The sequence below is a fragment of the Leptinotarsa decemlineata genome, unplaced genomic scaffold (genome assembly GCF_025532065.1).
Source record: "Leptinotarsa decemlineata unplaced genomic scaffold, Ldec_3_MD MMD2_tig00000251_RagTag_RagTag, whole genome shotgun sequence".
Taxonomy (NCBI): Eukaryota; Metazoa; Arthropoda; class Insecta; order Coleoptera; family Chrysomelidae; genus Leptinotarsa; species Leptinotarsa decemlineata.
The window spans coordinates 9,021,381-9,093,469 of record NW_027412547.1 but is presented as its reverse complement, the minus strand read 5'-3'; the positions used below and the strand labels follow the sequence as shown (position 1 = coordinate 9,093,469).

Below are 72,089 nucleotides of genomic sequence, written 5' to 3'. Positions count from 1 at the left end.
CGTTTATAATGTCCGCAAAAGAGGTCGGTCCCAGACTCTTGGTATTTTTTTTCATCTGTAGGTGGAGCAATATTAGTTGCGGCATACGAAAGTGATTCACCTTCAGCATAAAAAACGTCTTTGATATTGATAAATATGGAAGGAAGTATGGAATCGACAAGATCAGAAGCATTATTGACTGACGACAGAAAAGCTGGTAAAGCTAAGGAAGAGGCCGAACGTAACCCTAGTCCGTCAAGGTTTACAGGAAGTGTTGCTTGGAGCCATGAATCATCATTGGAAAAATTGTTTGTAACATATTCCGTCGTGTTACGGAGTGAATTCTCAAATCTTTCAATCTCTAACTAACCTGACCAAGTGGGAGAACATCTGAGGGCGTACATGAGTTTTGGAATCGCCAAACAATTTTTCAAAAGAAAAAATGTTTGGCACTTTAGAAAGTGCATTTCAATCTGGTGGTCAGCAATTTGAGTGATTCCCGTTTTTCTCGGAGATGTTCTGAGAGTAGATCTTTAGAAAGAGGAGCACCCAGAAGACACCATTCCAAAATTCTCATACCAGGAGCCAGTTTCAAAATGATGAATTCGGAAATATTATTCAGAGATGAAAGAGTAATCAACTCGCATTTGTCAAAATTTAGTTCAAGTCTAAAATTTTTTCAATAATCAATGATTTTTCCTAAAGCCTTTGAAAAAATGTTTTCATCGCCAGCGATTGAGCCATCGTCTACATACCAACAATTAAATTCGAAAGATAAACTTCTCGTGAGTTCGTTGACGGTCAGACAAAAAACAGTAGTTCCTAAGGGATCACCTTGTTGAACACCTCTCTCAGACAGAATCAAATAGGACTCAGACTCTCTCAGATAGACTCAAATAGGAAGCTGATTTCTAACACTGACTTATTACATTGGACATTTGACGTGGTTTTCTTGTTCAAAATTATTGATAACTCCAGAATGAAAATAGTGTAGATGTGTTGTTGTTCTGGTTATTTGAATTGGCATTTATGATGATTGATAGTAAAGGTTTTGGTCATTTTTGGGAAAGAAAGTTTTTGGCTTTCTACTACTCCATCTGATATAAAAAAAAATGGATGAGAGAATCTTCCAAAAAAAGGAAGGAAGTAATCAATTTGAAAATAAGTAACGCTATACTTGGATGTGTAGATCATGCAAAGAAGTAACTTTCAGACACAAACTGAAAGAAAGTCCTCCTGAAACAGCTACTTTTACATGTCTTTCATGTTTTTGATTATTTTTTTTGAGAAATTGGAACAAGCGTTGTTTTCTTGAAAATGGCAGGCCAATGGATCTTCTGTGTGCCTGCCATAAAGAAATTGAGATCAGGTATTTCTGAGAATATTTATGATAAAATGGTCATAAATTATTCTTTCAGTGAAAATCTGAAATGCTTGGAACAATTTTTTCTCATATGTTATCACCATAACTTCAGGTTGAATCCAATAAAGAAAACAAATGGAATTCAAAAGAACTCAGTGATATAATTGAACTGAAGAAGCCTCCGTTGACATTAATAACAAAAAAATTAAGAAAGTGGTATTTTTATAAATATCTTGTATTTGTGGTTCTTCTTACTGTCCATCAACAAGAATTCCCTGATTTCAATGGAGCTAATCAGCAGGAAGCATCTGCAAGAATAACACCTGGAAGAGGGGTTATAGGGGTAATTATCCGCAAGGACATTTTCAGACACAATTTTCAGTTCGTGAAAACATCCCTGTGATCCAAAATTTGTCATAGATACAACATGGATGCTTTTAGTCTCACTTCGGCAATTCATTCCCGGAAATGGATTTGATATCCCCAAAAATCGGTATTCTTTTCCTTTAATTTCAGGTAGTGGGCCATACAAAACCCATAATAGCTATCATTTTTCACCCATCGTTTTGAAACTCTAAAAGCACGTAAGCCATTTTAATTCCTGAGTTGAATGCAGTCCGGCGCAAAACAATAGATAAAAAATATCTCACTTAGGAAACCACATCCAATCTACTCTAAATATAAGAGTTATTGAAACATCTGCCACCTATAATAAGAAAAAAAGTGTTCTTGCTCAAGAGATCATTATGTTTTCGAGTCAGAATTTTACGATCTAAATTATCAGATATTTTTCAAGGATGATATCAGCAGGATATAATTAATTATCGCCAAAAAAAAGTATATTTAATGTCTGACAAAGCAATATTTTATTATTATACTTCGATTAAATATTATTTTAATTAGCTATAAAAACACTGCGTTATTATTACTGGCTGTTACCTGTTCCTGAAATTATGTTCTGGCAGTATCATTAATGATGGAGTCGTTAACTTGTGCAAAAAAATTACAATACAAAGAAAATGAATGTGTGATACCGGGTGCTGTTTATTGGAAAAATACATAATTCATCTAATAAAAGTGACATAGTAAGCAGCGTTGTGTTTTGAAAATTTTTGAAGACTGAATTTTATCGAATATCTCATTTCTAGAAGGAGTTTCCGTTTCTTTCCTTTCTTCAGTTATTCTCTATTTCAGTTACTAAATATCTCATTAGTAACTTGGAAAATAAGAGGAATTAGGCAAATTTCGGATATGTGTTTGGTTCCCTCGTTCACAGGCAGATGGGGCGATGACAAACATGTTGTTTGTTGTCCACTTCAGCCTAGTTTAAGGAATGATACTCTGAAAGAATTCTATTCTGAATTATCGGAAATCATCGACTTTATGTTGATGGTAGACAATACCTTGACCGACGAGAGGCAAAACAGCCTAAAACCTGTCTTCAAGTGTGTTCCAGTAATTGAAAATCTATTGCGGTAGTTGTATGGCCAACATGCATAAGCCAGCAGCGTATGCAGGAAGTGAAGAATCCTGCACTGACACCTGTCGGATATAATCCAACGACCTTCGTGGTATTAGCCAGGGGAGACGTTGTTTTCTGATAGGTGTCAGTCCAATAACCTACAGTGAAGGGAGTTCAGCCTTGCCTGAACAAATCGTTCCTTTAGATGATTTAAAATAGAAAGAATTGAATGATTCAAAGTAGAATATATTCTTGAAGCATTAAGGAACTGCCAGTTGGTAAAAAATCTTTAGCTGGAACTGATTTCCTAATGGTGCCTTAAATGAGACACTATCTATTGAATGGTTTCATTATGAAACGTACTTCACATATATGTAAATGTAATTCAGGTGAACCACTCGATACGAGGTGTTTTTAATTAAATTTCTTTGTTAATTAAATTAGATGTTAAGTGCTCTTCTTTTATCAATCAGAAATTGTAACAATGAAAAGGTTTCAGATAATCGATGAAAAAATGTTATGAAAATTTCAATAATATGTCTTGAAGACATTTAATGTAGTTATATTTCTATACGAATTGGTGTCTGTCAAAAAAGTTTTCAAAATACCCACTTTTGAAAATGTAATGTGGTGTATAAACTCTATCGAAGAATATATATCTCATCCACTCACTCGCCTTATCACTAGATAGTATAAAACAAAGCCGCATACATCTGCCTGTCTCTATATATGTGCTTAGATCTTTAAAACTATGCAACGGATTTTATTGCAGATTTTTTATTAGATGAATAGAAGGTTTATATGTATATGACATGCACAATATAGTAGAGGAACACTGATAATTTTAGAGGTTACATTTTGTACGCTTACATTGCAAACGCTGGCTGAACCCTACTAGATAGATCAAAATATTGTATTACAGTATTGTACATCTTGAAAAGGTCTACAAAAAAGTCCCAGATGGTACATGTCTATCTTTCAGGGATAACCCACAATAACCATTTTTCACTCATTACTTTCTTACGAAGCGATTTTAAGCAATACAGCATTAATCCTTATCCGACCATAGCGGTTGAGGCGGTGCCGGCTAGAGGGCTGGCGGTGCGTGCCTAAGATTAGCAGCGATCGCATGCGTTCATATGTATATTTAGTATCAGCATTGCACCCATGCAGAGTCGGAGCATGTCGCTAGTATTACCATAATTCAAGAATGTACTGAGCAATTACTACTCACTAAGTATTTAGAGAGGTTTTTCAAGTAAGAGTTTCAATAGCATGCTCAGTTTGTTTCATTAATATTTTGTCATCAAAACTCATTGAATATTTTCCCAACTTTTCATTTTCCAATAGCTAGTCAAATGGAAAACCGAAGGTCGCTACACTCAGCGTGGATCTATCATAAGGTTTTCTGCAATAAAATTCCGACTTATCTATATAATAAAATTACATTTTGGACGTACACAACTTGAATGTACGGCACAAAGGGTTATACACTCCTCCTATACACACTCTTGAATTTTTCAAGCGATCATTCACGTACCAGATATGCAACGTTTACAATCAACTTTCCCCTCATTTGAAATATTTTGAAATAGGTATTTTTAGGCGAAAATTGAACTACTAGGTAAACAAACTTGACTACTCAATAATTTATTCATATGTATATTTTTCTTTTTTGTTTATTTGAAGGTAGTTGACGATGTCATCACTTCCGACTTCCATTGTCTATTATGATATGAATTGATTTGAAATCCCTGAATGAATCTATAAAAAATTGAAAATATTAGCTGCAAAAATAACAATTATATCATCTAACCTAACCTAACCTAACCTAGCAAAAAAACTAGCAAAATAACAATGATATCAAATACAAGCAACAATCAAAAATTGAACTATTAACACGAGATGAAAATTAAAAATTATTAACAAGAAATGAAAATTGAAAATTGAAAGATTCCAAAGCAAGTTACTTCACGACGTTTCGATTGTTAGTATCCACAATCATCTTTGGGTGATAACTCGACTTATTCCTCCGAGATCTGACTATTTATAGGTCATTCGAGTGCTTTCACCTCTCTCCGCTTCATCGGTTTTAGCAGGACCTGGCCGTTTCGTGGAAGTTGGTAGTGTTCCGCTTGATTTTAAGTTTCCATATGTCGCGTATCTCTACGTTAGCTTGGCTAAATGCGTCATTGGACAACATATATGCGAATTTTTTGAATTTTCTCCTAAACCAGTGTTCCTCCTTGTGGATGATTTCAGCTTGAGACCACTTGATGTTATGTTGATGAGTCCAAACATACTATTCCTGATTTGCTGGATTCTCCTCGCTGTGTGTGTGTTTCTTGTGCTTGGCAATGCGAACTTTCATTGGCCTCTTAGTTTCACCGATGTATGATTCTCCGCTCTCGAAGGGTATCCGGTAAACGCAATTCTTGAAATCGCATTCCGCGTTTGGTGGCCTGGTTTTCGTGAGCAAGTTCTGATGTTGTACTTGGACCCAATTTTTCTTATCCTTTCCGATAATTCTCTGTGTAGGGAAGTACAAGCACTGGTTGTGACGCCTTCTCTTCTTTGGGAGGATCTTGCTGTCGAAACATCGTGAAGTAACTTGGCTTGGAATCTTTTAATTTTTAATTTTCATTTCATGTTGATAGTTCAATTTTTTTATTGTTGCTTGTATTTTATCTCATTGTAATTTCAGTGTTTTTGCTTAATATAATTGTTTTTTTTTTTCAGCTAACCTTTTTAATTATTTATAGATTCTTTCAGGGATTCCAAATCAATTTATATCTCATCAGACAATAGAAGTCCGAACTAATGAATTTTTTTTTGTTGTTATTCGAATGCTCATCGATATCAGGTTTATAATGTATTTTTTTTTGTATTTGTTATATTTTTGATGCTAGTTCTCGTAGCTGGCTGTGGAGGTTGAGTGGTAGAACAAACCTGTAGTGTTTCACACTGCAGTTTTAAAATTCGCCTTTTGGTTGTTGTATTCTATTTCACCCAATAAAGACCATTATTATCATTATTATCTTATTTTTTGAACAGACAGCGTATACCAGACATCATTGATGTGTGTCGGAAAGTGAAAATATACCCTGTTAGATATAAATAGAGATCAGTTTCAGAGTCAGGCATTAGTCTACTCCATCTCCTGAAGACGCCAATTTGGTTTAGTGAAACGCGCGTCGAGAAGAGTGTTGCATTTCTAGTGTTTGGGAACAGTAATTGTTTTGCATTCATTCCACGCCAAAGGTTTCAGTTCTATTTTTCATCATGTCGATTACAAAGGGTATTTCTAAAAATAATAAGGATTCCCAGATTTATCTGGGCATAATACCAAGACAAGATTAAAACTCCTCTTTGAAGATGATCATTTAGTGATCGAAACACGTGTCGGGGTGTTTGATGTTGGGAAAAAACTCCAGTAATATTCTTCAGATCATGTTATGGCTTATGAAAATACTATAATTTTAACAATTGAAAATAATAAAGTCATAAATCTTTTTTTAGAAATGGTTCACATAAGTAGAAATAATAATAATTTAAACAAAAAAATCAGGAATACAAAATTTGAGTAAAATTTACAATTATATTTTAACTTTTGATCAATAAAATTGAACAAATAATTTCAATATTATATCACTAATAATTTTTCACTTACACTTACATTTAAATCTCACTGTATGTACAAATACCATAATAATCACATTTTCTCTGGTGCTGTAACGAAATTTTCAACGTCAAATTTTGCATTTGACTTTTCGTTTTTATGTTTGGATTTATATAAACTTACAGTAAAAATGAGTGAAAAACAATAAATTGAACATTAAATTTACGAGAAAGTTGTACATATATAGGATTTTTTTGTGGGTTTGACAAATGTCATACCTTTACATAAATGTCATTTTTCAATGGGTATGATGATTTCATAATTTTTGACTTGAAAGAAAGAGTTATTGATTGATACAATTTTCATTATTATTATGTTTTTGAAGTAGTTCCAGTAAGTTACTGTATATACTGCTGAGATTGTCAATGTCAGTTTTCTTATTCATACAATCAGAAGACTTATTAATTTCAACCATTTCAAGAAAAAGGCGTTTGGAAATATTTTTTTCTGTATGTAAAACTTTGATATTGGAGTAATTTGGTTTATGTCCTGTTTCTATAGTGTTGTGCTAATGCACATGATTTCTTATTAAGCTTTATATCACTTTTATGTGGAGTTACTATATCATTAAGGATTCTAGATGTTGTTCCAATATAATTCAAGTTACAATTGTTACAAAAAATGTTATAAATCACATTTGACTTTTTTGTAGTCTTTCTTTCTTTAGAGTCAAAAATTATGAAATCATCATACCCATTGAAAAATACATTTATGTGAAGGTATGACATTTGTCAAACCCACAAAAAAATCCTATACATGTACAACTTTCCCGTCAATTTAATATTCAATTTATTGTTTTTCACTCATTTTTACTATAAGTATGATTTGTAATGTTATACAATGGGGAAAATATTCACAACTCATTAAATTATAGGCCCTGAAGAAGCTTCACATTAGAAGTGAAAGTTTGGCAAAGTGAAGCAGAGTTTGATTTTTCGACTGAGAGACCCTGTTAATCTATTTTACCACTATATATATATATATATATATATATATATATATATATATATATATATATATATATATATATATATATATATCATCAACATAAATTCGATGATGCCCACTCAATTTGTGAAGTTTTTTTTGTATACGAGGAATTCAGCTAGTGTTTGTTTCATATGAGTTGTTTTCATACGTTTCATGTCATAACTGAATCACAGGCAGCTGCGGAAACAAACCAACTTCGAGTAGCAATCCGCGGCACGAGCTAGCACGTGTCCGCGTTGTGAACTACACGCGAGTAAAGTTCACACGATTTCAACCCCTATTCGGAAAATCTCACTAAGATAGGGCATGCCGCACACCCGGTTAGAGGTCATATTTTCTCCCGTTGGATTGAGAATTACCAGATTATGAGCTCACACAAAGACAACAATGGTGTACTTCCTCGTCAATAGGAGTCAGTTCATTAGATTTTTCGGACAATTCTGGAAAATTAGGACACGTGGCCGAGTGACGTGAATAGAGTCTAACGGTTATTTTGAATATTGTGACATGCGATAGCACGCGGCCCTTATTTTCGATCACTGAAGGAAAAGTGAAGAAATTAAATATGTAAAAATACAGGGTGTCAATTTGAAACTTTCCAGGCTTTAGTATTTTCGGGAAAGAAAGGTATTTGCTTTCTACCTCTCCATCTTTGTACGAAAAAGTGTCAATCTTGCAAAGAAAGGAAGAGAGCAATCAATGCCGGAAATTACAGCTCAAAATCAACAAGGCGTCTAGTCCTGATGAAGTGCGCGTCATTGTACTTGAAAAGTGCGCGAATGAACTCGCACCAGTATTTTGCAGACTTTTCAACCTGGAAGATGGCTTGCGCGTTTAGTCTATTTCCAAAAAGAGCAAGTATCTTCTTCCAAATAACTATAGACCAGTCGCTTTGCTGTCAGTGATATCAAAAATCATGAACAAAGGCGTAAACCACTATATCGTTGAATATTTCCTGCAAGTGGCCGTCGATGGATATCTCTCTAACACTTTTACCATCAACGCTGGTATTCCCCAGAGATCCATATTGTCCCCAAACCTCTTTTTATTGTATATAAACGACTTACTGTCAAAAAACAAGAATCCAATATATTGTTCAGCTGAAGACAGCACACTTGTCTTGTTATTCTATTTAGATTCCAGGACATCGGCAGCAGGAGGTTGAATATCTCAATGAGGATCTAGAAGTAATTTCGAATTGGGATGAAAGTAACCAGGTTCAATTCAATGCCACAAAATTCCAGGAATCGGTTTTGTTAAATGACTCCGAACCGCATATATAATAATGTCAGGTCAGAAAATCCCGCTTTCTGCTTCGATAAGTTTGTTGGGGATTAAAATGGAAACCAATATGTCTTGGCTGAATTATGTTGATGGAATTGCAAAGGCTGCTTCTCAAAAGCTCTGAATTCTGTTCTGAACCAGAAAACTGTACACACCTCAGCAACTTTTGATGTATTATAAAGCTCGGATCAGACCTTCTTTGGAGTATTGTTCTCGTACCCCGAAGCTGCTGGATTCCATCCAGAAAAGACGCGAACATCACTCGCAACCTTGATAGTCTGGAACATTGAAGAAAGGTTGGTGATTTGTCTCACTTCTATAGATATTTTCAAGGAAAGTGTTCGAGTGAATTGACACATTTGATTCCACCAAGAGCAGTTCATATCAAAAATACGCGACGGACTGTGGCTGCTTATCGTTTTGAAGTTCACTGTTTAAGAACTCTTCCATTTAGAGAACTGCGTTTATGTGGAATGAACTTCCTGAGAACTTTTTTCCGAATGGATTTTGTCTCTAACAATTCAAATCAAATGTGAATCGGTACTTTCGCACTGGCACTGCTTTAAGAGCGCCTTGAGGAGTTTTCTGTAGAGCTGTTTTGCCTTAAAAAAATTAACTATATACAAAGATGTGTAGATCATCCAAAAAAGTAACTTTTAGAGACAAACTGGAAGAAAAGCCCTATCGAAATAGCTACTTCCTTATAAACATTGAATTCACACGGGAGAAAAAATATAGTGAATGAAAGAGGTTAAATTTCACCCACATGGAACACTGTCATCCTCACTGGTAGACATCTGATATTTCGGCCTAACACACTTGCCTTATCGCCTCATCAGCATCAAATTTGGATAACATTTTCGATGAAGCACTCAGTTCATCACGTTAAATTAAAACTTTATTTCACGAATGAGTTTAATCTACTTATGTAATGACATTCATTCGCTTATTTGATGAAATACAGGCTGTAAGAATCTTGTTTAAATTGAAAGAGGTATATTTTCAAGCGAGATACATTTTTTGGAAAAAACCGCTCTGGCTTTCTACTTCTCCATCTTTATATAAAACCATGAAGGAGTCTTCTTAACAAAGGAAGGAAGCAATCAATTTTAAGAAATTATAATCTTTACAAAGATGTGTAGATCATGCAAAGAAGTAACTTTCAGACACAAACTGCAAAGAAGACCTTTCTGAAGGTAGTACCTATAGTAAATCACGAAGGAGAGTTTCAAAAAATATGTTCAATCCTCGCGGGTTCAAGTAACACTTTTTAACATTTCAGAGTTATAGCGTAATATTTTTTTTATCAGTAGTTTTAATAAGAACATATACGCAATGAAAGTAATGTGTTTCTAATGAATGCTATCATTTATATAAAAATCATTGTATTGAGACTATTGAGAGCATTGTTTTGTTAGAAATTGTATAGTAACATTTTGACATCAACGTAGAGACAGATTGATGTTTAATTCTTTCTAATAAAGTTTAGTTCTTAATAAAGTGGTAGATTTTTAATCATTACAGCGGGAATTTCACAGACAGCTTTCTGTTCAGACACCCGTGTTGAAAAAAGATTGCAATTGCGTTGGTCCATTTTATGCAGTGAATTAATTCAAAAGTTATTGTACGAAGCCAATGCGGGTTGGATAATTACCTAATGAAATATCGAAAATCGAATGGAATTAGCTGATACTTGATAAAAATCAATATTGAAACTTCATAATACAATGTATTCTGATTGTCTCTACAAAACCCCGACACGTGTCTCGCTAAACAGTAGCTTCCTAAAGAACGCAATGAATCCTGCTTGAGAAAATTATTCTATACCGAAACATCAGTGTAGGTTTTAATAACGAAAGTATTTGCATTTTACAATTGCATTTTACAATTTACAGTTGCAACATCTAACTTAAAATTTTTCTTACTGAAGAAATATTCACAAATTGACTGGGCATACTTGGAGACTGGCTGTAAATCAAATTAAGAATTGTTCGTTTAGATAATTAGAATAAATCTGTAATGTTATGATGTCTATGTTATAGTTGTTGACAACAAGCTCCTGATATACAAACTAGTAATCAGGTCACCTGTGTTGTATGCCTGTCCTGTGTTCTGCAGCCTCAAGGACCTTCCTTATTGAGCTTGAGAGAATGCAGAACAAGGTAGGTAGGTCTGAAGTGAGTGGGTCTATTCGGCCCTCCACCGTAACCCATAAGGGTTTATTTTGGCTCACACCTAATCACACTCGGACAAATAAACCCAGCTTCTTAACGAAGCCGATTAGTTTGTATGGTGAGTGGTCTTTCAGGTCAGATGGTGAGAGTACGGATCTGCCGAACTCAAAGAACCTGATTCGATCCCCAGCGGAGCAGGCACAAAGTATATGTTCTGCAGTTTCATCATTTTCCAGACAGAGGCGACACACACTGTCTTCCGACAGTCCAAGTCTCTGCATGTGATGATTCAAATAACAGTGACATGTAAGAAGGCCTGTTAGACATCGTAGTTCATCCCTACTGTAATCCAACAACTGTTTGGAATCAAGCTTCGAAGGGTGAATAGATGCCTTGGAGTGAGCCAATCCTGGAAGATTCTGCCAGAAGTTTTTAACTCTTCTTGCCATCCAGGTGTTATGTGTTTGTTTGGCAAAGCCCAAAGCGATGCCAATGACTGGTTCTGGTCCAATGAAGCCGCTTGCAGCACCCTCCTTTGCAAGAGAGTCAGCAGCTTAATTGCCTTCCAGGCCAGTATGGCCAGGAATCCAGACCAGAAACCATCTGTTCAGTCTTCTTATCGAGGAGAGTTTTTTTGACAGTCTTCTACAAACTTAGACGTTGCTTGGTGGGAGCCAAGAGCTTCCAAGGGCGCGTGATAGTCCGAGAATATTTTTTTGACTTGTGAGCGAGGTTGAATTTATCCAATCTCTCCGCACACAATTCAATAGCATAAATTTCCGCTTGAAATACAGTCGCATAAGTTCCTAGGCAGGTAGATAACTCTGTCCTGGGTCTGCGACTGAAAACATCTGCACCAGAACCGGAAGGTGTTTTTGATCCATCTGTGGACCAACAACTATCTGCTCTTAATATTTTCTTCTCCCACAGCAGAACAAGGTACCTACTTCGTATCATAACACATGCAAAATCGAGCCGATCACGGATTTTATCAGACGGCTCGTTTATAAACACTTCAAATGGTTTCTCCCCAAAAGCCCGCTGACTAGTGGAGTCACGGCTATTAGATCTCACAATAATCAATAGCATTGAAACTCGTATCGATAGTTCTGTCTTAGTTTTTTCATGGACTTTTTTCAAGAGTATTCGGCAAATTTTGACAACCACAGCGGTCGCGATCTTTGAACGACCTCAGCATCGATTACATGAAATAGTGTGCATAGGCACGAATAAAACAGACGAACGAAGTCTACATTTCTGGGTGAATGCAACCAGCTAACATCGCGGGAGTCGTTCCCCACCGCTTGCTTGCAGTGGGGCCGTGAGGGCGCCTCCATAACGAGGAGAAAACCCTTTACAATTCAACCTTCAGGTGATGAACAATGAAATGTAGATATAGTTTTTTAATAAAGGATTTTGGCATTTGGATTTGGATCTGATTAGAGTAGATTTTGAACAAAAGTTATTTTTTGTGGAAGAGTTTTATTGACATTTTTTGTTATTTTTCACTATCCAGAAAACATAAAAATATTGTACTGTCAATGAAACACATATAGAACCAAAGAAGGCTCAGGATGTGGGGGTTACTCCAGATCACTAAGCCTAAGGATTAAGAGGGAAATGGGAAAAAATACCAGCGTGGTTCAAACAGAACTGGCTGGTATCTCAATCGCCACAAGGGAAATAACCAGGAAAAGAACTTCTGTCAAAAACATAACAATTTGCACTGATAGTAGACAAGCCTCATTAGCCTTGAACAGACAACGTGTTACCTCAGGGCTAGTACTAGAGTGCCACCAAAATTTAGCCAATGCCTCAGTAAATAATAACATTATCCTGAGGTCGGTTAAAGGGCACGACAGGAGTAAAACTAATCACATTGCCGGAAGCGGCAAGATTAAGAATTTTAGGACCCAGTGACACTTACCTGATGGCTTCGACAATTGCGGAACTAGCCAAACGTCACACCCATGCTCAATCCCTAAAGAGATGAGATGGGATCAAAGGATGCAGTCTTGACAGGATCACCCTGGGCGACCCTGTGAAGCTGTCTGGCAATGACCAGAAAAAACCCACGCTTAATAGTAAGATTTTTGACTGGCCACCGTCAACTGAGAAAACACCTCAATATTATGGAGCTAGTGGACATACCCCTATGCAGGATGTGTGAACAGGAAGATGAAACTGTCAGACATGTCCTATGCGAGTGCTCGGAGTTATCGTCAATAAGAGAGTGAGTGTTCGGGGAGTCTTGGCCTACACCTGCCGATATAAATGAGACGTCTCCTAGTGACCTGTCCACCATCCTGAAAAGGACAAGATGGACGATGACCTAGGAGAACAACTCCTCGGGAGGATGTGTAATGGGTCACATGTGGCCTAAGTGGACGGTATTGGAGACGTGGACGTGGTTTTAGATATTTTCTGGAAACACTTTAGCTGGTGTTTCGAAGTTTCACATCCCAAAAGAATTATAGACTTGAAATCCGAGAGGAAATTGATAATTTGAAACATCTTAATTGGTACAGAAAAATATTATCTGACTCCGAAATTAACATTGATTATAGAATCAAGAAAAACAACTTAAATGCAAAATGCAATTCTATCATAAAAAATTCTGATAATCAAAGAAAAAAATATGGGAAATAGTTAATATGAAATTGAAAAGGAAATTTGCAGGAGTAAAACCAAAAACTATAACTGTGAATAACATACTCATTAGTGATCAGAAAAAAATAGCAGACATCTTTGCCGAATACTTTGGGAATTCTATAAAACAAAAAGTGAACAATAAATTTGTATTCAGTGTTGATAACTCTGTTTCCACAGATAACTATAACAACCATACATTTTCTTTTATACCATTTTCTGAGTTTGAAGTGGAAAATATTATATGTCGACTAAAAAATAAGAAATCGGTTAGTATCAACGAGATTCCGATTGAACTCATAAGAAACACATTGCAAAGAATTCTTATCTCCTTTTCTTGCCAGAATAATAAACCTCTTCGTAGAAGAGGGAAAGTTCCCAGATGTTCTGGAAGTATCAAAAACAATACCTATATTTAAGGCGGGTGATTCGAAAAATGTTGATAATTACAGAGGCACCTCCATTGTCAGTCCATTTTCGAAAGTATTGGAGATGCATGCATGAGAGACTCTCAAACTTTTTAGAAAAATTCAATCTGCTGACCCCTTGCCAACATGGATTTCGTGAAAAAAATCCACAGAAACTGCAACATCAGACCTGGTACAATATATATACAATAATATTGAACAGAATAATTATGTGATAGAAATATTTTTCGACTTATCTCGTGCCTTTTATGTCCTTAATCCACAAATCCTGCAAAAGAAGTTGGATCCATTGAGTATTCTGGCTGATTGGCTGATTGGCCGATTTCGTTCATAAGAAATCGAAACAACTATATCAAAATTGGGACAGAACTTTGCAAGTACGAAAAAATTGATTAAGGGACCCCACAAGGGAGTATACTCGGACCTCTTATTTTTTTGTTGTATATGAATGACTTGCCTAACTTTATCAAAGGAGGTAGGTTGTTCATGTATGCAGATGATACTTTAATAGTAGTTACAGGGGATACTTTCCAAGAAGTTTGCATAAAAAAAGACAATGTTAATAAAGATTTTGTACTTTGGTGTAATATCAATAAATTATTTATCAATTTAGGGAAAACAAAATACATGCAATTTCCATTGAAACGGGTAGCCAGTGAAGAAATTCCTGTCGAAATAGAAGATTTCAAGGTACCTATAAGCGTGAACTATAAATTTCTTAGCACTATGATTGATGAAAAATTCAATTGGTCTGAACAAATCAACAATGTGTGCAAAAAAATGAACCAAGCATTTTTTGCTATTTACAGGTTAAAATATACCCTAAGCAAAGCATCGCTAAATCAATGTTTACTATGATCTCGCTCATTCAGCAATTAGTTATAACATTATCACATGGGGACAAGCAACGGAATGTAGTCGTATATTCATTAATCAAAGAAGAAATATACGACTGATTTTATAGAATATCGAGAATCGTGTAGATCAGTCTTTAAAGAAAATAAAATAATTGCTGTACTGGGAATTTATTTATTGAAAATATTAGTATACGTTCATAACTACATTAAAAACATCTAGAAAAACTCGGATATTCACAGATATTCGACAAGAAATCACAATAACATACACTTAAAAAGTTTTCGAAATCTATCTTACAAGCGGTCCGTTAGTTAGGGAAGCCACAGATTATGCTGTAGACGACCCCTCCCGATATAGAAGGCCCCGACACTCTGTCGAATGAGGCCCTCATGTTCCCCGTTAACGGATGAATAACTTTTTCATCCATCCCCCCCAGCCAGGTAGGGGTATCCCGTGAAGGGCGGCACTGATGTCTAAGGACTTCATGCCGTCATCAATCAGTCGTGAACACATTGGTCCCTCTCAAGACCAACAATCAGCCAAAAGGGTAGGGGAGCTAGTCTCCAAACCTGGATAAAATCAAGATGGATCTCGTTTATCTTACAAGCGGTCACCAGAATGGGACTATAATGAGGACTATAAGAGACAGTTCTATCAACAAATTTTAAAAAAATGTGAAAACTTTCTTGACCAATAATCCTATATATGCAATTGATGAGTTTCTGGATTTGGTTAAAACTTGTTGAACATTCGAGTATAAGTATATGCATATACGTGTATCTGTGTAAAAATTGATATAGTGTGTATATTTTGTAATTTTATATTTATGAGTATAGTGTGTAAATTTTATTTTTATATTTATGAATAGCGTCTCCATTGCATAATTTGTATAAATGGTCTATCTATATCTACTTGTGTATTGACGAACCTAACATATTTCATATGGCAAAAAAGGTAATAAATGAATTGAATTGAATTGAATTGAATTAAGTGCTGTGGGCCTACACTCACCCTCCCTACTTTACAGATACAGAAAACACATATAATTTGTTGACCTAGTTTCACTAATCGATATTTCAATGCAATCTCAATATTATCTGATACAGGTAGTCAATGTTTGTTGACTTTCCGAAGTTTCTTCGTATTGTTTTGGTCTTTGTTTGCTTCAATATTCGATTTACCAACACATATTTTTCAAAATGTGTTCAATCGGTGAATACTTCACCATATATCCTATTGAACAGTTGGTTTTATGATCTTGTACCTTATGCAGTTGAGATATAAACCTTGACTGGAAGTGATATAATATTCTGAAAATTACCGTATGAATTTTGATTGTTCATCCCTACATGACGACAAAGAAAAAAAATCAACTTCACTATCATATTCCATTCTTTCTGAATTTATGAAACCCCCGAAATCTCTAACATGATAGCGATATATCTGAAAGCATCCGAACCCTCCATGGTAACGGTTTGTTAACCAACTCTGCTCGGCCAGTATATCATTCACTATCATGAAATCTTGTTCCATTTAATGAATCAAGTGTAATGCTAGACTCAATATCAGATATCATTGAAAAAGTGCAATCGCTGTCCATGCGCCTCGTGCAAGTGTCACGTGTCGACGTTCATTAAACTGGAGTTTAGTCAGCAGATTAACAACAGATCTAACAGCACATCCGCCCCTAATATCTGCGGATTACGCCGGTTAATGAAACCGAACTTACGCCGCCGCCGACGCCCTTTTTATAAGTCCCATTCATCCCGGAGTTATCGGGGTACACGGCTGTCTCTCATTGAGTTCTTTATTGAAGGTTCTTTCATGGGAATTGTGAAATGATGGCTTGTTTTGGCAATATGGGCGGACGGAAGTTAAGCGTTGACGAGATTGGTTTTTGCAATCAAGCATTTGATTGTGTTCATGTTCTTTTATAAGAGCTGGGTTCTCTACTAGTTCTTCAATGAATTTTTCAGATCAAACTTCCATTGAGCTAGCCACAAAAGAACGAAATGAGTTTTAGAACCACATGATATTATCACAAAATGGTATTTTATAAAAAACTCTTCAAACCGTAGAAACTATCCCTGTCGAGAATTGAAAGGGTGAATTTATAAACTAAAATTTTGAAACGGTATATTTTCAGGAGAGAATAAGAGAGTTTTTGGCCATCTACTTCTTCATCTTGATATAAAAATTGGGGAATAAGACAAAAAAATATTCATAATGTTATCCGTATTTGCTATTGAAGAGCCAATTAGGCAAGTATCTTCCATTGTCTATTATGATATAAATTGATTTGAAATACCTGAAAAAATCTGTAAAATATTAAAAAAGATTAGCTGAAAAATTAAAATTATATCAAGCAGAAAAAACTGAAATTACAATGAAATGAAATACAAGCAACAACCAAAAAATTAAAAAAAAAAATTAAACTATCAACACGAGAAGAAAAATTAAAAAATTATCAACAAGATATGAATATTGAAAATTAAAGGATTCCAAACCAAGTTACTTCACGACTTTTCGATTGTTAGTATCCACAATCGTCTTCGGGTAATAACTGGACTCATTTCTCCGAGATCTGACTATTTATAGTCATTTATAGTCCCCTCTTCCCTCTCTCCGCTTCATCGGTTTTAGCGGAAGCTGACCGTTTGGCGGGAGTTGGTCGTGTTCCGCTTGATTAGAGGTTCCCACATGTTGCGTATCTTTACGTTAACTTGGCTAAGGGCATTGTCGGACAACATACATGCGGCTTCTTTGAATTTTCTCCTAAACCAGTGTTCTTCCTTGTGGATGATTTCAACTTGAGCCCACTTGATGGTATGTTGATGAGTCCAAAAGGTCGAAAGTCACAGAAAAGTTCTCTTGTCCATTATACTATTTCCCACCATACTTACCTTTTCGTTCCATTCAATCATCTTCATATCTGTTACGGTTTAGAATATAGCAATGTTACCACATGATTGAAGGAACGGCCTGTAGTTGTCTCTTCATAGATCGAAGTTTTAACGTTTGGTATGATTATACATTCAATAAAGTAAAAAGTTTGTCAACAAAGTGGGATTCTAGATTCACAACTTCAACTTCACACTTGGATTAAAAGCATTACTCGTATAATTCCATAGGATAGAACAGAAGAGATCATATTTATGTATTCAAAATGTTGGATACAAACAGGTAAATACCCATAGAAGCATCCACAGATAGTAGTAGAGAAAACATTTACGTTACTACAATATTTATTAAAAGAATCACACATTCTAGTAATATGCGAGTTTGCCTAAATTGGTGTTGAAATTTGGACTGGCAAGTAATTTTCTATTTCTAGTGTTCCTATAAGGAACGTGATAAAAAATCATTGATACTAGATTGGGTGAGTCATACGGAAGCGTAGAAGGGCCAAAGATTATTTGTTTATTTGATCCACCATAATTTCGACTTGAAAGTCGAAATTTTGACTTTTATCTCGTAATTTCGACTTTTTTCTTGTAATTTCGACTTACATCTCGTAATTTCGACTTGAAAGTCATAATTTTGACTCAAAACTATGAATGTGGTTTCTTGAGTGAATTATAATTTACTACGAGGTGATTTTAACAGAAGGTTCGTGAAATTGTTGTGTGATTGAAATTTCAGTAGAAATATGTGGTTGAAAGTGGGATCAACCTCAAGCGACCCTAAGGTTAGAAAAAATCATCAACTCATAATCAATTAATAATTTCAACAAACTGATGTTGAAACAAGAACAAATATTTCAGTTGAATATACAGTTTTGAAGATGCTCGTGTCAATGATATTTCATTAAATTTTACCACACTATTCATTCTTTCTTATCTTCACACTTGAAAAAATTTGTATTTTGAATCATCGTCACATTCGTCATGATCAAAACAATAGAATTGAATAATACAAATTGATTTCTCTCTGATGTTCGTTTAGCTGTCGATTCATATTTTTTCACATGAAATTAAATTTTTCCAGGTAATTGAAGGATATTTCTTTAAAGGAGGACGTCCCAGAACTTTACGAACCAATATGAACACTTATAATGAAGTAATGGAGAGGATACAAAAAGCATTTCATGAAGTATTTACTGAATCAACAAATCGACCATGTTTTTTTGTATGGAAAAAGCATGCACAATCAAAGTATAGAATCTTGGTGGTCTATATTACGTTAACATAATGCACAATACTGAATGAATTTATTTCAAACCCCAACAGAAGACAATTTATTTGATGCACCATTTTCGGACAAGTCTTTAGTTCAATTTTGTTTCATACCATTAGTACAAGTAAGAGATGAGTTGTTGTCAATGAAATTTCAATTATAATTTTTATTTCAGAGTGATCTTGGTCAAGTATGTTTTGAATAAAGTATTCATAGAATACGGAAAACAAGAAATGCTATTGCTCCAGCAGGGAGACCAAGTATATTGTAGGCGATGCCTTCCCTTTATAGAGTTACAGATCACCTCATCAAGATTCCATCATTCGCTTTTAAACATTTTTCGTTGGAGTGTACATATCCCCGGACAGCCTGTGATGAAGATTTTTGGAAATTATGTTCAATTTTTATGAAAAAAATAATTACACGAGGTCCCTAGATCCTTATGCCACGATTCATTTATACATTAACCTGGGAAGTGAATCAATTATGTTATTTGAATAAATTTTAGATTGATAATTATGCATTGATATTATTCAGTACCTTTTTTAAAAAGTAAATGCTTTCCGCACGAGTAGGAGAAAGTCGTCTTTGGCCAAAATATTAGTTTCTCATCGTAGTAAATCAATCTGATCAGCAATATCCTTACTTCATTATCAGAACTTATCTAAAATTCAGTTTTTCACTACAACTGAAGAAATTTCTAGTAGAAATTTATTGACATTTTGAATATACTCTACACATTCATATCTTGAACGTCATGTAGGAACACAATTTGCAATGGCAACCAAATAATACTGTCGGTATGTTCTTCGAAGTGATACAAAGTTCATTTCTTAGGTATTTTGGGTTTTCTCCTCGTTTCGAAAAATCGTAGAGATCTAATGACGCAAAAAAAAACTAACTGGAGCAGAATGGTTCCCGAAGATTCGATCAAAAAATGAGTAGGCTTCGAATATTCAATAAAATCGGTTTCTGTCATATTTCTTCGTGAAAAACATACCACTATGAGAAGATTGGAGTACTGTCGAAGTGATTTGAAAAGAGTGTCGAAATTTCGAGATAAGAGTCGAAATTACGAGATAAAAGTCGAAATTATGAGATAAAAGTCGAAATTACGAGATAAAAATCGAAATCAAGAGATAATAGTCGAAATTACGAGATAAAAGTCGAAATTAAGAGATTTAAGTCGAAATTACGAGATAAAAGTCGAATTTTTTTTTTTTTTAGGAGTGTCTGAAATACAAACTGAGTAGAGAAAAGTATCTTCTGTATAATTCAGTGTTCATATAGAAGTATTTGTTTCGTAAGAATTTTTGCTTTCGTATAATTCAATGTTTATATGAAAGTAGCTGTTTCGGGAGGACTTTCTTTCAGTTTGTGTCTGAAAGTTACTTCTTTGCATGATCTACACATCCCTGTATAGAGTTATTTCGTTTCTTTGGAAGACTCCCTCATCCTTCTTTTTGTATCAAGATGGAGTAGTAGAAAGCCAAAAACATTCTTTCTTACAAAACTGTTCTGGAGTTTTTCTAATCGTAATTTATGTGTATTATAATGTGGGCTCCATATGATACTTCTGAAATTAAGTTTACTATAAACAAATGCATAATAAATAGATTTGATTGCTGCTTTGTTGTTGAAGTCTTTGCATATTCTGCAGAAAAATACCAAGGTTTTACTGCAGGAATTCATTACATAATCCAAATGGAGATTGAAAGCCATTTTTGTATCAAAATAGATTCCAAGATATTTAATTTGTTATTTAATGTTGTTTCTAGAAAAAGATATACATGAACATTTATCAATATTAGGTTTTAATTTATTGAGGTTACCGTATTCTAAAAAAGCATTAAGGTCCTCCTGAATCTTTGAGCAATCTCTAATTGTTGGTACTTTTCCGAAGATTTTCAAGTCATCAGCATATAACAGTACTTGAGAATGCTTGAAGCAATTTTTCAAATCATTCATAAATACTAGAAATATTAACGGAGCCAGATGTGAACCTTGAGGAACTCTCGAGGTTACCACAAATGGAGTAGATCTATATCCATTCACTCTCACTAGCTGATTGCGAGGTAATGCGAAGTTATTATTAGTATCAAATATTTATTATAATTACATGATTCGTTTTTTCTGTAAGCATAGTTATACCGCATTATTTTCTAATGAGCAAAATGATCATATTGATTGAAAAAACAATATTTCGATGGGAATAATGTTTTTCTTGTTTGTCGAACTTCAACTCATTTTGTAATTTTTGTGACCTCAACACCTGTTGGCTGTTATCCTCTTTTATTTTTCCAAGAAATCCGAAACAACATTTTTGTATCAATTACTCGCTGCTGTCTTGTGAAAATAATTAATTTTTTTGGCCAATCGAAGAGATTCCACTGCTCAGTATGGTTTAATTACTGTTTCTTGGTCGAGGCTCGCGGAAATTAAATAGAAAGCACCACAAGATGTGTTGAGATTGTCAATGGTAATGTTTCAAGAAGTAATAACCAGTTTTCGGAATAAATTTCATATCAAAATGTTTTTTTCTTACATATGCGATTGCGATTGAGCCCTAATGGTTTCTAATTTGTGGCAACTAAACCGTATCGATGAACAATTCATGTTCACGTCTGTGTAAAATGATGTTGACGACTTGTAATAGAAGAATGAGGGCAATGCTATAATACATTCCCATCATTCATGAAATATTCATCATACATCAAAAGATATGGCGTAATGATATGATTCAGAATTATCAAGTTATCATGAAAATGATAACAGTTTACATATAAAACGCTTGAGTGGGGATTTCCAAAGAAGGATTACTGAAGACTTGAGGAAAATGCACATGATCATACCAAATTTGTTGGGATTAATATTTGTAGAGATTCTACATCTAGAACTACAGTCACACATAATTCTATATTCTTCTATTTATTGAAAATGACTTCTAAGAAAAGTCTATAAATTTCCTGGAATTCAAACATAAAACCTCCATTTTTCAGCCATCTTTCACGTACAATGCCTGTAAGTTCTATAATCAACTTCTGCGTGATTACTCTGATGAACTTCAAAAAAAAGTTAAAATCCCTATTATCAATACGATTAAGAAATGTCGAACTCTGCATTTACAGAACGGATAATGACAGGTCAATCGCTTTATGAATTTGAGGTACTGTTTAAGGTAATAGATCCCAGACAGCAAAATTATTCTACAATGTTATAGAATTAAACTCATCGTAAATATTATCGTAATATTATAGATAATTATTGTAGATATTATAGATAATTAAAAAAATTGTAAATTAATATTGTATTTTCATGGTTAAGTTGAAAAACACCCTCGGGTGACACTTCGCCACTTTATCTTTGTTGAATACCTGTGTTATAACTCACAAGACGATTTTGTTTCACCGTAGTGTGCCCTGGTCAGGCCCTATCCCCCGAAGCCCCGATACATTCGGGAAGGCACGCCAGCATTATCAACTAATGACCACTCCCCACACCGTGGGGTAAGTGATCATTGGGTCCGAGAGTCATGTGCCCTGAGCAAGCGCAGTGATCTAAGAATGACAACCTTCTGCATCTGTGCGCCTAAGATTTCTGTCTTAGTGCGGCAAGCCGGTATGATTTTAAGATTCGAGAGAACAGAACAACCATCTTGACAGAGTGATCTGGATAGAGTCTGCGGAGTTCGAAGAGAAAATCTCGATATTTTATCCGATTTTCCTCCTCTTTTCTGACGATATTCGTCTTGCCAGAACTCCACAACAAATATCGTTTTGCTCTGGTGGTCGAGAAGGACTACATCAGGCTTAATAGCTTGTATGAGCCTGAGGGTTCCAATAAATCGGGGAGGGTGGGGAACTATTCGTTCCCCACGCTCCCCGAGACCGCATATGCTGGACATGCTGAAAGCAAGTGCATCGGGTGCCTCGCGGCAGGCCCTACAACTTGTGTCAGGAACCTCTATACCCATCATGCGACTGCGGTAGACTAAGGTGTTGAAGACACCATCCTGGCAAACCATGATGGACCCCTCAGTTTCCGACTTCAGCCCACTCGACCTGAGAAAAGCGAACGTCAGGCGCTTTGATAAGCCAAGGTCTCCAATGTTATTGAAGAATACCCCATGCATTGGCTTATCCTTGTGTCTCCGCAGAAGTAAGGTGATCTCTGCGGCTTTTATCTGAGCTTTTTGCTGAACGCAATGATGTTCAGTGAAATGTCATAGCAAAAATCTGAATTAAAACAGATATTCAACTCATTGAAACTTGGAAAGAAATATTTTTGTCATATTTCATCGTTCCATCATCTAGAAATATATTTTCAAAATACAACAAAGTCCGATGATGAGCCTGATATTATCCGATCAAGATTTTTGAAGATGATTTGGACACATAGTGATGAAACCAATCCTGTAGGTGTACTGCATGTAATATTATCATGACGGTATAATTTTTTTTTTTTCTATAGTACGAAATTCAAAAGTGGGAAACAATTTTTCACTGACTTTTCCAATACAAATCCCGTTATTTCACTTTTATTTCAGAATACATTATCATAAGCCTATAAAAATGATGATAATAATTTATTCATCAGTAAATTATAATGCATAAATATATAATATATAATGCATAAATATAAAGTGAAGTGTTTTTGGGAAAGAAAGTTTTTGGCTTTCTACTACTCCATCTTGATACAAAAAAAGGGATGAGGGAATCTTCCAAAGAAAGGAAGGAAGTAATCAATTTGAAAATAAGTAACTCTATACATGGATGTGTAGATCATGCAAAGAAGTATTTATGTATTTTGCTCAGTACTAGTGGGTACCACATAAAAAAAGCGATTTATTTCCAACAGGAGTACCCTGTTACAGGAAATGCTATTATTACAGAGTATATATGAAATAATTATTAAAAATAATGGAATATAGAAATGTATAAAAGTAAATGCTAGAACAAAGTATATATAAAATATTCGTATACGTAGAATTTCAAAAGAGGAATGCAAAATTGAGTATATAACACAAAAAGGTACAAATCATGCAATGTAGCAGTACTGTCACAAATGTTATTTATAGTATTATTGAAAGTGATTGTGGATACATGATATCAAGACGTTCAGAGGGTCGCAATGTTCACAGATTTTATTGAAGCTACTGCACATAAAATTCAATGGTGATCGTAACATAACATTTGTGCGTGATGCTTCGCAATATAATTTCAGATTGTGTTGATCTTCACTTCTTGGTACTGAGAAATTGATCTCGTGTAAAAGAACTGTACTGTCAATATTGTTGTTTAGTAATTTATGCAGGAATTTTATACCAAGGATGACTCTCCTATTTTCCAATCATATCAAATCGTGTCAACAAAATGTTATGATCGATGCATCTCCTGGGGTATTGTCCATCAACGTTTAGACATAAGTATTCTAAGAACTTCATTTGCACGCTCTCAATTGATGTTTTTTGGTAGTCCTAAACTGGATTCCATAACATAGAGTCATACTCTAACTTAGATATGGCATACGCAAAGTATAGCAATTTTAAAGTGGCAATACTTTTGAAGTTTTTGCCATTTCTGTGAATTAATCCAAGCATTATATTTGCATCAGCAGTCATATTCCTTGTATGTGTTGTAAATTTTAATTTACTGTCGTATTTTATACCAAGGTCTTTCATCTCATGTACGCGGTTGATTGTAATATTGTTGATTGCATAATCGTACATTAAAGTTCGCTTTTTTGTTGTAAATGTTATTACTTTACATTTGGATAGTTCAGTTGTAGACGATTATTATAACACCAAAGTTTGATTACATCTAATTCATGTTGTGCACGTTGGCAGTCAGTAATGTCGTCGATTTTATTATGTAGCTTCAGGTCATCTGCAAAAAGTAGGCTAGGAATATTCAAAGAGGTTGCCAAGTCATTATTAAAAACTAAAAATGAAAGAGGTCCAAGATTAGAACCTTGTCGTACCCCAGATATAACTACGTACTGAACCGATTTGAAAGACTCATATTCGACGAATTGTTTTCTGTTAACTAGATATGATTCAATTGGAGTAAGCAGTTAGTTAGAGAGTCCCAATCTTGTCAATTTGCTGAGAAAAACATAATGGTCTATTCAATCGAAGGCTTTTTGAAAGTCTAAATGAACAACATCGATTGTTTTTGCTTGTCCAGGCACGTGCAGAGATATTGATTTGAACATGCAAGATTTGTCATATATGATCTTTGTTGTACGAAACCATGCTGAGTGGGAGAAATAACTTTTTAAATATGGGAGTACATAACATTTTGTACACATATCTCGAAGAGTTTAAAAAATTTACATAAAATTGAAATTGCCCTGTAGTTTATGATATCGATAGAGTCGCCTCATTTTAATAAGACCGTTTTCTATATAAGAGGTAGATAGACATATGTTATCGCGGTCTTCCATTTAGAACTATTTAAGATAAACAATCTTACGATACATTATCTGCATGTAACTCCAACGGTATAGGCAGCGCACGCCAGGATAACTCTCAGGGAGCAAGAATTTTTCCGACTCACTTAATTCTTATCGTTATATCATGACCAAAATTACACAAATCTTTTGAAAATTGTAGCCTATATGTTATTCTGATGTATGAGCTGTATTTATGTAAAGTTTTATCTAAATCCGTTCAGTAGTTTAGGCGTGGAAGAGCCACAAACATCTATTCAAAAATCTGTTTAAAATCTGTTTTTTCGTTAACCAGCTGTCGCACCCCTACGAACGACAACCCTCAGAAGTCGAAACTTGTGCGAGGTAAGGATTAAAGAGGTCTTACCTTTTAACGTGTGATTCCTAACACGGGTTGGACGATAGCAAGTGAAGATCGATCGTTCAGACTAGGGCTTGAACCACCGACAACACGGCAGTCAATTCGAGAGAGTGAACAAATCACCTACGCCGAACCGCTTGGCTACCGACATACATATATACATTTATTTATCCTCACAAACTTTCACATTTATGATATTAATATACAGGGTGTCCCTGGACTTCCTCTTTTCCTCTCGGGAATGTATAGATGGGGTCAAAATATCACCAGTACTTCATATAACTTTTTTTCCTAAAATCCTTCGTTACCAAGTAACGGGCCCTCGAAGTTACAAAATGGAAAATGTTTTTCTTTGATAACTTTTCAAGTGAATATTCAAAATCATCCAAATTTTGATAATTGACTACCCCCGATGGTCCACACCCCAAAACTTTGAAATGACAGATATTTTTCAATATTTTGTAACAAATTAAGGTTACTTGGACAATTTTATGAATAAAAGTACTCGCGTGGAAAGTCGATCGGAGCAACGAGTCTTGATAAAAATGTAGTTTCACTCGACGACATCAAACCCGCTCTCCACCATTATTTGAAATGAATAATTATCAGAGCAGAAATAATAATGATAACGTTAATTCAACAACATTTATCCTGAGATGTCTACCATTATTCGAAAATATTAGTTTTTAAGGAAAATGGAAATGATAGGTAAAATGTTCATAACGAATTTTTATAATGCAAACACGTTTAACTAACGAAACTCAAGAGCCTCAAGAGCAAACAGAAATGAAAAATCCGCTACAGAAACTGCTCGATATGACCACCTTCTCTCTCTATACATTTTCTTAGTGTGCGAAGATACCCTCTCTGTACTTGAAATAGCATTCCAGGGTCGTTTCGTATGGCTTCACAATGTAATGTTATTCTATTCAACAATGCATCTCTTGTGTGAATAGGTGTAGCGTAAACAAGGCTTTTTAGATCCCCCCACAGAAAGAAATCCAATGGATTTAAATCCGGAGACCGCGATGGCCATGAATATGGCCCACCTCTACCAATCCATCTATTGTGGAAAATATGGTTCAGATGGTCACGCACAATCAAACTAAAATGAGGAGGAGCGCCATCATGCATAAACCACATATCTCTTCGGGTTTGCAATGGAACATGTTCCAAAAGTCCATTCAAATCGTTCTAAATGAACTCCAAATAACATTCTCCATTCAATTGGTCCTGTAGAACGAATGGTCCTATAAGATGGTTTCCTATGATACCAGCTCAAACATTCACGTTGAATTTCCGTTGGTGTTTGGTTTGCAATATCCCATGGGGATTTTCTTCGGCCCATATATGGAGATTATGAGAGTTGATAACTCCATCTCTACTGAAACCTGCTTCATCAGTGAATAAAACTCGATTAATAAAAGTCATATCCTCTCTTTGCCTATCCATGAACCAATTGGCATATTCCAGTCATGCTGGAAAATCTTGAGGTGTCATGGCATGTACCTTCTGGATGTGAAATGGGTGGAGCAGTTGTTCCCTAATTATTCTATGAATAGTGGACTTGGATGTATGGAACTGTTCTGATACATTTCTGATGCTCATTGAAGGATCATCAGCGACGGCTTCCAAAATATTTTCCTCCAATACAACGGTACGTACAGTCCTAGGAGCGCCCTCACCACCTCGTTTTGGCAAAACTGTACCTACAATAATATCGAAATAAAACAACGTGCTCAAATTAATTATCAATTATTACATACCTGTCTCCCTCAAGCTGCGATCGACACGCTCGAATGTTTCTCTAAACGGTACCGTTCGATTGGGAAAATGCTCGGAATACAGACGACGAGCTTCTGCAGCATTACAAAATGCTCGTCCATAAAATACATGCATATCTGCATATTCATTGAATGTAAACTGTTCGGCCATATCAAAAAAATTCAAAATATCCTATAGAATATTGACAATACAATGATAGTCATATGACAACGCACCACTCAACAAAACAAAATCGCATTCCAGTTTCTTATTTTTTATCAAAACTTTCTAAAAGGTTTTTTTGTCAACATCTGTGAAAGAAATGGAACATAATTATTCCCTGGATATTTTTCACCTGATCATGTGCAGCCGGTTTTTGTAGTTCATTCGTTTGCTTTTTATTAGTATAGTAAATATTTTTTCCGATGTGCGTTTTTTCAGCTAAATTTAGATTCGTGTTAAAGAATTTCTCCCATAAAATTATAATTATCAGTGAAACTCCTCAACAGTTTAGCTGTGAAGAAGAATTTGAAACATTCGAATGTTGAGTTTCATGAGATTCAGATAACTGATCAACACGAAACGTGATTATTCCACACGTATTATGTACATACAAAATATGGAATGAATTCGATATTTCATAGTAGAGTAGCTTGTTAGTTTAAAAACACCACGAATCTACAGAACTTGATATTTCTTTTGAAAAAATATCTGCTATCACAATTGTGACTTAAACTTCCATACAGGTACTGTACTTTTTGTTTACGACTTCATTTTAGCATACTTTGTATTATTCCTGTTATAAATGTTGTTGAATTAACGTTATCATTATTATTTCTGCTTTGATAATAATTATTCATTTCAAATAATGGTGGACGAGCGGGTTTGATGTCGTCGAGTAGAACTACATTTTTATCAAGACTCGTTGCTCCGATCGACTTTCCACACGAGTACTTTTATTCATAAAATTGTCCAAGTAACCTTATTTTGTTGAAAAATATTGAAAAATATCTGTCATTTCAAAGTTTTGGGGTGTGGACCATCGGGGGTAGTCCGTTCCTGACTTTGTAGCAAAACAACTGACTCCTGCATGAAAGCTCATCGACGGAATTCATTTGTTCAGTCAATTACCAAAATTTGGATGATTTTGAATATTCACTTGAAAAGTTATCAAAGAAAAACATTTTTCATTTTGTAACTTCGAGGGCCCGTAACTTGGTTACGAAGACTTTTAGGAAAAAAAGTTATATGAAGTACTGGTGATATTTTGACCCCATCTATACATTCCCGAGAGGAAAAGAGGAAGTCCAGGGACACCCTGTATATAAAGTATAGATAAGTGAAGATTCTATTCGAAGAAAATAAAACAAAACATTCATTTTGAGTTCCTTCATTCATTCAGTATTTGAGAAATATATTTTGGTTGAACAATTATTCAATAATAATAAGTCTCATCTTTAATTCGGCACACTCCTAATCGGTCTCCTGTATATTGACTAGTAATTGGTTTATTAAATTCCTACACGAAACATTAACTCCACTCTACCTCAAACTTCTAATTGACGACCGATGTGTCACTCATGTACGTTTCCAAAAATATCGCATGATGTTCTTCTGGCTCCTCATAAGTATTGTTTATTTTTCTCCCATTAACCAGATTGCCAATGATTTTAACAACCAATCAACTCGTAATCTGTGCCAACTAAAAGGGTGTTGAATTGCATTAGGGTTGCAATGAGGATCGACGATCTCACGGTGTAGCCCTGCACCCTGCACCGGGCTACCACAAGGAAGGAAAAGATATGCTCACAGGGACACAGCTGCAAAGTGCAAGTGTTCACTGAAAAGAGCGGGACTGTCTCTGCAACGTAGGCTAGAGCAAGGCTTTGTTTATTTCGATTGTTCCAACATGTGCGAGTTACGTTTTGCAGATGACATTGCTCGGAGTGAGAGCTTTTTCGAAATATCAGTGACTAGTTTCATATACAGGGTCTTGAAATATAGTCAAGAAATGTAAACAATTTCATTTACTACACCTTATGATTTGATTTTCACGAAATATATTTTAAAAAATATATGACATATATCACGGCATGTTTCGTTATCACAATAGCTCTTCCGTAGTATATGAAATACTGAAAGTTAATTCTATTATATACTTTAATTTTTATACAGTGTCATCCCCTAAGTATGTACCATTTGGGAAACGTATTTATTAAGCGTTTTTGGACAAAAAGTTATTCTTGATAAAAGTTTGTGCATCCCCTGAAACTAAATGTGCACCAACGAAATGCAGTAGAACACACCTAATATACGAGGAGCCTTCAAATATTTGAAACAAGAGTAAAGTACTCTTATCTAGGGAAATATTATTCACAAAAATTGTTCAGCATTGAAAAATCTAGATTTGAAGTCATTGCCATCCAACTGAAGTTTAATTTTTCTATCCAGTTAAATTTTTTAAATCCAGATAAATAGACAGCATCCTGTATACAATGGTTTATTTCAAAAGCCTGCAATATTACAAATTACACAACTATGGTGTTAACCACGGTCAATTTTTTCGAAGAGTAAAATAATTTTCAAAGTTTCTGGTCAAAGTTATTTTCATTTTTTGTTAACACCGAAAATCACTCAGAATTATACTGTATTGTAACAAGAACTTGATATTCAATAATATTTTCTGGAGATTATTTTGGGGAATTATTTTGAACAAGAACATCTCCAGAAAATCAATGAGTTTGTTCCGAAATACTTATTTCATTTTGATGTTTTGTGATTTGATATTATTGAATATTAAGTCTTCGTCACAATACTGTGTAATTTTGAGTACATTTCGGTATTAACAAAAAATTAAATTAACTTTGCACCAAAAACCACCACCAAAAAAATTGACCGTAGTTGTTATTTGTAATATTACAGGCTCTTGAAATGAACTGTCGTATACAGGATGTTGTCTATTTATTGTTTTAGCAAATTATTTTTTTCGTAGTCACCATTAAAAAAATGGGTTAAAAAATAAAACATCGTTCAGATGGCAATGACTTACAATCTTGATTTTTTTCAATGCTGAACAATTTTTTTGAATAACATTTCTCGAAATTTTTCAAAATAAGAATACTTTACTTTCGTTTCAAAATCAAATATTTGAAAGCTCCTTGTATATTACGAGTGTTTTACTGTATTTTCTTAGTGCACGTATAGTTTAAAAGGATGCACAAACTTTTATCAACAGTAACATAGTGTTGAAAACCCCTTAATAAATAAGTTTCCCATATGGTGCATACTTTGGAGATGACACTGCATACCTATTCAGGGACTTCTTCATCCATAATTATCTAAAGCACCTACTCAACTTTTGTATACCTAAGATAAATCGTCCAATTATGATTGCCTAGAGTATATTATATCAATTCCACATCAAGGATACAATGTCGGTTTCTGAGAAAACAAGTTCAGTAATAGTGATCTATTTAAATGCAATTCGTCATTCAGTAAAATGTCTGAAGTTTTATGTTCTATAGTTTCCATTGCTTTCAGATAATTCAGCTTCAAACCTTTATTTTCCTAACCTAACCAATATTTTCTAACGGGCAGAACAATCAGGAATAGTATCCAGGAACTTCATATATGAGATGTGTAAATGAAAAAACAAGTTCGACATATTCCAATCATATTTTAGAGGAAAATCATATCTTCAACGGAGATTTCAAAATTTCACACATACAAAAGTTCAAAATTAAATTATTTGGTAGCAATAAAAATTAGTAGACTTAAAAATTTAAAGATTTCACTAAACAATTGAATTTAAATAGATCACCATCACAGAACTTTTCTGTGAAATCGATGTTATCCTAATTTTCATAGACATTGTATCATTGATGTAGAATTGATATAATATGATCTAGGTAATCATAATTTGGGAATGTACCTTAGGTATACAATAGTTGGGAAGATGTTTTAGGTAATTATGATTGGAGAAGTACCCGAATAGGTATCTCTCATTTATGATTACAAGAGGTATATAAAAATTAACATATATAATAGAATTCACTTTCAGTATATCATTGAAATATATCACTATGAAAAACTACTGTGATAGCGAAATTTGTCGTGATATATGCGATATATTTTTGAAAAGGAAGTTTTGTGAAGATCAAATCATGAGATGTAGTTTAGGAAATTACTATGTATCAAGTAACGGCCGAATCAATCAAGAAAAAAAATTATATAATTTTATATTTTATGATTTTGAAACAAAGGTCTCAAAGAGAGGGACATAATAATAATAATTCAACAAATATTGGGACAAAAAAATGTGGGAATCTTCTAAAGAAAGGAAGGAAGCAATCAATTTTAAAAAAAGCATCTCTATACATAGATGTGTAGATCATGCAAAGAAGTAACTTCCAGGAAGGAAGGAAAAGCCCTCTCGAAACAGCTAACTAATTTCATATAAAAATTAAATTACACGAGAGAAAAATACCCTCGAAATAAATACTTTAAATGAACACTGAATTATAGAAAATACACTTTTCTCTTTGTATTTTAAACATTTGTTATGGAATTGAATCAGATTTCATTCACAGAATTGCTACACAATTTAGTGAATGAAAGAGGCTAAATTTCATTTACATGAAACACTGTCATCGTCATTGGTAGGCACCCAATGTTTTCAGTGAGACACTCGACTTATCAGCTCTTCAGTACCAAATCTGTGGGACGTTATAAGAATATTTTATTGAAAAATGAAGATTTAAAATTCTTATGTTTATATACCACTTTGTATTTGTAACTAACGAATTCGTTTGAGAATAACTTGTCGGACGAAATTTAGTTACGTTAGTTAGAAATACAAAGTGTTATAAATACATAGAAAGTTTCACTTCTCAGTTTCTTCAACCACGTAGTAACGGCTACATCCATCAATATATCCAATATTATATGGTATTTCTCATAAAATGTATCTCTATATATGTAGAGTAGGGAGGGTGAGTGTAAACCCATAGTACTTAGGCCACATGCGACCCATTGTACATCCTCCCGAGGAGTTGTCGTCGGAAACAGGTCACTAGGAGACATCTCCTTTATATCGGCAGGTGTAGACCAAGACTCGCCGAACACATACTCTCTCATTGACGATAACTCCGGACACTCGCATAAGACATGCCTGACAGTTCCATTTTCCTATTCACACATCCAGCATAGAGGTGTGTCCACTAGTCCCATAATATGGAGCTGTTTCCTTAGTTGACAGTGGCCAGTCAGAAATCCTACTGGTCATCGCCAGATATTTCTTCGGCGCCAGCTTCCCAGGGTCGCGGGTGATCCTTGCAGGTCTGCATTCTTTGATTCTATACCATCTCTTTAGGGATTGAGCATGGGTGTGACGTTTGCCTAGTTCCGCAATTGTCTAAGTCATCAAGCCGTAGCGTAGGTGTCACTGGGTCCTAAAATTCTTAGTCCAGCCGCTTCCTTGGCTAAAGAGTCGGCAATGCGATTACCTTTATTCCTGTCGTGTCCTCCAACCCATCTCAGGATAATGTTATTATCTACTGAGGCTTTGGCTAAATCTTGGTGACACTCAAATACTAGCCCTGAGGTAACACGTTATCTGTTCAAGGCTATTAGGGCTTGTCTACTATTAGTGCAGATTGTTATGTTTTTGCCAGAAATTCCTTTCCTGGTTATTTTTTTGTGGTGATTGACATACCAGAGAGTTCTGTTTGAACCACGCTGGTATTTTTTTCCATTCCCCACTTAATCCTTAGGCTCAGTGATCTGGAATGAACTTCACAATGAGCTTTCTTTGGTTTTTGAGCCAGCTGAATATATGCGTATTGCATTTGTAGCATCTGACTCTGTGTTATGTTTTTTTTTTTATAATTTGTAGGGTTTATTTTAACACCTCCATACATGTGGAGGTTAAAATAACGGTTTGGTGTTGAGAAAAACCTCCAGTTATATTCATTCATAATGATGACGCTCTCAAACACCAAAATTCTTCGTATACCGACAGGAGCTTCAAATCGTCTTCAATGATAGGCAGAAGGAAATTGCAAAATTTTAAAGAAATTTATTTTTTGCTGAGAAAAGCATCGAAAATGGTGAAATTTGAACGGACATTGTCTGAGGCAGATGAGAGAGTTTCAACGTGAAGAAAGATATTACATATGTAGATGATTTCAATAATTTTATAAATAGAATAGATGTTTGAGTAAAAACATTCTATTGATTACCATGAAGATATTAACAGCGATGTGGAATATTTTAAACAAATGTCAGACCTCATTCCACCTAACTATGTTATTATGATGGATAATGCAAGTTATCATTCCAGAAAAGTGACAGTTCTATGAAAAAACTACAATAAAAATGAAACACTTCCAAAATACAAATCATGAAATTATAAAACAACAACAAAAATTAATTGGCGCTCCGGGGTGACTTCATTGATTCCAGTGGCGCATTTGCTTTTTCAGCAGCAGGAAAACCCGGAAAACCTGCAGCACCACATCATCTGAAGATCTTGGTCTGCCAATGTCCTCTCTCTCATAAAAGAAAATGTAGGGTGTCTCCAGAATACAAGGTAGCTTATCAGAACTAAATTTTATTCTCAAATTGTAAGTTTGTAATATTCAATTGACGATGTTGTTTATCTTTCGACGAGAAACGTTTCCATATTAATTTTTTTTACATTAGTTCGGGCAGTTTTTGTCTGACATTTCGCTCAACTGAACAAAGCTGGGACTGCAATGTTTGAAGATGGTAAAGTAGAAAGCCAAAACCTTTTTTTCTCAAAAAATAACCTCTTCTTAAAATATACCCCTTTCAATTTAATCAAATTAATATATTGAAAAATTATATCCCATGATCACTACTTGGTTTATGTGTTTCTTATATTTGGAGGTTTACTTTTTATTTGAACACCGATTTTTGGAACCTTCAATTTCAAATATATTCGCTCTTGATATCTTAAATTGCGTCAGTAAAGGATTTTTTTCTTGAAAACTTCTTATCGTTATTAGTAAATATCTGATTCATTGGATCAAAATCCATTTGCATCATTGCAAGTTGCTTATCACACCAAACTATTCTGTTATTCTTTGAGTATAGACAATTGTAAGTTTGTAGTATTTAATTGACGATGTTGTTTATATTCCGAAGAAAAACGTACCCACATTAATTTTCTATACATCAGTTTGGGCAGTTTTTATCTGACATTTCGTCTACACTAAACAAAGCTGGAACTGCATATAGTTATTTTTGTTTTGAAGAGATTATCTCAATATGTGTGGAAATTTGATTACGAAATTATGCATTTTGATGCGACGTAAAAAGTATCCTTATTAATTAATGCCGCTTATCATTTCACTTTAATTATGGGTTTGCGATTTTAATATTATACATCGCATGTTGTATGATGAACAATCCATGACTGATTGCTGATATTTTGACCTACAAAATAGAACTATCTATTCATTCATTATTCAGTTTAAACATATTTACAGCATGAACTTTGTAAAGTTTTTTGAATGGGTAACCAAATTTTGGTAAAAAAACTGAATACAAAATTTTAAATTGTGAATCATATTTTATTCTGATTTGTGATTAAATCCCGAATGGACAGAAGTTCGAAAATTAAATTGAAAAAAACAATTTCACTAGTTCGGACTTCCGTGAAATTCATCATGAAACATTGTCAATCACCTTCAAACAAACGTGGGAAAAACAAGGTTTTTATAGTATGTATTTTTTCAATTTTACTTTAATTGAAAACAATTTTATTCATTATGTGAGTCAGTATGAAATAATTATACAATCTAATGAAGAAAACACCTTTTCCACAAAAGAACTAACGATCTACCTCCCGACGCTCGTTTTGTTTAATCACTATCAGGAAATGACGTAGTAAAGAAGTAACTTTATCGTTATTTTTTCAGAAATTCCACAAACTTCATATAGTGAAGAAATAAAAATGGCTTTGTTTTCTCAAAAACTGATCTCTTCAAAAATATGCACATATTTTAGTGAATCTAATATCAAAAGCAAGCTCCGAACCGAAGATGAGTTCAGGTGAAGAACTATCGTAAACTTGATAAACTCATCCTCCAATATCTCTTTATCATGTCAAGTAACATTTTATTGGGAGATTTTCACTGGACAGTTCAACCGCAACACTTGTTTCGCTATGCAATAGCTTCTTCAAGCGTTTTCATGATGAATCAATTCTACTTAATTTGTGGTAGGTAATGACTACTAATTCAATTTTACCTGAATATAGGTGAAACTCATCATCATGAAAAAAATTGCTAGTTCATTAAATGGACATGTAAAGAACCAATAACAATTTGTGCTTTATATAATAATGATTTAAATCTTATCACCTAGTTGATGACTAATAATTTAACATGATTTCAGGTGGAAACATCGTGAAAAAATATTTTTAATAACCTGATTACCAATTTCCACATTAGAAAACAGATTCAGTGTAGGTGTAAAAATCAATTCCAATCATTAAAAGGTAAGACCTCGTTAGTCCTTTCCTCGCACAAGTTTCTCAACTTCTGAGAGTTGTCGTTCGTATTGGGGCGACAGCTGATTAACGGAAAAACATATTTTAAACAGATTTTGAACGTTAATTTTTTCTGGATATTGGGAGAATCGAAAACTTAATGAGAATATTCTAACTGAACAACGATGTTCATTGTCGTACTGACATTTTTTGTCGTTTTTATAAACAAAAAATAACTTTACAAACCTTATCGGGTTCTTGGAATCGACATATGACAGATTTAAAGGAATATTTCTAAAAATATTGATTTTAATGTGTTTGTCTTCAGGAAATTATTAAATGTTCCGCCATTTTGTGGTAGTTGAAGATATCGACTTCATATTCTAGGGTTGTGAAGTATTTGCCAGGAGCTTCAAAATGATGTGTCTCAAAACCCCATTTTCGATTTAATTTTTTTCCAGATAGCGCCCAGTCGCCATCCTAAAAGTTTCATCTGTGAATTTCACTTCAGAATAAAGTATTCATGTATTTATTTCATTATCCAAAATTTCAATTTTTTGATTCGACTCATTCAAAAAATAAACGGGGGGGACATTAAAGAAATGCACTGTATGTTTGAAGGTGGTAGACAATGTTTCGTGGTGTATTCCATCAGTTCGGACTTCCATTGTCCAATATAATATAAATTGATTTATATATATATATATATATATATATATATATATATACAGGGTCCTGCAACAGTGACGCGGTGTTCCATATCTCTATATAGGAAGCAGATAGGAATCTAATTTTCTATAATATTACCTTATTGCTCGAGCTCGACAAAATAAAAATATTGGCGGTCACACAGGGTGTTCGATTTTTTCTGGGCGGATCCCAACTGTGTCTTTTTAAATGGCAACCTATATTTTTTATCGCTTTTTCGGTTTCTTCATAGAAAATAAAATAAACTTTATCTATATCTGCACTTCAAAAATATTGACGGTTTTCGAGATATCTAGCATGACAGGTTTTTTTTCCGATATTCGTCACTCAGAATATTTGAAATTATAAAGTGGTGCCAAGTCCAGTTGAAATTTTTTTTTGGTCGAATATTCTACATTGGTAACTCTCTCAAACGATATATCTGAAATCGACCTGTGATATACAGGGTATGAAAAACCGCTTGCCAAATATTGTAAATGAAAATTTGCAAAATCTTCCTTAGATTAAATGGAACACCCTGTATATTATTGATCCATAAGAAGCGCCAACGAAACCTCTACAAATTTCATTAAGTATTCCCTATGGCTAAGTTCAATAGTTTTTCTTAAATGAGCATTTCTTTCGAAAAATGGTCATTTTTTCAAAGCGAAATCCATTTGACGACTGATAAAAATATACGAAAGATATCTTGTTTCAATTTTGTACATTAGAAGGTGTCCAAACAAATATTTTTTAACGAAATAAATGTATGTACCTATCACTTTTTGCTAAATGGAAAATTATTTTTTCATTGGATGCAGAATTTCACTCATAAATCGTGCAATATCAAACCAAACAAGTTAAAAGAAAGAAACATTATAAATAACTATTTTTTTCATGTTATTATATTCATTCAGAGCTTGAGTTCTAGATATTCAAATTTGTCAACTGGCAAATTACAAAACTACAAAAGGGAGAGTTTAATTAAGGTTGATAATGAAACTTTTATAAAATATGTTCAACATGTCTTCCATTTTCTTGAATGCAGAGCTGAAGTCTATGTTTGAAAGACTGTTCTACCCTGCGCAAGACAGCTGGTGTAATGCTGCGAAAAGCATTCGTTATTCTAAGTCGCATATTTTCGGGAGAAGTTGGTGGCTCAACGTAAACCATATTTTTTATGTATCCCCATAAGAAAAAATCTAGTTTCGTCAAATCTGGTGATCTAGCGGGCCACCGTACAGGCCCATTCCGTCCTATCCATTTATTGGGAAATACTTCATTTAGATGATCTCTCACTTCTGCCGAATAGTGAGCAGGTGCACCATCATGTTGTAACCACATTCTATTGCGGAGGTCAAGAGGAATATCATCTAACAAACCTGGTAAATCATTTCGTAAGAAATTGAGATACATTGCACCATTCATATGTCCCTCAAAAAAGTATGGACCAATTACATATTCTCCAATGATGCCTCCCCAGACATTTATCGACCACCTATGTTGATAATCCACCTGTCTCAATAAGTGAGGATTTTCTGTCGCATAATAATGGTAATTATGTCGATTTACAAATCCATTTTTATGGAATGTCGATTCATCCGACCATAAAATATTATTGAAAAAATATTCGTTTCGACGAATTTTGTTCATGGCCCAATTGCAAAATCTCACTCTTTTCTCGAAATCAGCATACAGTAGTTCTTGATGTAACTGAACGTGGTATGGATGCAAGCGATGTTTCTTCAATACTCGTTGCACTGATCTCTCACTTATATCCACTATTTCCCCAATTTGTCGTTGACTCCTACTAGGATCTTCTTCAACAGCAAGAAGAACTTGCAATTCATTACCTTCATTAGTAGCTGGCTTGATGCGCTCATGTTTGGAATAATTAATAGATCCAGTTTCAACGAATCGTCCCAAGACCTTTCGGAAAGATCTTTCATCTGGATGCCTTCTATCTGGATACCGTTGAGAATAAATTCTACTTGCCAATAAACAATTCCTGTCTGATTCACCTAATATGAAAATCATATCAATCAAATCACTTTTTGATAACAACATTCTGATGAAATTATACCGACAGTTCAACTTCACGATTGACTGAAAATTTCAATATTCATTTGCAGCCAAATATTTTGTTCTGTCATTTGCCAGACCGAAAGAATATGGCACAAATTCCGAGATTTTTGAAATTATTGTAACTATTCAAGAACGTCCATTTTGTGGTGTAATTCGCAACTTGTTTATCTAGCAACAGGTAATTTTAGGAATGGGCGATATTTTAAGGAAAGGGTATTTTTTGTATATTCTTATCAGTCGTCAAATGGATTTCGCTTTGAAAAAATGACCATTTTTCGAAAGAAATGCTCATTTAAGAAAAACTATTGAACTTAGCCATAGGGAATACTTAATGAAATTTGTAGAGGTTTCGTTGGCGCTTCTTATGGATCAATAATATACAGGGTGTTCCATTTAATATAAGGAAGATTTTGCAAATTTTCATTTACAATATTTGGCAAGCGGTTTTTCATACCCTGTATATCACAGGTCGATTTCAGATATATCGTTTGTGAGAGTTACCAATGTAGAATATTCGACCAAAAAAAAATTTCAACTGGACTTGGCACCACTTTATATTTTCAAATATTCTGAGTGACGAATATTGGAAAAAAAAACCTGTCATGCTAGATATCTCGAAAACCGTCAATATTTTTGAAGTGCAGATATACATAAAGTTTATTTTATTTTCTATGAAGAAACCGAAAAAGCGATAAAAAATATAGGTTGCCATTTAAAAAGACACAGTTGGGATCCGCCCAGAAAAAATCGAACACCCTGTGTGACCGCCAATATTTTTATTTTGTCGAGCTCGAGCAATAAGGTAATATTATAGAAAATTAGATTCCTATCTGCTTCCTATATAGAGATATGTAACACCGCGCCACTGTTGCAGGACCCTGTATATATATATATATATATATATATATATATATATATATATATATATATATATATATATATATTCTTTTTCTTTCATCTCTCAAATCCACAAATCATATTCAGATGTAACCTACAGGTACTGATCAAGAATGCAGTAAAATACTTGGGGAATTATAGAAATTGATATGCTTTCGGTACCATCTCACATGCTCACATGCCTATTTTCAACATATGAAATGAAAGCACCCATAAAGAAGTTATCCACGCATGCTAGCGAAACGTCAGGAAAAAAATCCAAAAAGAGTTTCATAAAATTAGGGAGAAATATACTTGAAAGAAATATGCTGAATGATAGTTTCAAAAAGCTCAAGAAGATTGGGAAAGAAATACCGGAAATATGAAAATATCTTATCAATGAAATAAAAGAGACTCTGATTCAATAGATAATGACAATTTTTGAAAGTAAAAAAAAAAGGTGAAAGTAATATAGCATACTTGTGATTGTAGATGGGAAAACCAAATAATCTCTCCACAGGAATTGAGAAGTGAAATGAAATAAGTTACACAACCAAGCCGTTAACATAGTAATACTCGAGACTATTGATCATATCTTTCAATTTCTCATTTTTACAAATTTTACTTCAGCTAGTATATGAGGTGATTTTCTACATTAATAGCCCAAATATGATATTTCAAGTTGAAAAAGATTAAATTTCAATAACAATAACATATTTTTTAAATTGAACAGAATAACCATACAGTGGGTATTGTATCTTCTTTACTGACACTAGTTGACACCAGGGCTATCAGCATAGGAGGATTTGCATTGTATCTCCCATTTTCTTGACAAAAACAATACAAAGTGACTATGAACAAAAATGTCCAAAATAAATTCGGTTCAAATCCCTAAGAGATAAAAAAAGAACCAATCTGCTGGAATTAAATATTGAAAAGTAATTAAAACTTGGACAAATTTGATATGGCACACTAAAATTTTGAAAATCAAGCTCAACATGATCAAGGCTTAATTTGTAGAAAATATATTATAGATGTTGAAGATCGACGTAATTGAGAAATCTAAAAGTATATGGTCCTCGCCAGTAATATCATTACCAGAAAGAAAAGCTCAACCAGATTTTTAATTATTTTCGAAAACTTTCGAGCTGAACAAAAATAATTGTGCTACAAGAAAAATTTCAATATATTCCTCTAGTGAGAACAATAATGAGTAATTGCTTGCTGTTTTCTGGAATATACAGTTAATCTTGTTAATTTTTTTTACAGATTCTTTCAGGGAATTGAAATCAATTTATATTATATATATATATATATATATATATATATATATATATATATATATATATATATATATATATATATATATATATATATATATATATATATATATATATATATATATATATATATATATATATATATATAGATAAAGGACTTTTTTAATCGGACATAGCACTCAAGGAAGTGGCAAACCATAGACACGTGTTTCGTGCTTTTGGCCCATCATCAGTATGGTGCAGCCAAGTGTAAGGATGGGCAACACTTGGTTACCAGAAGAAATAAATACAAATGCACGGAGCCACCAGCAGGAGCCAGCCGCACATTTGTGGTGTCACTTAATAGATCTTGTGTTTACAAGAAAACTATCAAAATCACCACGGAGGCAGCTATAGCTACCTGCGTGACATCCGGGTAAACACAAGATGTATTAAGTGAAACCACAAATGTGCGGCTGGCTCCTGCTGGTGGCTCCGTGCATTTGTATTTATTTCTTCTGGTAACCAAGTGTTGCCCATCTTTACACTTGGCTGCACCATATTGATGATGGGCCAAAAGCCCGAAACACGTGTCTATGGTTTGCCACTTCCTTGAGTGCTATGTCCGATTAAAAAACTCTTTTATCTATATCAAGACACTCGATAACCTTCGTATTTATATTATTTCCGAGACCCGGATGTCACACAGGTAGCTATAGCTGCCTCCGTGGTGATTTAGATAGTTTTCTTGTGAACACAAGATCTATTAAGTGAAACCACAAATGTGCGGCTGGCTCCTGCTGGTGGCTCCGTGCATTTGTATTTATTTCTTCTGGTAACCAAGTGTTGCCCATCCTTACACTTGGCTGCACCATACTGATGATGGGCCAAAAGCCCGAAACACGTGTCTATGGTTTGCCACTTCCTTGAGTGATCTGTCCGATTAAAAAACTCCTTTATCTATATCAAGACACTCGATAACCGCGGTTTGCCCCCCTGTTTGGAGTGTTGTACCCACGAATTTTTCATTTTTGATATATTCATATATATATATATATATATATATATATATATATATATATATATATATATATATATATATATATATATATATATATAAATATATATTCTCTGTATTTTGTTTCCTATCAATAAAAGCAATTATTATTATTATCATTATCATCAAGACATTCAATAATTCACATTTTGGAAAACAACTTCTGAGGATGGAATTACGGGATAATTATCGTGATGAAATCTATATTATACAAATTAATGAATTATTGTGTAAGAGATGTTTCAATTTCGACAAAAAGTTTGATGATTTATTTTATCCAAAAATTCAAAACAATTTTGTAATCTCATTTTTGCTCATTTTTGTAATCAGTGATAATAATGGAGCGATGTACAAGATTAATTGATGTATCAGGTGTTAACAGTTGGTAAAATTCGAGAAGTAAAACATTAAATATGACCACTTGCCCGAGTTTAGGGTAATATTAATGACCAATAAAGAAATAGTTATCAGTGATAGTTTCTCTGCAAATAAAGACAAAAGTATTTGAAATGAACATTCCTCTACAGAATCAATGGTGAAATACCTTATGAAATAACTCTATTTATACCAATTAGGGTTTTACATAAATCTATGTGATTGATGAGTTGTTTTGTGGAAATTCATGATCACTTTAATGAAATGAATAAAAACACTTTTGTCTAATTTCCACCAGTTATTTCATTTCAACGACCAATTTCGGGTTTTACCCCATTATCAAGTACAAAACTAACATGTGAAATCCAAAAACTCGGTTATATAGAGAGTTTTTAGCTATGGAAGGCCAGGTGGTTAAATGAAAAAGGGAACCAACTATAAAATTCAACAGAATATAGGGGTTGACCAACTTATAGACTCAAGCTTGAAAACCTACATGAATCGAGTTGCTCATTTAGGGGCATATATTTCCGGTTTTCAATTCAATTCAATTCAGGTAATTGAAAATCATTTTTACATGTTTATATTTTATTAATTTTTTTACATTTGATACAATTGATAGAATAATGTTCCTGTTTGAAAGAGGCGTATAGTTTACAACCTATGGGTGTTTTTGTGAGGGTTAGTAATTGAGAGATTATTGTTTACTTAGAATATATTGAAAATATTGTAACTTTCCATTAGAAAATGTTTTACTTCTTTTTTGAATCTCATGGCACTTTTTAGTTCTTTTATATTATTTGGGAGAAGGTTATATAATTTGGGTGTATGAAAATAAACTGATTTTTGAGTCAAAGTTGTATGTATTAAGAAAACTGTGAATTGTGTTTTTGTAACACCTCTTGTTGCTCGGGAATTTTGACTTATCAATTTCCATGGCTTCCAACAATTTCATTTTCTTTCCCTTATTACATAATGTAAAGATAACCCCAAAATCCTATACATATGCAATGAAGCCATGTAAATGAATTTGTTGGAAGCCATGGAAATTAATGAATCAATTGAAAACCCGAAATAGATACCCCTATACGAGCAACTGGATTTATGTAGGGTCTCCACTCTTGAATTTATAAGTTTGACAACCTTATAATATTCTGTGTTGAATTTTATTTAACAACCCCGCCTTCAGGTTTACCTAAAAACTTCCTATATAACCTACTTTTCAGACTTTACATGTTACTTTTATACTTAATGATGTGATAAAACCAGAAACCGGTCCTACAAATAAAATAACTAGTGGCACGCACAAAAGTGAGTGTGTACCCTCTGATCAATAGAAAGTCAAAGATGAGTTTAAAGAACAAAATTACGATCTACAACACGATGTTCAAGCCTGTCATCATGTACGCTTCAGGCGTCTGGGGACAAGCGGCTCCGTCCAACATTTCCATTTTGGAAAGGTTGCAAAATAAGTTAATTAGGATGATTGTGAATGCTCCTTGGTTCGTGCGGAATGAAGCCATCCGCAGAGATTTGCAGCTGCCTTCCATTCGGCAGTCCATTCAGTCGAGGAATGAGAGAGTTTTCGAAAAAACGGAAACTCATGAAAACCCGTTAGTTATTAGGGAAGCCACAGATTATGCTGTAGACGACCCCTCCCGATATAGAAGGTCCCGACACTCTGTCGAATGAGGCCCTCATGTCCCCCGTTAAAGGATGAATAACTTTTTCATCCATCTCACCCCAGCCAGGTAGGGGTATCCCGTGAAGGGCGGCACTGATGTCTAAGGACTTCATGCCGTCATCTATCAGTTGTATACCCATTGGCCCCTCTCAAGGCCAATAATCAGCCAAAAGGGTAGGGGAGCTGGTCTCCAAACCTGGACGAAATCAGGATGACTCGTCACGCACAAAAGTGTTTTTATTCGTTTCATTAAAGTTTCACAAAAAATAATATTTACGAATTTTCCTCTAAACAATTTTACTTTTTGAGTGGATTGTAGGTGGAGGTTTGAAGCTTCACAATTTTGTATGCATCTGAAATAAAAATCATTCACCTAGGAGTAGGAAAACTATTATTTCGAACGAAAAAAATTTGGTATTGTGAGAACAGTAAGCCGCTGAACTTGAGAGTATTCTTGAGTTCTTCTAAATTATTTTCACTTTACTCTGTCCTCCAGTTCTCAAATACCGGTTTGAAAAATGAATGGTTTTATTGACATATCTGAAATATATAATTCAACTGTTACACACACTGTTCACACATTTACACGATCACGAATGAAGATCACAGACTTCTATCACTTTCTCCCACAACGCACTAATTTCACTAATAACAATTGTTTAAAGAATCTTACTAAAATAATTCACTCTCAATATGGAAATCTGGGCCCCACATACGACCTCTAAAACTCACACTGTTGTGCATCGTCCTCAAGTTATCAACATTTTTAATTGGACAAAGTTATAAAAGAGATAAATTCTTGATAACCTTGTTTAAATATTTGTGAGGCAAATGAGCGTTCATTCAAAATGCAATTTTTTTGAGTTAGTCCAATCTTAATCTTTCACAGAACGGTTCACAACTAAAAATTTCCTTCGTTGATCCTCAAAAAGGACCTTTGACTCGCTAATCTGGCCCGAGGTGATAGTAGTGATAATTGGTAATACAAAGTGTTTGAATTTGGCGCTGTGTTGTGACGCAATACTGAAGATAAAGTTAAATGTTACTAGAAGACATTTTAGTGTACATGCTTTCCTACAAGTAGTGCTTATTACGATTATAAAATGGATTACTGTGCTGTTTTCTTGACGTTTTTTCTTTGGAAAGTGACAATGTGAGTCAAGCATGATTATCAAATAAGTTCAACAGTAGAAATTTTTCCTCGCGAATACGTGCTAGGAGAATCATCATGTTTTTTTTAGAATACGATCAAGCTCAAATGAAAATAACAACAATACAGAATACAGTTCCTTTGTTGAATGAAGTTTCAAAATGATTAATATTTAATAATTTTATTATAAAAAATATTGAAAGTTTTTGAGGCCATGTTTTTTGTTGGGATGTCTATTTTTAGCGCCTTTATCAGAGAAAGATACATATTATCTAATTAACATCCATATATTCATAAGACTTTGTAGTGAATTCATGGACGTGCGTAAAATTGTATTTATATTTCGAATATTTCACAGGTATAAACGTGCGTAAAATTGTGTTTATATTTCGAGTATTTCACAGGTATAAAACGACTTTCGTTTTTTTTTCTAAATTACAAATCGTTTGTAGTGAGAACTCAAAAAAACGGATTTTTCATGATGTCAAATTGTTTCTACATTAGTGAACAAAAAATATATTGATCGGAATGCCAATTTTTTGAAAAATTTCATTTCAGTCAAAAAAGTTATCAATTCTTTCAATCAGATACCCCTTAGTTTTTTAGTTTCTAACCCGCAGTGGAGAAATAAATTTGAAAATATCGATAACAGGTTTTCTTTATAAGAATTCTATCAAAAAAGGATTACACCGGTTTTTTACTGTTCCAAATCAAAACATTACTATATTATGTACATACCAAATCTGACAGTAATAGCTTTGCAAACAAAGGAATTACATGACTGTCCCGAAACTCTTGGTAAACCTCGTATATTACTCTTATCGAAGCAATTATCAAGAGGATTTCGGTAGCATAGAGTCGGTGATATCTTCAAAGGCAGTGTCCCACTATGTCCAGAAACTAATCTCAAAGTATTTTTCATTCATGCAGAATTATATTAGTGATGTCTCTAAACAACATCGGAATCATAGCACGTTGATCTATTACACGAATCTCTACCTCCAAGAAGAAGGAATTAGGACCTCCAAAATTTTGAAATGCAACTATTGAAGGAAGTTATATTTGGGAGTTATACAGACCCTAGACTAACCTGGAAAGAAATTTCCAAAAGAAAATCACTGATGCTAGTTAGACGTATTTATTTCAAAAGGACCTAGGATATCAGATAGATAGAAAGTGATGAAACAAGCGACTGCTAATAACAAATCAAATAGAGGACAAAGATTTTCTTCTTTGGTCTCTCATGATGCTACTGCGAGTAAGATAGGATTAGCCAACAGAAATGTCGAGATTTGTTACAAAACCAAACTCTTACGATGGGATGGGCAAGAACATTCTGTGAACGTACAAACAGTACGACTACCCATCCTTCCAGACGAAATTTTAAATGAGTCCTGCAACGAAATGAGCACATTATTATTCCTTCAACATCCAGGACGCAACCAGGGTACTAATGAACCCGAAATATATACCGAGACTAGTTTGGAAGGACTGTTTAAAAAAATCTGATGAATATGTTGACTCTATACTGGATGCTGAGATACGATAGAATCACTAGCAATTGAAGAGTTGAGTGTACCAGACATAGATCATCATTTCCATATATGAGCCCAGACTGTTTATGGAGTTTTCAAATCATTGAATGGAATCAGTTCAGAAAATGTGTCAATAAGAAACGAAGAGAATAGTGAAATAATACTTAGTGATACACACCCTTTATAAGGGACCGTCTGAGAAAAGAATCGGAGAAAAATAGAAGAAAAATCAATTAACTCAGAAATCACAATGTTACTCACTAGACACCGTCCATACAGAGGTAACCCGAACATTTTACTGAGACTTGAAAGTAATTAATAAGACAGACATAAAAATATAAGGAGTAACGTGTCAATCGATTTATCAAACCCCTCGAAGTTCATATCTCGTTGTATAACCTTTTAACTTCACCTCATTTCACGTCTCCTGATTTTCACTGAACAGGAAGTCAGCAGTGAAAAAAATTAGGACAACAATTAGCTTCTATATCTGTATCTGTAGAGTAGGGACAGTGATTGTAGACCCACAACACTTAGGCCACATGTGACCCATTGTACATCCTCTCGAGGAGTTGTCCTCGAGACATCATCCATCCTGTCTTTTCCAGGAAGGTGGACAGGTCACTAGGAGACATCTCCTTTATATTGGCAGGTGTAGGCCAAGACTCGCCGAACACACACTCTCTTTGGCAACCTTGAGGTGTTTCACGGTAGCCTCCGCGTTCCCAAGCGTAGCAAAAAAAAGTTGGTCACCTTCGGTAAAGCCCCGCATTACCAGAGATAGGCTGATTACAAAGAGGTTTCGCCCAGTTTCCCAAGGTGATCATTCGTAACCGCATATCACCCTGCGGCCATTCAGCTGTTGGCACGATTCCTCACATCTTAGCTTGGGTAGGCTGGTACACGGTACCATGTTTTGCAAAGGCTTTTGAGGAGTTCTAGTTCCCCTCACCCTACTTATTTCTACTACTGACCAGGAGTCCGGCGACCCCGTCCGTAAGGCCACATTGGCTTTCCGGACAGGGCCTCCAGTCCCCTGGCCGTTCCCTTATCCACCACCTAGAGACGCGCTCGATAGGTAGCCCAACCCACGGGTTGTCTAGCAGTAAATCCAATGATACCTCACGTATCACTCTGATTATTGCTTCAGGAGGACACAGAAAGACTCGAGGTTAGAAGAAACTCTATTTTTGGCTCTCTCTTTTTCGCTTCTGAGTTATATGATTTTTCTCTCTCATTTGCCTTAGAAGATAGTTCTCTATCAGCAGCTTCTTTGGAAATGGAAAAGTCTGAGTGGGAATCATTCTCCTTTCGATTTATCATGCCATCAATTGTTTCAACATTCTGAAAATGTAATAGTTATTAAGAAACCTGCTTGGAACAGTCACGTCATCATTATAAAGACGTTAAATTCATTTTTTCTATATAGTATACTACACCAATCACTACATGTTCAAATTCAATGCCTTCATAAATGGTCAAGAGAACATTCGGTGAAAAATGGTGTCATAAGGATCAAAAACAATGAATTGAGGGATGAAGCCGTTACTACGTGGTAGGAAATCATCATCAACATTGAGAAGTGAAACTTCCAATGTGTTTATACTACTTGTATTTGTAACTAACGTTACTGCAGTTTCGTCCTACACGGACACTTTTGAACGAAAACAATAAACTGAAATGAATGATAATGTTGACCCATATATATCACTGTAGGTAATAACAGACGTCTTTAACTCAATTGAGTATCTGAATTTTAATTACCTGTGACAATGTGGGTACTCTGATTTGAAAACCTTCGAGTAAACCGAGTCGATTTGGTTATTCAATAGGTTACATCCGCAATGCTTAAGCTTGTGAATTTCCAAGGATTCCAAATAATTGAGTTTCCAACCCTTGCTTAAATAGTGCAAAATTTCCGTATGGTTTAGATTCGGGAACTTGTGGATGCATTCCAAGGAATGGTTTGAAAACGTCGAATCATTTTTACCTAGTCTAAAGGACTTTTCATATTCTGCATACCGTTTTGAGAAATTTCTGCCATATTGTCCCTCATAAACACTATTACACTCCGGACACTTTAAGCTCATAAACTGCAGATTTCTCCATCTTGCTCACTTTATCTTTGGCATTAAAAGACACAACCACCTGGCATGTGGTCTGAATGCCACTTCCACATTGTTTTTTTCTGAAAAATCCTGCAATTGTGTCTATTCTTTTTCCAAAATATGTTGAAATTACACATTTCTTGATTTCTGATTGTTTGATCTGGTGGTATATTATTCTTTACGTAAATTTGAGGCTTTCTTTTCTGACTAAGTTCTGAATTGTGTCTGCGTTTCAACGCAGACACAGTGATGTATAGATGTATAACATACATTTTTTGTCATCGGGTCATCACAACCTCTTCTGTTGGAGATTATGATTTGTTGACATGAAAGTAAAAGTACAAAACATTGTTTTCAAAACACGTGAATGTTCTTTATGTCCCAGCTGCCAGTTTCAAGATAAGTTTTGAAGAAACGAAGATGCATATACATAGTATTCATTTCAGGGTTCAATGGGTATTTAACGACTTAATCTTCATTGGACTTACTATGCACGTTCAATTTTATCTAATTACCGGCGAATTGTGTAGCATATTATTTATATTTCAGAATTTATTGTGTAATTATAGTATTTAATGTCTAATATGATAAATGAAGAAAACAAATTTTGTTCAAAATATTTTTGATCTGTATGATCTATAACCTACAAACCTGTTTTGTGTTTTCACAAAAATACTTAGCTAGTAAATTGAGAACTGAATAAAATTAAATCTGAAAATGGCAATAATTGTTTCATTGATGCATTTGGAGAAAATAATAATGATAAATGATTGAATTGGGATCATTCAAAATGAAAATGATTACTTCACATATCTCCCCCAAATAATCGTTTCAAATTCGAGACCTTACCTAACCTAACCTACAAACCTCTTTTGTCTTTTCGCAAAAATACTTACAGCCGATTTCTTAATCAATATCTGAAGTCCACTTTACCGAAAGGAGACTGTACACTAAAGTACCCGTTGAAGTAGTTGTTGCCCTCATTTGGTTTCATAATTGAAATTAAAATGCCATTTCCATAAGTGTCTTTGAAGTAATTTTTAAGATGTTGGTTAACCTGGAATTCATGGATTTTGACAAGATTGGTCATATTTGTCGAGTTTTTCCGTTCCGTGTTTAAATAAATAAGGTTAAAAATTGTGGTATACGGTGTTTTTATTATTTGTGAGGACGATTTACTCGGACAAAAATGGAAATTTTGGAAAATAATGTGCAATCCATTGCTCCAATGGTCTTGGAAAATGAAGCTATTGCATAAAATGTTTCGACTGTCTCTTCCGTTTATCGATTATTTTCATACATTCGAATGTGTCGTCGGGCTAGTGAGGCAATAGCAATAGACACCTTTTTGATAATCCTGCTAGCTGAACTTCTAGACACTCCCATAAAATCTGATACTATTATTTACATGTTTCCTGATGCGTGAAATCTTAAAGTGAACAATAATTGTTGTAATGGTGTCATGCATCCACCTCTAAAAATTAAATAAAATTTTTTGATAGTTCTATTATTAATAAAAATTTTATTACTTACTTATTAGTAGGTAATTCAATTTGCTGTTTCATTTCATATAGTAGATACAAAACAGTTTGTTTTTTGAGCGAAAACGTTGGTGAAAGTCAAGCTCATCATATTTTTCAAAACAGTCTGTTCTTTTCCTATATACTTTTGATCTTCTGGTATGAATGAATTCTTCATCAGATGAACTTGCGCTAGACGTTTCAAAATTATTCATATTATTATGATCGACGACTAAACGAACACAAAGCTAGCAAACGTAGCGAGTAGCACAAAAAATCACAATTATAAAAATTGAGGTTATATTGTCATTAAATAACACTTTGGTAAATTAAAGTAGAGAAACCGACACTTCAATCTTAAAGGACGTTTTTGGCTCAAAGAATACTTTAAGTTGGTTTTAAAATCAAAAATACTTATTGTTGAAGTTGATGACACTTTAGTGAGTTAAAGTAGCGAAGCCGACACTTTAACGTTAAAGGATGTTTTTGACTCAAATAATACTTTACGTTGGTTATGAAATCAAAAATATTTATTAAAGTTAAAGTAACCTTTATGTTTCTTTATGAAATCGGCCGTTAGCTAGCAAATAAAGAACTGAGTAAAATTGAATCTGAAAATGGTAAAAATTGTTTCATTGATGCATTTGAAGAAAATAATAATGATAAATAATCGAGACATGGTATATGAGGTGATCTGCTTTTTTTTGTTCTTTCAAAGATGACCTGGCGGTGTTATTCAAGAAATACTCCTGATTGTTCTGGGAACGAAATGGTCTTCTCTAAGTTAGTACTATGCATTTAATTTAGGATATCCCAAAAATGGTTGTGTTCATGTGACTTACAAAGTTACCAAATTGAAAGCTGTTATTTGGATAGAATCTACAGAAATACTGTACCCTTTTCAATACCTGCCACTCTAAACCAACTCACTTACACAGGAATAGGAAACACTTTAAGAATACCAATAAAACAAGAAACACAGTTTATTTAAGAGTTTCAATAGGGTTTTGCATCTCCAACTTCGAAATGGATAAATTAACAAATCAATATTGAATATAAATTGTCACTCTATAAAGAAATCGGAGAGTCAATGTTCTGAAATTCTCTACTCTTTCCTGGCCTTTCCACCGGCCTTAATGGAGAATATAACTGAGTACAGAGTCTTTTCCTAGGGTTTAATACACTAAACCTTACAACCTCTGATCAAAATCCTTTTTCCAGAAACCAACAAGAATATTCAAGGTTATTGTATGATACTCCTCCAAATGAACTTAATCAAGATGCGGAATTCCTGTAGTCTCCAGCATCGTCCAAGACAATCTTCTCGTTTTGTCCAGTTTATTCAATTCATTTGAGTTTCTACCCTTCTAGTGGAGGGCTTTTTCTTCCAGTTTGTATCTGAAAGTTACTTCTTTGCATGAACTACATCTATAGAGTTACCTCTTTTCAAATTTATTGCTTCCGTCCTTTCTTTGGAAGATTCTCATTTTTTTGTATCAAAATGAAATAGTAAAAAGCCAAAAACTTCATTTTCCAGAAATTGTTCTTACACTTCTATTGGTTCTTGTGCCTTTTATGATCGTATGCCTTTTATAATTTTGTGATTTCACAATTCTTTGTGGAAAACTTCTAATTACTCTACGATTAGTTAAAACCAACAATTTCAACGTTTGTTTGAAGGTGATTGACAATGTTTCGTGATGAATTTCACTAGTTCGGACTTCCATTGTCTACTATATAAAATGATTTGAAATCCCTGAAACAAGTAAAAAAGAATAATTAAAAAAGAATAGTTGAAAATAACAATTATATTGAGCAACAATAAACCTGAAATGAAATGATAGTGAAATAACCTACAAGTAAAAATATAATAATTGAATAAATAAAAATTGAAGGAATGAAAAAAGAAAATAATAAAAAATAAAAAATTAAAAAGTGTAGAGATTCCAAGTCACGTTAGTTCACGACGTTTCGATTGTTGGTATCACCCGAAGACGATTGTAGATACCAACAATTTCAAAATGTGATTTCATATAATACACTTTTGAATTAATATCTATAAGTACCTCAAAAATTTCACTTAAATCACCACTATGTGTTCTCTATACGAAGCACAAAAATACTTTTTGAGACTCCATCCTTCACACATACAATCGATATCGGTTCAAATTTCAAGCAATTCTTCTACCTGTTACATTAGTTCCTTCAGATAGATACACAAAGCTCACCGAGCTGACATGTATGGCATGACTAAAAGTAGATATCTATCTCTGTCCCTCACTCTACTTTGAACTTCAGTTTCAACTGAACTCTATGACTGAACAAAAATAGAAGAGTACTAGTAAGACGTCTATTCGAATACCTAATGTGAGTCCGCATTCTGATTATGATTTATTTGGAGTACTACCATAAACTGGTAGAAAATAGAAAAAGAAAATTTTAAATAATTGGTATGTTACAATCTACAAAACCAATTTGGTAAAAAGAATTTCTTTTTGTTCAGATTGTTTCCCAAATAATATAAAATGGAAAAATGGCGTGTTACAATTTATTTCTTCCACATACAGCCTGATGGGCTGATTTTTTTCCTTCTATCTTTTTCGTGACACCTATTCCAACAGTCCTAGTTTGTATAGCTTCCTTGCTGTCAATGTCCCTTTGTTGTATTGTCTTCAGTTGAGGTCTTCGTTTCACAGTCCTATTTTATTCAAATGCCTTTCAATGAACAGTGGCCAGTGAGTAGCCTATGATTGTTTTGACCCCATCCCTGCTTTGTCGAAACAGTTCTTGATTTCACTTTTCGCAAAGTCCCCTTATAAAGGTTTTCCTGTGTGTAATCTCCAGCTGTGTTTTACCAGTATTGTCTGTTTCTGATCTATCCGCAAGTTTTCCCAGTTCTTCACGGCATTCCCAGAGCAGTCTGGATGCCACTTTTCAGTTTGTCAGTGCCCCAAGTGCAGCCTGGCTCATTGTGAAAATATTCTTCAGCCTGGAAGACTTACGTATACTGATCGAGTGGGTAATGGCACAGTAAATACAGCTTCAGTTCCATGTTCGGTTTCTAACCCGTCTGTGAATGAAGGAAAAATATATCTGATGCTGCTGATGGTATTGTTCATTGCACCTGTTTTCCCCAGGCAAGCCAGTCATTGCATCCTGCTGGTGGTAGCTGTCATTTGTTCCATCTTTAGCCATCAGATCATATGTGTATATGTTATCATGGGTTTTGTTTCAACTCCCATGTCTTTTAGCAAGTGGTTCCAGCCAGCTTGAGTACTACATAGGCCCTTTCATTTCACCTTTTTCAAAAGTTTGTTTCAGGTTGATCTGGGATCTTGTATCACTCTCAGACATTTGACCTACTCTGACAGATTTTTTCTATTGTTGATTTCGCTGGGCTCCCTCCTTCGTCGGCCCATTCAGTTATACTATTCAGGGCATTGCCATGACAAGGCTTCCTACGATGAGGAGGCCTCCATACTTCAAAGGTTTCGTAAGAACACTGAGTGAGCTCAGAGTTATACATTTTTTCCGAACGAATAGTCACACCTCTGGTGTTATTGAGGAGGACAATATTATGGCGTGATAAGACTTTATGTAATCTCCACGATATTACATATATAAAAGAATAAAATAGTGTTGCGACTCTAATATGCTGTCTTTCAATGTTTCCAAAACAATATCAATATCATTCCGCCGCTTTATTGACAGCATTCCTTTACCAACACAGGACGCAGACAGGATAACTGAAAACAAACCTAGTACTGAATTTTTGAGGGAAATAATTGACAATAAACTCAAAATCGCCGATCACATTGTAACCCTCAATAAAAAGCTTCAGGGTGTTTTGCAGTGAGAATAACTTATAAATAAGGATTTTGGTTTGTCATCTGTCTGCCGCTAAATCGGCAGTTTTTGAAATCTTTATTTTAGAAACAGTATGTTTAATTAACAAACATAAATTGATATTTAGTGGTTACTCCAATTATTATGCCCTTCGTCAATCTAACGACCTAAGATTACCCATACCAGCCTCTACTCTAGTCAAAGACTATATATATATTATAATGGTCTTAAGATGTTCAATCATTTACCCGACCATATTAAAATTTTAGAGGATAACGGTGTATTTTGGTATTCAAATTATTTATAGTTTCAATATTTTTTGGCATATTTTTATATTTTGTTCAATATGAAAAAGTTTTATGATATTTGAAAATAAATTTCCAAGATTAGGTATTGATTAATAAGAAAACTTGGTAGGTGAACTATTATTACATACATGTCTATTGATTACATCGGAATTTGTATTACTGCCAATATTACAAATTCTGATGCAATCAACAGAAATTTATGTAATAACAGTTCGCCTATGTTATCTATGTTTCATCAAATTTTATTTCTCAGATCACATAAAATATTTTCAACTCAAATTATTTTTATTTCCAGATCTTGTTCAACATCAACAACGGAAACAGCAAATACAGTCGATATAAATGCATCAGAAGAACTTCCACAACACATAATTAAGATGGGAGTTGGTTTGGAAAAAATTCCTCAAGGATCATACCACGTTAGGTCCATAAATTTTGGTTACAACCGAATCAGAGAACTACCATCAGCAATATTTTTTACCATGGGTTATAAATCTCTTCGCAGAATAGAACTTTGTCAGAACAAAATATCCATGATCAATCAAAGAGCGTTCAGAGAACTTAGACATCTGAAGATTATTGATCTATCTGGGAATAACATCAGTGGCATCGAAATTGGCACCTTCAAGTGTAATCCGAGGTTGGAAAAACTCGACTTGTCTCTGAATAAAATTGGTTTTCATCCCGACAAACCTTTTTTGAATTCGCCTTCTTTGGAAACTTTGATATTAACAGACAACAAAATCGAACAAATATATGAACTAACTTTCTACAAACTACCAAAGTTGAGGAATTTGATGATGGACAATAACATAATATTCTCCATCGAAGCAAAAAGTTTCGTACCATTAGTACATCTCCACTACCTATCATTAGCTCATACGGGGGTGTACAGGCTAAGCGAAACCATGTTCAAAAATGAGACATATCCACGAATTATTGACGTTACAGACACACCTCTGTCGAATAAATTCTACCCTCCCTTGAAAAAAGTTAGGAACGAAGGTGTGGCAGAACTAATTAACATCGATAGCTATTTTTAAGAAACCATAAAAATCTTCATATTGAAGATTTTGTGACAGTAACCTGAACAAGGCAATGGTTGAACATTGTCAGAGACTGACTATTTGTAAATCTTTACCTCAGAACCACATAGTATTATAGAAATCAGAAAGATAAGGTATTTCGTTGAAGGCAAATCTGAGGTAAAGGTGTTTTTGAAGAGTTCAGAGTACAATAACGTAGGCAACTTTTTTATATATGTATTGTAAATATGTGTGAATGTGTTAGTGAATAGACAAGACAGTAATTTTCAATGTGTACGTGAATCTTTATATTAAAGCCTTCACAGCGCTCAGACTGGATGTAATCATAAAAATAAGTACAGTGAATACAAAATGAAATGAGAGATATGATGTGTAGAAATGTTTAAGTTATTTCTGTTATGTGTGAATTACATACAAATTTTGATATAAAAAACAATTCAGTGTGTGATAAATGGGCATCCCAATATTTTCCATCTTCAATATACGACATCACAAATTCTAATTGGGAAATAAATACAGAAGGAAAACGGGTGTAAATGGGTGTAAACGATTCCTCAACTTGTTATTTTTCATTAAGTAGATATTTGAATACCAAATTGAAATTGCCATCCGGTAGATAAATTCGATAACAATTGGACATATTATTTGTTCGCTATGGTTGAAATTTCAATTCTCAATTTAAAAATAACCTAAAAACAGAATGTTTATATCAAGAGAAGAATTAATCCCACAAACTGTTTCTAATTTTCAATGAAATCCAATAATTCCGTCATAATATTGGTTTTAATTTTATGAGACTCGGGTTATCTCTTTATGTTTTTACCAATTAAAAATTCCAGTTGAAATGTCAAAGCCTGGAGTGTACAAAAATATTTTGATAGTTCTTCGAAAGTTACTGAAAAAAAAACCGATTTTCAATATTTCTGTATAGAAGATACCAACAAAAATATGATTATGGATTTTTAGGGTTTCCGACTCTTCGCAAACCCTATAGTATCCCAATAGTATCCGAAAATAGACAAACTTTCCACTATTTTACCTACTCTCTATTCGTTTATGCGATATCCATACTCTGAAATCATTTCATTGGATTTCATGACTTTCGACTTTGATTGCACAAAAATAATCGTACTTTGATAAAATAGTTGATGCTTACTTCTAAAAACTATACCTTGGGATTCAATTTCCACAAACTTTATTTGAAAAATATATCACAACATGTTTCGCTAGCACAGTAGCTTTATCAAGTGATTTGAATACTTCAAGTTGTTTCTTACACTAATATTTATACAGGGGTGCGCCAAAGTCCGGAATAAAATTAATATCTTTTTAACCAGTATTTTAGGAGAAAAATGCTGAAACACGTCAGTTGATTTCACGTTGTACGCATTTTTTAGCAATGAAATGAAATATTTTTTTTCAACCCCTTAGTTGCAACCCTCCCCAACTTTTTTTTTCAAATGCAAACCTATTTCATGTATGAGCTCATTGAAAAGTTCGTAAAAAATGAAATCTGACCATACCCCTTATTTTTTTTACTCATGCGGTTACCACGAAATGAGAAAAAACTCTTTTGAAACCAAAAAAGTTAGAAATACCTACTTAGTGCTATCTACGGGTGAATTAACGTTGCGAAAAACAAATAAGTGGTGATGATGTACATTGCTAAACAATTGCTAAGGATCACCAGTACCTGCTTTCTAAAAGTTTACAAATTTTAAGAACTGACCAACCGGGCCAGACACTACAACAAATTTTATTGATTTATGTGTAAAACTGATAACGTAATGTAACATCAACATTCTGTGGATTTTATTTTTTCACCAAAAACTCACACATAAAATTAGTTCCATCCCAAGCAATTGTTGACCAGTGTACCTCAAAAAGAGAAAAAGTGTGTTGCATTTTTTGTACCAAAATGAATGCCCTGATAAAAACTTTTGTCTTGACTCAGTTTTAAAATTGTGGCATTTCTGTGTGAAATTGTATGTTTAGTTTATTAATTGGGTACCTTCAAAGTGTTCTTTTTTAAGTTGCTAAACAAAAATGGTATTGTCAGAGAGGCAGCGTATCGAAGTCTTGATATTGTTAGGATATGAGGATAAAATGCGGAGTCAAAGTGAGGTGTGTACTTTATTTAATGCAAAATATCCGGGAAATTACATTTTCCAGTCTACTGATCTTACACAAATTTGAAGAACATGGTACAGTGAAGGACTTGCCCAAAAGTGGCCGGCCACATGTTTTAGACAAAGATCAAAAATTGGACATTGCCGTATCTCTGCAGGAAGATCCACATTTGTTAACGGTTTCATTAGCCCAAAAGAATCCTTCGTCTGGACGTACGATAGGGAGGTTTTTGAAAACAGAAAAATACCACCCATATAAGGTATGTCTTGTCCAAGAGCTCTTGGAAGATGACTATGACAGGCGTTTGCAATTTTGTGAGGAAATAATGAGGCGATGTGAGGAGAATAATAGGTTTCCACTCAACATACTCTTTTCGGACAAAGCTACTTTTTATTTAGATGGAATAGTTGACAGGCACAACTATCGATTCTGGAGTCAGGAAAACCCACACTGGATATGCGAAGCTCGTACGCAGCGTCATCAGAAAGTAAATGTATGGGCAGGCATCATCAACAACAGAATATTAGGGCCATACTATTTTGAGGAAAAACTTACAGCTGCACGCTACTCAGACTTTTTACGCTTTGAACTAGTCCCTGCTTTAGCTGTTATGTTTCCCAATGAAGCAGATCCAAATATCCCCACTGAAACACTTTCATTCCAACAGGACAGCACTCCTCCACATTTTAGTATTAATGTTAGAGAATACCTCGATGACATGTTTGCAGGACGCTGGATTGGACGACGTGGTACAATTGAATAGCCGCCAAGATCCCCTGACTAGGTTTATCAAAATAGGCCGGCTAATATTGAAGATCTAAAAAGCAGAATTAGAGAAGAATCACATATCATACCGGCTGAGGCCATTCGGAATTCCGTAGACGGATTTTACCATCGCCTAGGAGCCTGCCAAGTAGAGGGTGGAGGCCAATTTCAGCATCTGTTACGTTAATTCACCCGTAGATAGCACTAAGTTAGGTATTTGTAACTTTCCAAAAGACTTTTTTCTCATTTCGTTGTAACCACAAAAAAAAATGAAGGAGATGGTCAGAATCCATTTTTTACGAGCTTTTCAATGAGCCCATACACGACATAGGTTTGCATTTGAAAAAAAATTGGGGAGGGTTGCAGCTAAGGGGTTCAAAAAAAAGATCCATTTTATTGCCAAAAAATGCGTACAACGTGAAATCAATTGATGTGTTTCAGCGTTTTTCCCTAAAATACTGGTTAAAAAGATATTCATTTTATTCCGGACTTTTGCGCACCCCTGTATACTCCAGGTAACCATAATTGATCTCCAAAAAATTACCTTAACCTCTACCTAAGGTACATGTTCAATTATGATCACCTGAAGCATATTACTTCACATCTACATCAATAATAATTCTTTCTCGGTTTTCAAGAAAACAAGATCAAAGAAAACAATATTCAAATCCAGTTGGTCATTCATTAGAATGTTTGAATTTCTAAGTTTATTAATTTCCATTGCTTCCAAATGACTCAGTTTCGAACCATTATTTCCTATGTGCAAAATTCCGAACTCTTCGTTATATATATGATTTTCTTCTAGAAGATGATTTGAATATGTTGAATGTGTTTTCTTATCCACATAGCTCTTATGATGTTCATGGATTCGATTCCTGAATGTTCTGCCAGTTTGACCAATATATACCTTAGGACAGGTTCCACTCTTTAATTTGTATACTCCTGATTTCTCGAATTTGGATGTTTTGTCTTTATTATTGATGTAGATGTAAGGTAATATGCTTCAGGTGATCATAATTGAACAGGTACTTTAGGTATAGATTTAGGTGATTTTTTGGAGGTAGTGTCAAGTATGGTTACCTGTAGTATATAAATATTAGTGTAAGAAACCACTTGAAACATGCGAAACATGTGATATATTTTTCAAATGGAGTTTATGGAAATCGAATCTTGAGGTGTAGTTTTTGAAACTACTATCTTCATCAAGTAACGGCCGAATCAATCAGAAAAAAATGTAATGCTTACTCTGGCAATTTCAATCGCGAAGGAATCATGGGTGGTCTTCATTCAGTGAGCGATAATTTTACTAGACTTCAATTACAATTATAGAAATCAACGAAGTAAAAGGATGATTTTGCATTCACAAAGTTCTCGTGTCACATCCTTCTGGTTTTCTAATATGAATATTAAAGCAGCTTGCATATTATTAACTTTAAAGCTTCCTGTCGCGTTTTTCATTTGAATGGTTTAATTATGCAACCAGCGTATACGAACACTTCTTGATTATTTAAATAGCTTCTAGAAAGTTATTTGAAATAAAAAATCTAGTCTTCCTCTCCATAAATGGAGTTTGATCGAGATTTAAATACTAGAAAATTTATGGTGACTAATATAAATCATTTTGAATGGATCAAGAAATCAAATAGATTTTTTTATTTTGTTTTTTTGTAACATATGAACAAGGTAGTAACGATTGTAGTGCTCAATTCATTCCAAATGTCTCGTGATTCCTTGCAAAAAGTTGAATTATAGATTCATCTGTTGTTGAATGAATGAACAAAAAATTTGTTTATACATAAATGTTTTTGTACTGAAATATTGAAAACGAAATTCATACAAATCCAGAAGGGATAGAGCCAAATAGTAAATATCATAATGAAGAAAAGAGAATTGAAACTTTTTGTTTTTTACCACTTTTATTTGTAACTGACGTTACTGCAGTTTCGTCCTATAAAGAAATTTTCAAACTTATACATTAAACAGTTTAAATGTATGAGTTTGACAATGTCCTTATAGGACAAAACTACAGTAACGTCAGTTACAAATAAAAGTGTTGAAAAACATAGGAAGTTTCAATTTTCTCTTCTTCATTATGATTTCCTACCACGTACTAACGGCTACATCCATTAAATCTCATAAGTAAAATTTTCCTTTTTCACTCTTCCGATAGATACTAAAAATTTCCAGAACATCCTCAGTCAGAATAATTTACTGATTGTTATTCTTGAATTCTTGAAAGAGTTGTAAATTTTGTTTTGCGAAAAATTGAATTGTTTGTGGCAAATTACATTATTCTATTCTCATTAGTGTTTTCAACTCCGAATGCAAGATCCTTTGATGTATAGTAAAACTGAGAATGAGGAACAACTCTAGTGCTCAAACTTTCAAATTCAATTCATTTTTGACAAGAGGTTTTCATTTTCATTTATATGACATTTCATTGTGAGATTTTCACCGGAGAAATTATAATACAGTGTCATCCCCAAAGTATGCAGCATATGGGAAACTAATTTATTAAGGGTTTTTCGACAAAATGTGATTTGTGATAAAAGTTTGTGCATCCCCTAAAACCGAACATGCACTAACCAAATATAGTAAAACACACGTAATATACCAGGAGTGTTCAAATATTTGATTTTGATTTTCAAAATTCTTGGGAAATATTATTTGGTAAAGTTGTTCAGCATTAAAAAATATATCTAGATTTGGAGTCATGGCCATCTGAGTGAATTTCTTTCAACCCATTTTTTTTAAATGGAGACTACGAAAAAAAATTTACTAAAACGATAAATAGCAGCATCTTGCATACGACGGTTTATTTTTCCAAAGTTTTTGATGCAAAGTTATTTTTATTTTTTGTTACCACCAAAAAGTATTCAAAATTATAGAGTTTTGTAACCAGAACTTGATTCTCAATAGTAACAGATCACAAAACATCAAAATATAATAGGTATTTCGGAACAAACTCATAGATTTTCTACAGATTTTTTTTTCCAAAATAATTCTCCAAAATAATCTAGTTCACTTTGATGTTTTGTGATTTGATATTGTTGAATATTGAGTTCTTATTACAATACTGTATAAATTTGAGTAATTTTCGGTGTAAACAAAAAATAAAAATAACTTTGCACCAAAAACTTGAAATAATTTCACTGTTCAAAAAAATTGACCGTGGTTAACACCATAGTTATGTAATTCATAATATTACAGACTTTCAGACTAAACCGTCGTATACAGGATTCTTTCTATTTTTCGTTTTAGTAATTTTTTTTCATAGTTCCCATTTTAAAAAATGGGTAAAAAAATAAAACTCCACTTAGATAACCATGACTTCAAATCTAGATGTATTTTTTATTGCTGAACAAATATTTAAAGGCTACTCGTATATTAAGTGTGTTATAGTGTATTTCGTTGGTGCATGTTTAGTTTTAGGGGATGCACAAACTTTTATCAAGAATAACTTTTCGTGCAAAAACCCTTAATAAATAATTTTCCCATATGGTGCATACTTTGGGGATGACACTGTATAACAGTAAAATATCTCAATGAAGTTTTACTTCAATAGGTAAGCTATGGATTTCCATCAAGTATCGAGCAATTGTATCACGTATCAATTCTTCTTAATTTTCCTTCCAACTCAAAATACACTTTTCATAATGCAGAGAAAATTGACTTTTCTTACATCGTTATAAAATTTTCTTGCATTGTACAAATAGTTTAGAAAAGGCAATTGGTGGAACATTCATTATTGAGGAATTGAGGTACTTTCTTATTTTGTTCACTTCAAATATCTTCTTATTTTTCCAAATCTATAATAATTATCTATAATTCATGAATTTCTGAGTTGAAACGTTATTCTCAATGAGTTGTGAAATGTATCATATCTATCATTCATTTTGAATTCAAACAAAGGAAAAACTGAGAATTATTTTAGGGTTAGTATTTGTTGCATATGTGAATATAATTTGATGTATAATGAATCATTCGTTGAATTACTCATTGTATGTTCAGAATTCAACATGAAATGTGCGAAAGATAACTAAAGTGGCATAATGTGTGAAGGAGAAGCAGATGAAGCTGAATTTCCTTTCTTTTTTACTTGGTATTCGTGAATTTAAAGTGATACTACATACTCAAACTTGAAATTCAAATAAATAATGAAAAAATTCAGTTTTGAAAACAGAAATTTTTCTAAGTTATTGTTTTATTTATTATAAAATCTGAATACAAGACATTTTATAGCAAAATGGAAAGAAACTGAGTACCATCTGATCATCTTTAATCTGTGATTGAAAGTTGCAATGCATGGAATTTTTGCTGGTGGTATAATTTGTTTGTTCTTTCAACAGTTCGACACATGTGTTTCATTTAGTTTCTGTTAGAGTGTACCTGATTTAGAAATAATTTGTAATAAATGTGATGAAATAGAACATATTTTCATTTTTGACACGACTTTACCCACACTTTACAACAGTAAAAAGATTGGCTGATATCAGAAGTTATCGTTTTTTCATCTCTTTGAAAATTGATAAAATTTTTTGGGTTCGAAGGCCGTGTATTTTTGAAAGAAATTCCAAAAATCCATGGTTTTTGAAAATTATTACGCAATAATTCATAAGTTGAAATTTTCAATGACTGAGATATGTTTATTACATAACAAGAGTTTTCAATATATTCAACGTTATTTTGCAACAATTATTATCGCATTTCAATTCATAATGTAAAATTTCTAACATTTTCAGAGAAAAAGTCTGCAATAACTACAATAAGATAAGTTAACCTATCTTCTAACAACCAGAAAAAAATGTTTTTGCAATATATTTCTAAAATGATAACACTTACAAAATACATATCATGAAATTATAAAACAACTACAAAAATAAATGGCGCTCCAGGGCGACTTCATTGATTCCAGTGGCGCATTCAGCTGCAGGAAAACCCGGAAAATCATGCAGCGCCAAAGATCTTGATCTGCCAATGTCCTCTCTTTCAGCCTCTCCAGTGGCTCCAATAAATTCAATACATCATCAGAACACTTAGTGACATGACTGTCGTCAAACTTAAACCACTCCGTTTCATCTTTGGCCAATAATGACCAGATTCAACACCGGAACAACAGTGAACAATGACTGCATGAATATTATAATACTGGTCTGCTAGATTGAAGTGTTCATCAATTTCGAATTTTCCATAAGAGTTTGGTACTTCCGTCAGAGGTTGAGTCTTGTTTCAAGATCATCAGTGTTATTATTAGATTGACTGGTGCCTCAGCTATACTTGTCTTCTTGATAACAGTCAGTTAGTTTGGCAATACAGGTTGTTTCAATTTATACATGAAAAAAATATTTGAGGATAATCTACATCTTTTTTCTGGATAGTATTTATTGTTATATGTACCTACAAAATTTTTATAGAAAACAAAATGAAACAGAATAGTAAATCGATAAATGTATCAAAATGGTAATTTTTATGTTTTCCTGATGCGCAAACTTCTTGAAAAATTGTATCCAACAAAATGTATGATTTTCTGAGTGATTCGATAAATCAGGTTTCACATTCATCATAAAGTATAGTGTACACTGGTACAGTGGAGTAGAGTCTCAGTAAACAGTTTCCATTCAAATATTGATTTTAAACCAACACATCACAATGACATGAAGGAAACTAATGGATTCATCTTTAATTTTGATAAGGTGATGCCGGTTTTTTATTGTTGTGAGAAACAATAAAAACAATCGTTTTTCTGAGATGATCAGATCATGTTACCCAAATAACTCAGCATATAAGTATAGTATCAGTTTTGCATGGCAATAATCTACAAGAGAAAACCTGAGCAGATATGAAAACAACAACAGAACACGACTTGAGTATTGTATGTGACTGGTTAAAATACAACTAGCTAACAGTCAAGAGTCAAAAAACATACTATTTACCTTTCACCTTCCAAACTTAGGAACCTTGGACATTGGAGATAACATTCGCATAGAAGAAAAAGATTACTTGAAATATCTAAGAATAACAATTGATAGGCATTTGAGATGACATTTACATATCGGGCAAATAAAAAACAAATTGAGAGGTCTACTCACAAAATCCAGGTATTTCTCAGGTATTTTACGAAATTTTAGGTTGGGAGGTGTAGCAGAAAATAATGTGCATAATTTGATAGATAGATATATCTTTATTTAAAAAAGGTAACCCTAATATACATATATATCCCAATTAAATCAACGGTGTATATATACAACATTAGACAAACACAAAAAAAGAAATACAATGCAACAATAATATACGAAAATCACAATTTTAAAAATAGAATTAATAGAATTAGTAGAATTACAAAAATTACAAGAATTGCTTTCAGTACGATATCTATTTCATCTTAATAAGTTCTTTCAATTGTTTTTTAAACAAATTCAACGATGATGATGTTTTAATGAAGTCCCTGGTAGTTTATTAAATTCTTGGAAACCTTTGAAAAATAAAGAGTTCATAGTACTGCGATAAGCAGTGCTGCTAATGTGAATGTCATTTTTACCCCGAGTGTTATAAGTGTGAATGTCTCTATTCAATATTATAAATGTACCACACAAAAGTGTATCCTGGGAATACTTTTAAAGAAGAGCATAAGATATCTCAATGACAAGCTATTTTTAGGGATCAATATTCTTGATACAAGACGAATATTCTGCCAACGAATTCTAATATATATCCACGAAAACAAAACCAAGTTAACACCTATCGACCATCGCTATGAAACTCGAATGAAAAATAAAAATATGAAAGTTCCGACCTGCGAAAAAACAGCCGGTCAGCACCGAGCAGAATATCTTGCACCAAGAATTTATACAATTTACTACCAGAAAACTTCAAATCTATCAAATGTTACACCTCTTCTATATACCATATAAAACAATGGATGGTCACTACAGATATATACATATTGAATTACCTCATAGACCTGAAATTTCTATAATAAACAATCACACCCCAAATCATCCAAATATGACATTTATCTGACTATGACAACCATTCCACCAAAATAAGGCGCCAAAACCCTACCTTGACGAAAAAAAAGAAAAACAACGAACAAAAAGTTAAGAAATCAGTTTGATATTACCTATGTAAATATTTTCATAATCATTGTTCTAATGTTAATGTTAATCATATGTATTTCTGTTTTATTCTATACTATATTGATGTTACTATCTAAATCACACACAAGCTTTTGAAGCTTCAGTAAACATTATTATCATTTTCTTTTCATAGTTTCCAAGATATAGGTGATAATTTCGTGAATATTCTTCAGTCAACATTATTTACCAGCGAATGTATATCATTGACGTTCCTTGTAACATTGAATTATGTATTTTGTATACTATTAATAGATTAGTTTCTGCTTCTTTGATTACTACCTGTCTGAAAACTACCTGAATAGATTAGATTTTTTTCAAGGACAAAACACAAGCACTACCGGAAAATCCTTAAGGAAGTTTACTCTACATAAACGCCGTTCTCCAAACGAAAGAGTTCTCAATCAGTGAAGTTCGTGGTGTACTGGGTTGAACCTCACAATGATTAGTAGCCACAGTCCGTTGCGTATTTCAGATATGTACCGCTCTTGGTGAAATCAAATTAGCCAAGTCACTTGAACACTTCCCATTTAAGTATCTACAGAAGAGAGATAAATTTCCAAGAACCTTTTTTCGATTTTCCAGGCTATCAGGGATGTAAGTGATGTTCTCGTCTCTAATCAGGCGGATGATTTTTTTCTGGATGAAATCCAGCAGATTCAGGGTATGTTTGGGGACGGGTGTCCACACAAAAATGAGAACAATACTCCAAAGAAGGTCTGATCTGAACTTTATAATGCATCAAAGGTTGCTAAGGTGTGCACAGTTTTCTAGTTCGTAACAGTGTTCCATTTAGAAGCAACCTTTACAATTTCAGCGACATGATTGTGCCGGCTTGCTGCACTAAGGCAGAAATCTTAGCCGCACAGATGCAGAAGTCTGTCATTCTTGGCTCACTGCGCTTGCTCAAGGCACATGATTCTTGGACCCAATGATCACTTACCTCACGGTGTGGGGAGTGGTCATTGATTGATAATGCTGGCGCGCCCTCCCAAATGTATCGGGGCTTCGGGGGATAGGGCCTGACCAGCGCACACTACGGTGAAAAAAAAATTATTATTTACCATAACATAAAATATTCTTCAGATCCCATACCGAGGTAAATAAATGGATACTTTTTACATTACAATTTCGAATGGTGAAGACAATCCTGCTGTCTAGATTATTTGACCTGTTGCTAGTTATTCCACTTTTCAAATATAATTTCACCCAATTGATGCTGCATTGAAGGATGTTTTCAAGTTGAATCGTCTAATAGAATATTGAAGAAGAGCATTAATATCACTGCCTTCCGTTTCATTGAATAAAAAAAATACTACACGTATCTATGGTTTTCTATTCATTTGCGTTGTATAAATGTATACAACTTTCTTACCTGATTGTCGGTTGAGTTACAAAAATGTTGAAAAAATTTCACTTGACTCTCCAGCAGCATTGAAATTATGATAATTTTTGCAAATATTTGTTCTATAAATATCTATAGCGGATACAAACTCATTTGCACGTTTTTTAAATTGTCGATTAATGAACTCGTGATGTCATTCTCTATTTGTCATTTCATAATGGGTTTTGATACAGGTGTTCAAGAATGAATTATCATTGTTTTTTACGTATACACACCACATAAAAAGTTCGACTCGAATAATTCAGTGAGAAGAAATAGCCAACCAATCATAAGGCAACAATTGTAAATGTTCACTATATTTTTTAATGTGTTTCGGTTACCCTGATCGTTTTTTGCATTTTATAATTATTGTTTTCAATTATTATGTAACTTTTTTCCTTACGTGTGAATAGTTTTGCCATTAAATCAATCAGATTTATGGTAACTTCAAGTTTTTATTATTTATTTCAAATCCGATTGTAACTATCCTTCTTTCTCGTGAATTCTGATTTTGATAATCTTCTGAAGATTCATCTTTGGATAATACACCATTTGATTTTAAATTATTCTATGTATAATGTTTATATTTCATATATACATGAATCCAAATAATAAATAATACTTTTTAGTGGAATTTAATGTTGTCCTATTATGTTGCCAAAAAATAGTATTATCCTTCGTTGCCTTAACTATTAGGACAAGACAAAAAAAAAACTTTTTGTCTTTCTACTTCACCATCATCCAACGAAAAATGTGGGAAACGTTCAAAAAGAAAAAGAAATGAATTAAATTGCTGCGTCTAATGTACACATCTTTGGAAAAAGTTTCGATTGAAGTTGTTACTTTATTTCTTCTGTTGGTTGAAATTTTCTAATTTATTTGTTGGGTGATGGAAAAGTAAAAAAGCAGAATTTTTTTTCCAAAATTCACCTACCGATAGAATCCGAAGGAAAATATGAGTCTATCAATGAAAAGAATGTATTAACCAGTGACAAAACTGAGATAATTTACAAAAATGTTCTGAATAGTACATTTCAATACAATTTTCGAAAAGCTAGGACAAACTTTGGTCGATACATTCGATAGGGGAAGCTATAACATCCTGTATGATCCAACTAAGTTAATAATCCTACCAATTTTTGACATTTCAACCCTTCTTGGAAGAAAACCTTCATGATGTTAAAATATTCATACTGTTTTGTAATTTTTTTTTCCTGATGATGAGTCTTTGCTATTCGAATGTTTTAGTTCATTCAGTATGTTGAAAAATACACAAATGAAAATGTTTTTTTACTTCCAAACCCAATTATTACCAGAAATTTCGAAGTAAATTCACTCATTGGATTATTTGAAACTACATTGAAAATTATATGTTCTCACATTGAATTAATTACCCAGTATCTTGAGCAATTGTCCACTACGATACATAATGTTTGTAGCAGGTATAAGAAATAAATAAAAACACTTTTGTCTAAATACCACTGGAAAATTTTATTTTACGACCGTTTTCGGGTTTGATCCCATTAGCAAGTGTAAACCTTTTTATACTTGATAATGGGATCAAACCCGAAACCGGTAGTAAAATGAAATTTTCCAGTGGTATTTAGACAAAAGTGTGATCATTTAAGTGATCATCAATTACCATAAAGTAAACAAATCATCAATCATACATATTTGTAGCAGGCCATATAAATACACAGCCTTAGTGCATTTAGAAACTTGCGTTTCTAACAACTAACCATGCCACACAGTCCCCTACGGCTTTGAGGAATGATTGATTCTCTACAGCCCCCTACGACTCCAAAGAATTACACAGTCTTATTTTCAACAGTAGGTTATGAACATCTACACTTAATCATGAGCAAACAAACTCTTAGACAATTGCTTAAGAAAACAGTAAAACAATAGTGAATATAGCACGAACAAATCATTTGACAAAGAGGCTAACGATATCATGAAGGATCGATATATAAAGAATCCATCGGTGTTAAATCTGGTATCCTCTAAGGCTAGTTCCAGAAGTCCAAATACCGATCTTCAAATATAGCTTCACTCATAGGTCCATAACTAGGTAGGAGAGTTGGAAGTCTTATGGAAATTTGTAGCTGTGCATTCTAAGGACACTTTCGATATTAATTCTGGAAACGTCTGTATCGAATTCCGCAGTAATTACAGATTCTTGCAGGCTTGCGTGAAAGAAAATATTCAAATGCATCAGATTAAGGTATGGTGCCTTAATTTCGAGGTGAACATAGTAGATTTATCAAAATCGGACGATTTGAGCGTAACACAGGGATGTAGAGGGGTCACAAAGTTGCAAAATTAACATTGCCTTGACATTCTCGAACGTGTTTGATTTTTTTTCTTATTTCAGAGGAAATAATGTGAAAATCGCGACAATAATATATACGAAAATAATATAACTTGCCGATTTCGACAAGCCACAGTAATCAAAATCGTCCATTACGATAAGAGCGTGCAGCTGTGGTGATGGATGCAATTTGTATAAATTACATTGTAAATTAGTGTAGGTTACCAAGCCAACTGGGGAAGCTACTATTATATTGAAGCGCGTATTGGAAATAGATTCTTCATTGTGAAAATTTGTAATTTTTTTCATTAATAAATCATAAATTGTTTTATTGATTGTCAATCAATCGATCTCCTGAACCTTTATGACTAGGCCGTTAGGTGGATGATCACTGGGATCAAGAATCATATATCCTAAGCAGACACAATTTTTATCATTATTCTATACGCATTATTGAATAACCATATTTCAAGCTAAAACGAACAGACGGAACCAAATAACAATCTTATGAATAATTTACACATTTTTTTCGGCAGTATTCTCCGTCCCACGTGCAGAATTCATTTTTGGAATAAAACAAGATAGAATGATGGTATTTTTCAACACTTTTCTGGTAAGCCATTCTTCGAAAGTTCTATAAACGTTAGATGCTATTACGATTCAAATGATACTTGATCACGATTTAAAGTGTTGGAGGTCAAGTTTTTTATAATTTTTCATCATTTGTATATTTTTTCTCAGATTTTGAATCTGTTCACACTTTTTCGGACAATGAATGTCCGGACCAATAACGTTCAATAAATTTTTCAAGCGTATATTAATTTTCTCTTTCACTGTATAATAGTTCATTAGAAAAGTTCTAGTTACCTCTTTTACTGATTTGGTGTAATGTGATATGTTAATGAAATAATATTTATTTGAAGAATATGACGTGTTCGTTGGAAATGGGCAAACCATTTTCAGGAACGCAAGAAACTCGCCCACATCTTTTTCATTTCGGATGATAAATTTTTCTTGGGTTATGTCTGTTTTACCACACAGTATATATACCATAGCTCTTTCATCCCCCTTTACTATCGGCTGAATTTCACGTTTCACTATTTTCAACATATTGTACCATATTTTCCCACATGCACACATTTCAAGGAGGACACATGCTTTGTATATTGGTTTGTTTCAATTCTCTTGGCCCATCTGCACTATTTTACAGTCTGTATAGTGTTAGAACACTGAAGGAGGCTCCTGTTCAATAATTTCTTTCACAACCAGCTGTAAGAAGACTCCATGGGTCTGGAAGTTGTCTTGGGTTGTTCTGCATATTGTTGAATTGTTACGAAACAGTGGTGTCTCTAATAGGGTTTCATACGCCAACGAGGGTTCAATTCTATTTTACTCAAGTAATAAAAAATTCGATTGACTACTCACACTCAAATGTAATTGTTCATTGGAATCCAGAATGAAATATTCAATTTCCTTATACACTATTGGAATATTTTTTGATACGAGAAGTTTATTTCAACTATGTGAACTAAATATTTATAGAAAGAAGAGTTGTTAGAAAAATGTCATGTGTGAATTGGAAGAAATATTTTTCACCTAATATAAAACTGTTGCCGCATCATTTACTGATTTTCTATATTTTCGTGACGCTTTGGATCTGTAAATATTTTAAAAATGTACAAAAAAAAAAGAAAAATTGAAAAAACATTCCAAGTTAATATACTTGTGCCTCAAGTGAGTTCCAGAAAAATAACACTTTCCATGATTCATTCACAGGTAAGAAATCAGAAATCATTAGTGTTATAATGAGATGTTATCTTGATAGATTTCAGTCTTCTAATTTGCTGTTTTCAAATTTTTTAATTTTTTTCTTCCAAGTTCGTCACTGACGTTGTATTGTATTTATATATTTCACATATATAATTTTTAAGACTCTCTGAAAATACAAATATATTTGGATGTGTGTGTTTGTCTTGTAAACATTTAATACCCGTTTCATTATGAATTTTATGAATATAAGTGGAATAAAGAGGGTCCCAATGTTCTTAAACTATGAAGATATCGCTGGGTAACCAGATTCTGGTCTATGTTAGTTTTTTCAATGGCCACTTCATGTATATTTTGGCTGTAACCGGAGATAATGGCGTTTCATTTTTTGTATAGAGTACAGCTGTAAGTAGAAATGACTGACGAATCATTTTAGTATAATAATAATAATAAATATGCTTTATTGTCCAAAGAAAAACTCTTATTGACAAAGCTTTGGTGAACATTTTGAGAAAGAAAAACATAGTCAAGTGCATGAAATCAAAATATAAGCTAGTAGATTGATGAAAAATATATAGAGTCCTACCATAAAAATAAAAATTTTGAATGTCACATTTTCTGAAAAACATTGGTTATATATAATATAAATGCACACACACACACACACACATACACATACAAACACAAAAATAATTTTTTAAAATGATGAATACAAAAAATGTGTATTAAATATGATTGAAAGGTATCTCGATAAGAAAATCCTTTGAAGATTTTCGAAATTCAGTACAGTTTACTACGGATTTCAGGTAGTTAGGAAGATGATTATACATCTTGAGACCATTATACAATATAGAATTTTTAATTAAAATAGTGTTAGGTATGGGAAGACTTGAATTTAAGATCTGGCGTATGGTGTAATGAGAGACAATAG

At 33.7% G+C, this 72,089-nt stretch overlaps 1 protein-coding gene across 2 annotated transcripts; it reads left to right on the top strand.

Annotated features, from left to right (window-relative positions):
• Positions 1-33,882: 33,882 nt before the first annotated feature.
• Positions 33,883-62,997, top strand: LOC111513662 (uncharacterized). 2 transcript variants are annotated; one of them, XM_074173657.1, is made up of 2 exons: positions 33,883-34,206; positions 54,918-62,997. In XM_074173657.1, the coding sequence occupies exon 2, from the start codon at positions 55,000-55,002 to the stop codon at positions 55,663-55,665; it is 666 nt and encodes a 221-aa protein (XP_074029758.1). In that variant the 5' UTR covers positions 33,883-34,206; positions 54,918-54,999; the 3' UTR covers positions 55,666-62,997. The 2 variants fall into 2 exon arrangements, with proteins under 2 accessions (XP_074029758.1, XP_023025648.1); XM_023169880.2 differs by lacking the exon at positions 33,883-34,206 and adding an exon at positions 44,874-45,308.
• The last annotated feature ends 9,092 nt before the right edge of the window (positions 62,998-72,089 follow it).

Excerpts from the sequence above, each read along its gene's own strand:
- LOC111513662 (XM_023169880.2), top strand. The coding sequence starts at position 45,259 with ATGGATTACTGTGCTGTTTTCTTGACGTTTTTTCTTTGGAAAGTGACA. Across the intron at positions 45,309-54,917 it reads TTTCTTTGGAAAGTGACAAT|ATCTTGTTCAACATCAACAA; the intron begins GTGAGTCAAGCA and ends TTTTATTTCCAG.